Source organism: Mytilus trossulus, unplaced genomic scaffold, assembly GCF_036588685.1.
Source record: "Mytilus trossulus isolate FHL-02 unplaced genomic scaffold, PNRI_Mtr1.1.1.hap1 h1tg000411l__unscaffolded, whole genome shotgun sequence".
Taxonomy (NCBI): domain Eukaryota; kingdom Metazoa; phylum Mollusca; class Bivalvia; order Mytilida; family Mytilidae; genus Mytilus; species Mytilus trossulus.
Genome location: NW_026963352.1, coordinates 210,369 through 282,457, shown reverse-complemented (window position 1 = coordinate 282,457; position 72,089 = coordinate 210,369). Strand labels below are relative to the sequence as shown.

Here is a 72,089-nt window from a genome sequence, read left to right as displayed (position 1 = left end):
TGCTTTTACCATAAAGTGATCAATTATTCTGATATCCGCTGGACTATGACGACTTTCTAGACGCTTAACCAAATCATAGTAATTCCAATGTAGATCTTTTGACCTCCAATACAAGCATCTTATTTGCTTTTTATCTGCTCGTGTGAATAGAAATGAGACAATAGTTTAGGGAAGTAACATAAATTAACAATGTCAAACTTATCCAAACTATGACAAGACCACTGTACTAAACGCCCCTCGATATGACGACCTTACTGCTCGTGGTTTAAAAAGAAATTCTACAAGTAGTGTCCCATGTACACCATTTTAAAAATTGCAAAGTCAATTTCATCACCCAGAGTTAACTAATGTTAAAATAGGTAAAACAAAATTATAGATATGTTTACGTTTCTTAATTTTACTAATATGTTGTCGTTTAATTTTTACATTTAATTCTTCTCTGAAAAGTAAGGGAAGTATTTCTTCTTAATGTAAAGTAAAGTAAAGTAAAGTAATCTTTATTTAAAGTCGGGTTGCATATATATACATAATAACAATGAACATGAGCTCTTAAGAGCTCTTTAACCGACTGATATTATAAACAAAACATACATGTAATAACATCAGACACACATACAACACAAACATGCAAACAGACAGCACATATATATATTAATACATAGATAGCACATGCAGAATAAAAGCTAAGCAAGATAGATTAAAACAAATGTCTAATATCAGCACATATACAGTAGCACATAGTATTTATATAACAGTAGCACATGCAAACTTAAACACTTTAAGCACAAACAAAAGACTGCATGCATCTATAGCAAAGGTAATGCATAAGCAAAAGAAATAAATGGCTAAATAAAAAATAAAAATAACTGCAAAAAAATAAAACATTAATGTTATAATAATAATGTTGTAAATCGATTTCCCCACTTTTTGTGAAGTGAACTCCGTTTTATTCATTTTGCTAGGTTTTTATGTTTGACTGGTTGTAACTTCCTGAACAAATCGGCAAAAAAAAAACACCGCTTCGTGTCGAAATAACTTAACGTTTGCATATATATCCAAAATTCAGTTGGCTAGATTTTCATGTCGAGTGTTTGTCTTCTTGAGATGCTTTATTATATGTAAGGTAGATACATTGTTTACCGTCATCTTGGATTGTACAATCACAGTAAAAAATCGGTCTAATTAGTTGACTAAATCTGCAAATTTGGAGTCAGATTTTCAATTTAAAGGTGAGGCTGTTAAATAATATAAAGAAAACTTGTTGATTTATTGTATAATTCAAATTAATGAAACAAATATATATTTTTTGCTTTCAGAACATTTTTTTTTTCAAATTTTTATACTTTTTTTTTTTACTTGTAGCAAGAAAACAAGTTCGGTGATACCATTTTTGTCTTTTTATTTTCTTAAAATATATTACAAAACCTATCTTTTTTACAATTTATTTCAAAATAATATGTCAATAGATTGTTTTGTTATGCACACACATGTGTTTTTCCATGAACATCATAAACAAACTTAGGCAATTTTCAATGACTCATAGCTCATAAAATCTTCATTTTGGCTAAGTATAAGAAAAGTCTGTCTCAAAAAATATTTACTTATGATCTACCTTAAAATCAGCCCATCATTTTAGTTTCCTCGAAATTTTTTCGATTTATCGATGAGGAGACGACTTTTTGCACACAAACTTCAAGTTTGAAGATAAAATAAAGAATAAAGGCTTTTGATATGATGTGTAAGTTTTGACGAGTAAAAACTTTGAATATTCAATATTATTTGGATCAATAAGTTTCACGAAACCACGACAGTGTTAATTAGTGAGTAAACATGAGGTTTGTCTCATTCGTAGTTTTACTGAATTTTCACGGTCACGTACCTTTATTGTTGTTGAAAGACTTGGGGTCAGACCTGCTTTGCAAGTGATTATGACAGTTCGTTTTTACAATCATTAAATAGAAGCCATTTTATAGGGATGACGCGCTGCCGATTTACCTCTTGAAAACCGATTTTATCCACATAACATCATTACTAACCTTATATGCCAGTTGATATTTGAAAGACAAATGTATCTATCAGCTGATGAGCATCATTTTATGTACTTGTCTGTCAACTAAAAACTATTGTCTGATAGGTTGTCAGGTGGAATTTTAAAAAATCGTAAACATTTAAAAAAAAAAATAATTAAATATTTCAGGCGTGGAAGGGCAGACTAAAATATTTTCAGTGGTTGACGACTATGAATTCTAATTATAACACACACACAAAAAAGTTTTTACGAAGATATTCATTTTAAAGATCTAACTTGAAAGTCTGTCGTCAAATACTTTGGGTAACATTTTGCTGTTTTTGTTATTCATAATAAAGATATTTCGCTTGACCAATGTATTTCATATTTTAGTACTGTGACCTGATATCGATGTTATCAAGACAACCTGTAGCTTTGAAAAAAAATTATAGAATCTTAGGCGAGGTTATCTATCCAATACTCTTGCTTTATTCGTTTACAAGACACCCCTTATGGAAATATAAGCCCTCTGGCACATAGTTGCGGCAGCAGTATGGCTATGCTGCGGCTTTGTTGCTGCAAACTGTTGCAGCTTCGATAGCATATTTCGTATGCAAATTAGTTTTCTGGCACCATAATTGCGGCTATATTCTGGCACCGTTGCGGCAATATTCTGGCATCATGTTGCGGCACTGATGCGGCTATAGCGTATTTCGTATGCAAATTAGTTTTCTGGCATTATGATTGTGGCGCTGTTGCGGCGCTTATACGGCTATATTCTTGCATCATTTTAGTGACAAAACATGTGAATAGGCCGTGCTTTGTATAAAATGTATTGTGCCAGCAAAAACAAGTAGTCAATGCATATATATGACATGCATTCATGCATTATAAATTTTTATGCACAGGCACATAAAATAAATGTCAGCGGTATCTGCATAAAAAATAATGAAAATTTTAATGTGCCCTAAGTTTAGCATATAATATTGTGTTATTTACTAAACTACAAGTATGCAATTGAACTGCTGCAAAAAAAACCCACAAACTTCACCTATACATGTATAGTGAACTCAGATGAGGCCATGTTATTGAAATACACAATGCAAGATTGATCTTTTCTATACATGCAATTACTTGATATGTGTTTACTTACAAGTCTTCAAATCTTCCAAAAAAAAACCAGCTAGAACACAAAATTCTTCGATACAGTTATAATCACAAGCAACATGGTTGATTTCTAACACACTAGTACAGGGAATAGCTACAAACGCAAGAAATGACATCATCAAATTTTCTGGCTATATTGTGGTGCTCATTAATTTTAAAAGAAATTAGTGTCGCAATGATGCCAGAACAATGCCGCTAGCAGCATCATCCGGCACTACTCCGGCAACAATCCTCTGGCAACCTGATTAGGTTGCAGCTATAAAGCCGCAACGCTGCGGCAATGCTGCAGCAACATTTTCAATTTCATAAGGGACAATATTCAACTCATACACGCCTGGACATAAAAAGATGCACTAAATTTTCTCTTCGCGATGCATTTTTTACACATTTTTTGGAATTATTTCGTTAGTCACATAATGAAAGGACAGAAACCAAAAATTTAGGAACAGATATATTGATATGTTCTACGTGGTTATTTAAGAAAAATAATCAGAGAATAAACATTTTCTAGATCAAACATTATAGGCTTCCATGTCGTCGACTTGTTTTTTAATTGTTCTGCTTAGTTAAAGAATAGATAAATTGAAACGTATGCAAATGGAGTTTTTATGAAACTGTTTACAATATTTCGTTATTTTGACGAAAACTGTCATTTATTCATTTCTTCTAGCTTTAACAAATTTTGTAAACATTACAGTATGCATTTATTACCTTCTCTAACAAAGAGCTTCAATTCTTTTGTTCTATTTCAACTGGGTTTCCGCTAAGTATAAACAAATACAAAATTAACAATTGCACACATGGATAAAGTAGATATATATAGATTCAAAGAAGTCAGTATAAAATGTAATGTAAGTTATTTATTCTGAAAATTACTAATCAGAACACAACAATGGACATCTGCGTATATCAAGTGTGGAACGGAGACAACTGTAAAAATATCAGCTTTCAAATCACCGGGGCGTAACACTATCCCCTGCCTTATATAAAAAGGATTTGTCTCCCAAATAAAAGAGTATGCATTTCATGCGATGTCTTTTCAAAATGTAATATAAAATCAACACCAAATGTCTAACTTCATATAAGGTAATAATGTATATAAAGATTCATCCACACTTTAATATATCTTTTCAATGCAAATGTAACACTTTCATGTATTACTCTTTTATGTTGACTTTGAATGATATTTGTATCGATAATAAGTCAAACTCATCAGAATTGATACTATTGTAATTTATTACGCTTACTGATAATCCTTAGTAGCAAGGTTAAATTTATCATTAAAATGACAACATAACATGACTGGACCACAAAACAAATAAATGGCAGAACATATAGGACAGAGAAACACGAATAATAGCTATCAAAAGGAACCAGGTTTATATAATCTAATATCCAAGAAGCGCGTTTCCTGCACACAGGACTAACCAGTGAGGCTCAGATCAAACAAGTTCGAAAGCAAAAACAAGTTCAAAACTAAAGAGCATTGAACACCAAAAGTTTCAAAAAGATGTGGCTAAGGTTTTATGCCTTGGATAAGAACATCCTTATTATTAAGAGATATTCATACTTTTGCACACAGTAAATTTATAAAAATGACTATATAATAGATTTACATGATAACGCCGAAGAGGTGACTAACTACAGAATAAAACCGAATACATGAAACAACGAAAACCAGCACATAAAAAGTCACATTCGATTTAGCCGAAGATTTTTTTTTCCAATACTGATATAACATTTATCAATAACATTGAAAATAACAATACTAATAAATATAAAATTGTGGTAGTAATTAGATAATTATTTGTTTTATCTAGCTGTGTCGGTGCTTCTTCTATATTAAAATGTCAACCAAATATATCTTATTTTTTTTTTACCGAAACTAAAATCTTGTAAGTGAACTGGGTGATTAATTAACTTTGCTATGAATAAAGGCAACAGTGGTATGAACCTGTTTTTGTGGCATGCCAAATCTTCCGCTTTAATGGCGATGTCAATTATAACATTAAACTGACATCAAATGACAGGACTTCAATAAAAATAAGTTGGTGAAAATGTTGAACAGAAAAACAAATGAATGAAAGTCTCAAAAAGTTGTAATCAAGAAGCCTGGGGCAAGAACATCTTTATCAGAATAATTCATATTATTTTGAGCAGTAAATATTATAAAATAACTAGTCATTTTTTTTTTATATAAATAAGTCCGTTAGTTTTCTCGTTTGAATTGGTTTATATTGTAGCAAGAAAACGAGTAACGTTACCCCAATTTTTTTCCTTATCTGAAAGCATATTATAAGAGCTATCGTTTCATATTTTATTTCAAAATTTTATGGTGTATTTTCTGTTTTTATGGTATACAATTGGGTTTTCCTTGGGTAAAATATACCAAATGTGACAATTTTGCACAACCTGTAATTATAAACAGGTGTGACTTCTTCATAACTACTAAAACGAAGATCGTGTGCAACTATTTTCGATCTTCGTTTCAGTATTCAGCAGACCCGTGACCAATACTTTTATCTTGTTTTTGCAAATAAAACGATATTAACTACATGTTGAAGTCTTAGAAAATGTTATATGGATTTTTACTACCTCCCCCCCCCCCGCTGTACCTTCAGGGGGTTTGCGGGTTCAAATTTTCCCGGGTACTAGTACGTATATGTTTCGGAAGAGTGTTGTTGAAAACTGTATTTTTAAATTCTATTAAAGTTATTATTGCAATTTGTTTTGTTGCAAATGCACTTCCGTTTTGAGGAAAATGTCATGTTCTTGTCGGCGAGAGGAGACAATAACAAGATAATTCATAATAATAGAACACGTGGGCTGCTGAATAGTGAAACGCAGATCGCAAAAAGTTCCCAACGTTCTTCATATGAGTAGCTTATGAAGCAGTTATACAACTGTTTTACACTAGAAAAGAATAAGCAAATATGCGTTAAATGTACGTCATATTTTGTAAACAAAGTAAATAATACACTGGAATGTAAGTGTTCCTTCTTTAAGTTTCTTTTGAAACTACATTTGATGAAGATTAATTGCCAGATGTTTGACATCATCTGCATTAATCTCAGCACAAAAAGTTACTTGCGACCATAAACTAATTTCAAAGCGTTACCAGTTTTTATTAAAATAATTAAAGATATGTCATACAGCTAAATTTATGAAAAAAAATAGTAACAACCATGAAAGTGTATATGATATTATATTATAGTGAGAATGGAAATGGGGAATGTTAGCAACAACCATGCAGGTGTATTATATTATTTCATATTGATAATTGAAACGAGGAACGTGTCAAGACAACATCATGACCAAAAAGCAGAAAACATCCCAAAACCACCCAGAGGTCATCAAAAGCTTGCGAAATCGTGCATTTGGAGGCAGGATGAAGCTCACCCCTAAACAATAATGTATACATTTTTAGCAAAACGATAGCACACTTAACCCGAAATATATTCCAGAAACTTTGCGTTTCTCATTTCAGCTGTATCCTGTCCGGACTTGCCTTCATCCAGTAACATGAAAATGCCAACAATGCTAACAGGATACTATTACCCTGAATCTGTTGATTTTCAATGTGAAATTGGATATCAAGTTAATGGTGCCAACCGCATAGAATGCTTGTCATCCGGAATGTGGGATCATCAACCGGCAACATGCCAAGGCAAGTACTAGACAGTGATAGGTATGCTTGATACAATGTATCCACAGTTATTGTGTGCCCCGATGTATCCGAAATCTTCCTCGTGCAACACTTAAGATATGTGAGTGTGGAAGTCTAGTTTTTTTTTTTAAAGAAACCGGATCTCGCTGGTCTTGTCATCTAAACAGTTAATCTGCTGTATCACTAGCTGGTCAAATTTTTCTAAAATCCTAATCATCTTGGAATGTCAAACTTTTCGTCTGAAGTCGGTGGTTCTCTTTGAAAAACTCAGTTACCTCCAACTATTTAACATATTACTGCTTCAATATTTAACACGTAGTGCTAAACGTGACGTTTAACACCAACTATTAATTATTTATAACACAAAATATAATTTGAAAAAATATCAAACATGGTGCATTTCTTATACCAGCTGTTTCCTGTCCAGACTTGCCTTTTTCCACTTACATGAAAATTCCTTCAAAGCGAACAGGATACCATTACCCTGAAACTGTGGATTTTCAGTGTGAAATTGGATATCAAGTTAATGGTGCTAACCACATAGAATGCTTGTCATCAGGAATGTGGAGTCACCAACAACCATTATGTCAAGGCAAGTACTGCACAGTAATTAGTAGGGAACTATGCTCAGTAAAATTTATCGACAGGTTGTTGATATTCATGTGGTCATCAATTTTGCCCATGGAAAAGTAAAGTTATGTTTGTACTGCCCATACTTAGTTAAGACCCATCTAAACTGCAAGTACTAAACATTGGTATACATTAATATGTATAACTAAAATAATACAGTTTATCTGCAATTTTGTGGGAAATTAAATCCTAGAAAAAGTATACTTAACACGAGTAACAAAGAAGATATCTAATGTAAAGCAACATATGCCTAACTTTCTGGAGCACCTCATATATGTAGCATATGCAATTTATAGCTCTCTATGAAATGTATTATATTTCTTTTGTTTCTGTATTTGTATATTCGATGTCTCTTGTCAATGTAGGAGTTCAAATTAGCTTTTAGTAAATTTCAGTTATATATACCCACTTGTACAGCAGTGTTCACAGATTTATTGATTTTTGTCGACGCACCCTGTCTTCATATTCCCTAAGGGTTTAGTTTCCTTATTTTTTTTCTTTTTGTCAATTTACAAAAGATTGAACATCAACTGTTGCCGTAATCTACAAAATTTTAATTGTCATTCTTTATTCACATTTATTCCTGACAAAATTACAATTTATTAGCTCATTTGGCTTGTGGGTGTTGTACGATACTTTTGCCAAGAAATTATCCGTTGATAAATTGATAAATGATAAAACAAAAGAAAAGTTGCATTTCCTTCAGATAAAGATGTATTTAACTTCACACACCCTTTTGATACAAATTCTTCCCATATTCAGGGAGTCAGGAGTTTTAAATATTTTGGTATTAGCATTACGGTTAAAGTCAATTTACAAAAGCCAAAAAAACATTATTAAGTGTGATTTTTCATATTCTGTGCACGTGTTTGATGGTAAATTAAGTGGTTGCCGTTAATTGATGTGTATCATATGTTTTACTCGTTTTTTTGTGTGCATACTTCAGCATAGGTTGACCCAGGCCATGCACCACCTCGTTTTCCTGGACGAATTTTCTTGATTATAAAGCTAAGGGAATCACTAAATCACGGCTGAAACGCCTACCTCTCTTAGGTCAGTCAGCACCCCTTTTTATAAAAAGTTCTTGATCCGCCACTGAACAGTATTTTCTTGTCTCGTTTGGAATGCTTTATGTATAATAATGTGTGGGCCTTTTATTGCATGTTCTTTGGGTTTAGCTTATTTATGACGACCGTATTATAACTTATAGCTGCTATTATATCTATTTTTTATCGGATATTTATACATTGAATGCAAACGAAGTCATATTATAGGACTAGCGGTGGGGTGATTTTCTTTTTATAAATCAATGATATATACATAATTGAGTTTGGATGAAGTTGAAATGACAGCCAATTTCTACATAGAAAATATATTTATTCAAATGATAAAACATTTTCCCTCGAACCCTTACAATCGTCATGTCACTGTCGATCCTGAAATTGGTGCACTTTAATCCCCCAGCAACATATTTCCTCAAAACAAAACTCTTGATACACAAGGAGACCTTCAAGCTGTTAGACGGTTCACGTTAAAGATTCATGACCCCTTCTGTATACATTTTTAAAAGAATTTTTCAAACTTCATTGTATCAAAACTACAGATACATTTATAAAGAATAAAAGGTTTATGCCATTTTGTACATACACCAAAGAGGAAACTTGATACAAAGCATTATGATTTACTGTTTCATTTCATTTAATGAAAAAATAGTACTTTGTGGCAAATGAACCAAGATTTTTTATAGAAACTTGATTTGGTCCATATCTTATTTGTTTTAATCAATAACTACATTCATAAACTTGTTTTAAGGAAATCAATGCTATCATTGCATGCAACGATCCTATATCTATCGGTCATCAAATTGACAAATGTGACAGTGCAAGGATAAAGACTGTATATGTTTATCATTGAATCAACATAAGGGTACATAATCCTTAAATCTAGTAATTTTATTAGATTTTGAAAAAGCTTTTGATTTGGTAGAACATGATATTCTTTGTTTAAAGCTTGAAATTTATGGATTTAATTAGGCTACTGTTAGTGTTTTCTCAAGTCATACCTCAATAACAGAAAACAGCAGGTAAACATTTTTAATGATTATTCTAAACAACAACATGTAAAATTTGGTGTCCCCGAGGTTCTATACGTGGTCCCCTATTGTTTGTACTATTTATAAACGACCTTCCCTGATGCATTGAAAATTATGAAACAGACCTATATGCTGATTACATCACTCTTCATAAATCTGGGAAAAACATAGAAAATATACATGATGATATTCAAGAAGAGCTACATTGTATACAGGGTTGAACAGAGGTGTAAAATGAATAACATGTTCATTATGCAAATAAAGCAAAATGTTTGGTGACTGGAACAAAACAGAAACTATCAATTCAGACTTATCAACCAAATTTGATAAATATGAAAAAAAAGTATTACAAAATTCTTCATGTGTAAAATTATTAGGTGTTAAAATTAAAAGCACACTCAATTTACAACTTAAAACTCCCGTTAGCACCATGTGTCGCATAGGGCGCGAGTGGAAGCCTTCCATCTGAGTCTGTCTGCTGCTGCTTGTTGTGCTTCTCCCCATGTTCTCCATCCAAATTCTGTTCTTTCCTTATCTACCATTCGTCTCCAAGGTTTCTTTTGGTCTTCCTACATTTCTCTTTCCTGGTGGTGTCCATGTCAAGGCGATTCTACAATCATTCTAAGGGTCCATTCTCAGGATGTGAACTATCCAACTCCATTGAAAAATCAAATTGACCAAGTTTGTGCTATAAATATATCATCCAGAATATACCTTTTTTTCTAAAATTAAGAAATATTTGGTTAAATGCAAGAAACACATATTACAATGGGTATATTCTTCACTTAATTGACTACTGCTGTATTATTTTGGGTGTATGTAACAATGAAGGGATAACAAGTATTTTAAACTTCAAAAAAGGGCAGCAAGATTAAATCTAGATGCAGATCCTTTATACCCCTCAGTCTCCTCATTCAAAAACACTTGGGTGGATGACAGTTGACAATAGAATAAAATACCACAGATATTTACTTTTATATAAGTGTAATACCACCATTAATTTTTCCCTATTAGTCTTTGTTAAATTGGCTCTTTAATTTTTTTTTACAGTATTTACATTTTTTTCAACCAAAGAAATACTTTGCATGTGTAAATTTTAATCCTTTCCAGTGATACAGTAAAAATTTCACACTACATTTAATTGCATATAAGAAAGTAATCATCACCGGAAGTAAACAACCCAATTTTTACACTGTTATTTACTGGTTACCTGCTTTTGTAACTATGTAACATTAACGTTCCAAAATATTTTATAAGACCATCAAATAAAAAAAGAATGATGCATTCAGACATCCAACATACATGTTTTCGATTCAGAAATATTTAATTGCATTGAAATGCAGGGTTAATTTTCTACAACTGTCAAATTCAAGGGAATATTGTTTTAGGCCTACTTTCGTATGCAACCGGATGTGACGAACCATGACTTGGAGGTATTACACCTGAAATGTATGCGTATGGAAGCACCAATGTAACTAGTTCAAAAGTTTAAACTGAAATCAGATAATACTCCTTACTCCTTAAGAGGTGTCACTCAAGATAAAATAATAGTTGCTCTAAGCCAAAAGCTTAGCTATTTAAGAAATCATTTGCTTATTAGGGATGAGTGTTATGGAATGGACTACCACACAAAATGCGTAAAGCTCAAAGCACTTTGACTTTTAAGCAAAGTATCAAGAAGTACCGAACACAATCCTTATAAGAAATGTTTGCTACAATGTATTTGTATATTTTTTATTTTCATTTGATTTTTTTTACTACTATTTTTTGTACATCTTAAACAACATTATATCTAATGTTAATAAAAGTACATTAAACTACATGACTGAAAATTAACTATGCGTAAATATCTGTTTTGATTGTATTATAATTTGTATGTGAGGGCCTCACGTAAATTGCAAATAATACGATATTAACTACATGTTGAAATATTCAATAATGTTATATGGATTTTGACTACCTCCCCCCCTCCTCTGTACCTTCAGTGGGTTTGCGGGTTCAAATTTTCCGGGTACTAGTACGTATATGTTTCGGAAGAGTGTTGTTGAGAACTGTATTTTTAAATTCTATTAAAGTTAGTATTGCATTTTTTTTTGTTACAAATGCACCTCCGTTTTGAGGAAAATGGCATGTTCTTGTCGGCGAGAGGAGACAATAACAAGATAATTCATAATAATAGAACACGTGGGCTGCTGAATAGTGAAACGCAGATCGCAAAAAGTTCCCAACGTTCTTAATTTGAGTAGCTTATGAAGCAGTTTCACAATTGTTTTACACTAGAAAAGAATTAGCAAATATGCGTTAAATGTACGTCATATTTTGTAAACAAAGTAAAATAATACACTGAAATGTAAGTGTTCCTTCTTTAGTTTTCTTTTGAAACTACATTTGATGAAGATTAATTGCCAGATGTTTGACATCATCTGCATTAATCTCAACACAAAGAGTTACTCGCGACCATAAACTAATTTCAAAGCGTTACCAGTTTTTATTAAAATAATTAAAGATATGTCATACAGCTAAATTTATGAAAAAAAATAGTAACAACCATGAAAGTGTATATGATATTATATAATATTGAGAATGGAAATGGAGAATGTTAGCAACAACCATGCAGGTGTATTATATTATTTCATATTGATAATTGAAACGAGGAACGTGTCAAGACAACATCATGACCAAAAAGCAGAAAACATCCCAAACCATCCAGAGGTCCCCAAAAGCTTGCGAAATCGTGCACTTGGAGGCAGGATGAAGCTCGCCCCTAAACAATGATGTATACATGTTAAGAAAAAAAAATAACACACTTAACCCGAAATATATTACAGAAACTTTGCGTTTCTTATTTCAGATGTATCCTGTCCGGACTTACCTTCATCCAGTAACATGAAAATGCCAACAATGCTAACAGGATACTATTACCCTGAATCTGTTGATTTTCAATGTGAAATTGGATATCAAGTTAATGGTGCCAACCGTATAGAATGCTTGTCATCCGGAATGTGGGATCATAAACCGGCAACATGCCAAGGCAAGTACTAGACAGTGATAGGTATGCTCGATATAGCCACAATTATATCTATTTTTTATCGGATATTTTTACATTGAATGCAAACGAAGTCATATTATAGAACTAGCGGTGGGGTGATTTTCTTTTTATAAATCAATGATATATACATTATTGAGTTTGGTTGAAGTTGAAATGACAGCCAATTTCTACATAGAAAATATATTTCTTCAAATGATAAAAAATGTAAAAACACAAACATACTGAACTCCGAGGAAAATTCAAAAAGGAAAATCAAAAATCAAAAGGCAAAATCAAAAGTCTAAACATATCAAACGAATGGATAACAACTGTCATATTCCTGACTTGGTACAGACATTTTCCCTCGAACCCTTTCAATCGTCATGTCCCTGTCGATCCTGAAATTGGTGCACTTTAATCCACCAGCAACATATTTCCTCAAATCAAAACTTTTGATACACAAGGAGACCTTCAAGCTGTTAGACGGTTCACGTTAAAGGTTCATGACCCCTTCTGTAGACATTTTTAAAAGAATTTTTCAAACTTCAATTGTATCAAAACTACAGATACATGTATAAAGAATAAAAGGGATATGCCATTTTGTACATACACCAAGGGGAAACTTGATACAAAGCATTATGATTTACTGTTTCATTTCATTTAATGAAAAAAGAGTACTTTGTGGCAAATGAACCAAGATTTTTATAGAAATTTGATTTGGTCCATATCTTATTTGTTTTAATTAATAACTACATTAATAAACTTGTTTTAAGGAAATCAATGCTATCATTGCATGCAACGATTCTATATCTATCTGTCATCAAATTGACAAATGTGACAGTGCAAGGGTATAGACTGTGGATTTTCTATAAAATTTCCATATGTTTATCATTGAAACAACATAAGATACATAATCCTTAAATCTAGCAATTTTATTAGATTTTGAAAAAAACTTTTGATTTGGTAGAACATGATATTCTTTGTTTAAAGCTTGAAATTTATGGATTTAATTAGGCTACTGTTAGTGTTTTCTCAAGTCATACCTCAATAACAGAAAACAGCAGGTACACATTTTTAATGTTTATTCTGAACAACAACATGTAAAATTTGGTGTTCCCAAGGTTCTATACTTGGTCCCCTATTGTTTGTACTATTTATAAACGACCTTCCCTGATGCATTGAAAATTATGAAACAGACCTATATGCTAATTACACCACTCTTCATAAATCTGGGAAAAACATAGAAAATATACATGATGATGTTCAAGAAGATCTATACAGGGTTGAACACAGGTGTAAAATGAATAACATGTTCATTATGCAAATAAAATAAAATGATTGGTGACTGGAACAAAACAGAAACTATCAATTCAGACTTATCAACCAAATTTGATAAAAAAATAAAAAGTATTACAAAATTCTTCATGCGTAAAATTATTAGGTGTTAAAATTAAAAGCACACTTAACTTACAACTTAAAACTCCCGTTAGCACCATGTGTCGCATAGGGCGCGAATGGAAGCCTTCCATCTGAGTCTGTCTGCTGCTGCTTGTTGTGCTTCTCCCCATGTTCTCCATCCAAATTCTGTTCTTTCCTTATCTACCATTCGTCTCCAAGATTATATGATAGTTGTTCTAAGCCAAAAGCTTAGTTATTTAAGAAATCATTTTCTTATTAGACATCAGTGTTATGGAATGGACTACCACACAAAATGCGTAAAGCTCAAAACACGTTTACTTTTAAGCATAGTATCAAGAAGTACCTAACACAATCCTAATAAGAAATGTTTGCTACAATGTATTTGTATATTTTGAATTTTCATTTGATATTTTTACCACTATTTTTTGCACATCTTAAACAGCATTATATCTAATGTTAATAAAAATACATTGAACTACATGAGTGTAAATTAACTAAGCGTAAATATCTGTTTTGATTGTATTATAATTTGTATGTGAGGGGCTCAGGGACAATTAGTTTATTGTTACTAATTGAGTTTACCCTCGGCTCTTTAAATAAAGTATTTATTTTATTATTATCATTATTATTATTTTCTTTATTGTGAGCTAGAGCTAGTTTCTATTTTGGCGTTTATTTTTTAAATAACAATGTTTAAATCCCTCGGAAATTGAGAATGATACCACTCTAGACCAAAAAAGTGAAAAAGTATATTTAAACAAAACACTGTCATAAGTTTGGAGGTGAGATATGGACTAAACCCAGGTAGTCTGACAACCTTTTGTTTGTATTAGGACTCAATTAAACAAAGTTGCTGTAGTCATATCACATAACTTATATATTATTATATATTAAGTATGGCAGGAATTTCAATAATGTGAAGAAACATTATAAAACACATCTTTTTTATTGCTTTCTGGGGATTCATATGAAGGTCCGCCAAGTAACGATTCAAAGTTAAACACTAGTAACTTTTTCGTTGGAATTTATCTAAATAACGTATACATTTTATGATATATTATCGTCCTGTGTAATATAAGCTATTGGAAATAAGTCATAAATTCTAACCAGCCTTCAAAACTTAAAAGTATAGATCATGTACCCTTATTGTTCAGATTGTAAATGTCTTCTTCATTCGTCGCCGTATCTCTGATAAAGATAATATTGATCAAATTATCGCAGTGTATCTTATTTATTAAGTTGCATTTTTCATTGTTTATGTGAAAAAGTAATGAAATATATATTTATATATATTTATGGTATTTTTCAATTATATTTCATTTTATGATTTATAGATATGTTATACTTTGATAATACAATATGTTTCTTCAGTTGTATCTACAGTGGAGATCAGTTCTAACCTCTCATTAAATCTGTCAGAATCTGTCAGGAGAACTGTTCTAGAACAGTACGTAGAACTGTCAGCCTGACAACTTTTAGTCAGTTCTAGCTAGAACTGATTTGGACAGTTCTACCTAGAACTGATCCTGACAGTTCTACCCTAGAACTGATCCTGACAGGTCTACCTAGAACTGACCAAATCTTTGGTCAGTTCTACTTCTAGAACAGTTCTGCGGTTAGAATTGATACAAATTCTACGGCTAAAATTGATTTATAAATTCTACGGCTAGAATTGATTTAAAAATTCTACGGATAGAATTGATTTATAAATTCTACGGCTAGAATTGATTTATAATCCTACTGCTAAAATTGATTTATAAATTCTACGGCTAGAATTGATTTATAATTTGTAAGAAATCTTTGACTAAATATAAAGGCTTCGACAAAATAGCCATTAATATTATAAAAAGTTTTGCTATTTTGCCAGTTTTATTTCAAATTTTTCGTCGGCAAGAGAACATGTTTAAGCCGCCATATTCTGCATGTATGTGACTGTTCCAAGTCAGGAGCCTGTTATTCAGTGATTTTCTTTTGTTGATGTATTATATAAATAATTTGTTTTTCTTTCATTTTTTGAAGATGCATTAGGCCGTTAATATGGGGGGGATTATTATTTCAATTGTTTTACATTTGTCATTCCGGGAGTCAGGATGGCTCGTTTTAAATAACAAAATTATCTGACCATCTATAATGTAATACGTTGTTCCGGCGGATCCAGCAGTTTTAAAAGGGGATGGGGGTTGGGGGTCCCAACCCAGGAAAAAAGGGGGGTCCAACTATATGTCCTCATTCAAATGCATTGATCGTCAAAAAAAGGGGTCGCCCCCTCTGGATCTGCCATCGATCCACTATAAACTTAAACTGACCATATTTGATTTCTTCATATAAATCTATATACATTTAGCTGCACACTGCAGGAATCCAGTTTATTTTTAGGCAAGGATACCAATTATATTGGCAAACATTAAATGATTTCAAAATTTTATTTGCAATCAATTTATAATACTAGCATGTCATCTTTTAATTATAGGTTAGACAATACTTGGTCATGTTTTATGAAGATTTAAGCCCAAGGCGAAGCCGAGGGCTTAAATCTACATAAAACATGACCAAGTATTGTCTGACCAATTGAGAACATATTCACACTTTCGAGTGACCTTACAAAACTGTCCTTTCCCATTGTAATATATTCAAACCTAAATAAGAGTTCACTTTTTATAATGAACTAAATATGAAACATAGGTAATGATCATTTCAATGGATGAAATAAAAAGGCACTGACATAGTTTGTGAAGGATAAATTGTTTTTCTTCTGCTTCAGGTAAAATTTAATACTATATATATCTTTAAATATTTTTTAATTTTAAAAAGCAACACAATATAATATAAATCCCCTTTTTGAAATTTGATTTTTTTTTTATAAATATAAAACTCTCTGTAAGAATATTTGAATTCAGACCATTCAACATTAAATGCTCACTTTTTATTGATAAATTTAAACGTATTGTGTTTCTCAGAAAACAATCCTTTGCTTTATATGTCAGCAGTCTGGCATTGTGTGTTTTTGAAAGAAAAAGAAAATAATTAGGGCCCCGACTAAAAGTCGGGTCGCCCTATAGTGATCAGTCTGTCCGTCCGTCTGTCCGTCCGTCTGTCCGTCCGTCCGTCTGTCCGTCCGTCTGTCCGTCCGTCCGTCTGTCCGTCCGTAACACTTTAACTTTGTGTCCGCTCCATATCTAGAAAACCATTATGACTTCATACTTTATACTTTACATGTTTATTAACCACCACCAGAGGGCGTGTCATGATGTATATACAACTTTCTAGGTCAAAGGTCAAGGTAAAACAACTTTGGTTTCAGTTGACAACCCTGTGTCCTGTGGTGATGATCGTGTCCGCTCTATATCTTGAGAACCCTTATCATGATTTCAAAGTTTATACTTGACATCCATTTTAACCAACACCAGAGGGTGTGTCATGATGTATGTACAACTTCCTAGGTAAAAGGTCAAGGTCAAAAACTTTGGTTTCAGTTGACAACCCCGTGTCCTGTGATGAAGATCATGTCCGCTTCATATCTACATAACCGTTCTGATTTTATACTTAATACTTAACATGTTTATTAACCAACACCAGAGGGTGTGTCATGATGTATGTACAACTGCCTAGGTCAAAGGTCAAGGTCAAAAAATTTGGTTTCAGTTGACAACCCTGTGTCCTGTGGTAAAGATCGTGTCCGCTCCATATCTAGATAACCTTTATGATTTCAAAGTTTATACTTGACATCCATATTAACCACCATCAGATGGCGTGTCATGATGTATGTACAACTTCCTAGGTCAAAGGTCAAGGTAAAAAAACCTTTGGTTTTAGTTGACAACCCTGTGTCCTGAGTTGAAGATTGTGTCCTCTCTATATCTTGGGAACCATTTTGATTTCAAATATTATACTTGACATCTATTTTAACCAACACCAAAGGGTGTGTCATGATGTATGTACAACTTCCTAGGTCAAAGGTCTGTCTGTCTGTTGGTCTGTCCATCGCTTACAATTTTGATTCACACTATATTTATTTACCCAACGTTATTGACAGCGGGGCCCACAGAGATGGCTTCCATCTCAGTGATATCTAGTTCCCTCAAATGTAAGGTTACCGTATATAAATTAAATAAATATAATTTTATGTATCCTTACCAATTTGTTTTGTGTATTCTATATATGTATTATTAGAAAATGCATGAAATTTTTCAAACTTTAAAATGTTTTTATTTTCATCTTTGCTCTTTCACCTTTTATCAGTAGGCTATTTTCCCAAGGAAAATGCCTTGGGGAATTGTAAACTTCATTAGTGAAGCTATAAGAGTTCACTTTCATAATTAACTGACAATGAAAAGTCATTCATGTATAGCATTTCATAGTGCATGGAAAACCATGTACTATGAAAATTAGAGGGCAAAAATCTGAATTTTCATTGGACGAGAAGGGGTGAGTATGTTCTAATTTAAAATAATGAATCTTAAACAAATGTGATATCTGTTTACGAGTAGTTTTCATACCTCGGACGGACCTGTTATACAAAAATCTTTTGACCGCATCAATCTAAACTGACCTTATTTGCTCTTTCTATCTGCAAATCTATATAGCTGCACAGTAATTCAGTTATAATTTTATGTCAAGAGGGACTGTAATATACAAGTTACAGCAATATTGGAAAAAAATGACCTCAAAATTTTGTTCGCATGAATTTATAGTGCCAGCATGTCCTCTTTTTAATCAAAGTATTTAATCATAAACAAATATCAGTAGTTTTCATACTTTAGACTGAGTAGTGTAATAAAATCTTCTGACCGCATCAACTAAAACTGACCATATCTGCTTTTTTTTATGCAAGTCTATATAGCTGCACAGTACTTCAGTTATAATTTTAGGTCAAGAGGGACTGTAGTATATAAATAACTGCAATATTGGAAATTAAAGACCACAAAAGAAAAATTCATCGATTGAGAGTGCCAGCATTTCCTACTTTTATTCAAAATATAGCATCAGAAACAAACATCGTTAGATTTCATATCTGAAATTATTTGTCTGCATCAATCAAACCTGACCATATTTGACAGCATCAACCAAAACTGACCATATATGACTACATCAGCCAAAACTGACCATATTTGCTCTTTTTAATGTACTGTTAACTCTTTTAGTTGCATAGTAAATCTGTTATATTGTTATATAAGAATTGATTGTATAATACAAATGATAGAAATATTGGAACACCTAATTTCTTTTGCATCAATTAACAGTGTCAGCGTGTCCTTTTTTTAATAAAAATATTGCACCATAAACAAATTTCAGTAGTTTTCACACCGAAGACAGACTGGTATAACAAAATTGTGTGTCTGCAGCAACCAAAACTGACCATATTTACACTTTATTATGTAAATCTTAATATATAGATAATTATATAGCTGCATTGTAAATCACTTATAAAATTGAGAAAGGAAATGGCGAAAGGTGTCAAAGCGACAACAACCCGACCAAAGAGCAGACAACAACCAATCACGATGGATAGTATAATTCAAATGACAGCATGTCCTCTTTATATTCAAAATATTGAATTGCTAACAAATTTCAGTAGTTTCGATATATCAGACTGAGTTGTTTTAATAACAACATTATTTGACCGCATCAACCAAAACTGAACATATATACTTTATCATGTAAATATATACATGTATGGCCTCATTGTAAACCAATAATATTTCTATGTCAGGATAGATACTGCATGATAAAGACAATACCAAATTTCAAAATAGATTTTAAGCGCGCCCTTATTTCCTCTCTGTATCGATAATATTATTATTTATTAAAGAAATGACTGTAATATTTTATTCTGTCTATGAAGAAATAACATAAAAAATTGGGTGCACACTGAATAACGCGGGTAGCAGGTTTTTTTAACAGTGTGCATGCACCACTTTTTTTTTTTATGTTATTACAAATAGACAGAGAAAAATATTAGTAATTTCTTATAATTTAATTCTAACTTCCAATTTAAACCTTGGCAAACCATGAAAAAAACGTTGATGACGATACGGTCACATGACTAACTTTTATCTATGGGCTGATAACAAAATAACGTCAGCCAATCAGAGACCCGTTACATCCAAAATTAAATTATTAAATAATGAATCGTCACAAGAGTGACTTTTTAAGTCAGTGTAGTTCATGATGGTTTTTTTTTTAAAAAAAACTATTTAACGGCATCATCCAACACTACATGACTGGTTCATATACTTTATTTTAAAATGAAAAGTACATGTATGAGAAGTTTTCTTCTTGGAATAATTTGAAGGAGGAAAATGATTGGTTTTGTTTGTAGCCTAAAGTCCAGTGGCAAATGTTTCATTCATGTTCACATTGAGTATATTTTTCTGACGTTCCAACTTCCACACTCCCAGATTATTTACGATATATAAATGCTAATGTAGCCTACATAGTTTTTTTAAGTTTAACAACACTTTTTTCGTTAAAATATCCCATTATTCATCCACTGTACAATTTTCGTTTGAACATTTGTCAAAACAGAATCTTAAATCATGAATGTAAATCCAATGTAAACAAGGTAAATTAAGATTAAACTTCCATGAATCAAATGCAGAGTTTTATGAAGAGACTGTTAAAGACGGGGAACGAAGAAACGTAAACAATGATGTTTTCTATGCAATCTTATAAAAATGGCCATGGTGGTATTGCAATTGTGTATTGAAAGTCCATGTCAAATATGTTTTCTCAACTTCCTGATGGAGATAACAGAATACAGGCTATCGAAATTTCAACCACAAAAAACCCAATCTGCCTTATAAATGTATATCTCCCCTCAAGAGGTACCGACAAAGGGCATGATGCTTATAGAGCAGCTTTGGACATCTTAAAAGAATTACTACTGAAATATCAAAGAACTCATTCAATTATTACCGCCGGCGATTTTAATGCTTCATTTCATAGACATTACAAGGACACCCAAGATGAACTATTTAAAAACTTTTGTAAGGACAATCAAATAGTGCTACCATCTAACTACCCTATAGACTATACGTACCATCAGGGTGATTCAAAATCACAGATGACTACATTTTAACAAAATCTAGAGAGAATGATGATGAGTCAACTGAATATATGCAGGTGAAAATCCTAAAAGAAGGCCATAACACATCAGACCATTATCCCGTCTTCGCTGATTTTTCTGTTAGTTTACAGACCGCTCAAAAACAACTGAGTGGAGATATTGTGACTAAGATTAATTGGGAAAAGGTTGATAAAAAAAGTTATGAACAAAATTTGAAGGAGGAACTAAAAGATAGAAAATATCTGAACATGAGAACACCTTACGGTATTGAACAAGCTACAAACCAGCCAATATCTGGTCTAACTAACGCTTTAAATCTGAGTTATCCCCGTAGGAAATCCAAATTTAGTAGAAAAAAGAAGATCAGCTGGTCTCCACAACTTGCTAAAGCTGTAGGTCTGTCAAAAAAGGCATTTTATCTGTGGAAAAAGGTTGGTTCACTTCCGTCGAAAAATAATATTTACAACTTAAAGAGACTAGAGACGAAACGTTCGGTCAGATCCATACAAAGACAACAAACCGCTGACAAAAGAATTAAACTACATGAAGAAATTATGATGGCTTCAGATAGGGACAAGGATCTGTTTTTTCGACTTATTAAAACTCAACGGTCTTCTTCTTCTCATTTCACACACACCCTTAGAACTGAAGAAAAAGAAGCATCAACTCCAAATGAGATAAATAATGTCTTTAAAGAACACTTTGAAAAATTAGCCAAAACCAATTCAAATCCTTCTTTCAACACTGGTCATGATAATCTTATCAAGCTAGACATGGAAACCATTGTCAACATCTGTGAAAACCAAGAAATAACAATTCAACCTGTTACTTCAACAGGAATCACCAAGCGTATTTCGATATTAAAAAGAAAAAAGGCTGGGGATGTAGAAGGCTTAACTGCAGAACATCTAATTTATGGTGGAACAGAGTTGACTGAATTCCTGGTAACCTTAATTAACAATATATTCTATACAAAGCATGTACCTTAAGTCATCAAAAAAGGTCTTCTGACCCCTGTCCACAAAAAAGACAAAGACCCTACTATTCCATCCAATTATAAAGGCATCACAGTCATTTCCATCATTTGTAAGATTTTGGAGCTTTGTTTTAGAGCCAGAATTGAGGGTACACTAAATAAACATCAAAACAAGCTTCAGAAAGGTTTCACTAAAGGTGCATCCTCTATTAATATTGCTCTTCTCATCTCTGAAGCAATTAATGAAGCCAAAGATAAAAATGAGTGTCTTATTCTAATAACTCTGGATGCAGAAAAAGCTTTTGACGTGGTAGACCATATACACCTATTTTGGAAATTATATCATCAAGGAATTAATGGAGCTTCATGGTTACTAATTAAGGAACTATATAACAAGACAACTACACAAGTTAAATCTCAAGGAAACATTTGTAAATGAGCAAGGAGTCAAACAAGGAGGAATTCTCTCTGCCAATTTTTACAAGGCCTATAATAAAAATATCCTTGATACTCTTGAATCCACAAACATAGGAATTAAAATTGGAACCAATTATGTGGGTTGCCCAACCTGCGCAGATGACATAATGCTATGTGCTGGCTCAGAACATGATGCCTCAACCCAACTCTGCATCATTGAAAACTGTACCAAAAACGATCGGGTAAAGATAAACAGCAAAAAAACTGAAATTCTAATGATTATCAAGAAGAATAAAGATATAAATCTTCAACTTTTTAATAAAAAAATAGATGAAAAGCACAACATCAAACATTTAGGAATTGAAAGACAAGAGAAAAATAATCCAAATGTAGAGAAAAGAATCTCTGCTGCAAGAGCTACAATGTATTAACTATTAGGTACTGGATTACATGGAATAAATGGTATAAATCCTCTATTATCTTATAAGCTATGGCGGACTTACGTTATACCAAGAATGCTCTATGGAGTTGAAATTCTCAACATTACTAAAACTGATATCCAAAAATTAGAAGCTTTTCAGAAAAAATCATTTAAGCAAATTCTATCTTTACCACAAAGAACTGCAGATGCTGCTATCTATATCTTGCTCGGAGCCGAATCCATTGAGCAACTCTTACATAAAGCTGTCATTTCCTTATTTCTAAGAATATCGAAAGATCCCAACTCAATCGAGTGTAAAATTGGAATTAGACAGCTAGCTACAAAAGATGATAAATCAAATAGTTGGTACATAAATGTGGACAAAACTCTCAAATCTTATGATCTTCCATCCGCACATGAGATTATACTAAATCCGGAGAAAAATTGGAAAAGATTGACTCATGATGTCATAGACCAACCCTGGAAAAATAGATTTACCGAAACTGCTAGAAGTAAATCAACGCTCAAATATATGGAAGTAAACAATTGGAACTTTAAAAAACCAAACTTCTGTTGGAGCAGTGTCAGAGATCATAAAAGAGATGTTAGCAAAGGGATAATAAAATCCAGGATACTTACAGGAACTTACAAAACCCAGAGTATTACCAACCGATTTGACGTTACAAAATCTGCAGAATGCAAATTGTGCATGGTAGGACCTGAAGATTATAAACTTTTTTTTAATCAAGTGTGAAAATCTGAGTTCGGTGAGAAAAATTCATCTCAATAGACTGAAATGCCTACTAGAGGATAATCAAATCCCCTATTGCAGTATAATTGATTCTGATGAAGATCTTTTGAATTCTTGATTGACTGTTCTAGGAACGTACTACTTATAACTGTGTCTCAGCAGAGAGATTTAGAACGAATCTGCAAAGACTGGATCTATGCATTGCATGCTAAAAGAACCCAACTTTTGGAAAGCAAATGAACAATCAGTTGAGTTCTGAGTTTAACTTGCAAGTGGCTGTCAGTCGTGGGAATGTAACATATAAGAAGTATTAAACTACTATCTCTATATACTTAATTAAATACTAGGTGATATAGCTGAGTACTTCATAGTTAAACCATAACTAGAGAATATGAATGTTAATTACCCCTGTAAATAATCTTGTAGATCCAAATTGTATTGACAAATTTTACTGTTTTACTTAAAACTAATTTTAACAAGTTTCTTTTTATTCGTATCCTTTACCATTTTAGATTTTAAATACATATATATAATTTAATTATGAAACCATATGCTAGCCCATAAAATTTAACCCATTACTAATACGGATTAGTAGTTCCTTTCAATTTCCTTTGTTAAGAGAAAGTTAAACAACTGATAAGATATTATTTTTATCCATTTTAAAATTTTAAGATGTATAGTGTACATACAAGTTCCTGTTTTTAACTAATTTTTCGTTTTATCCTATTCTAACTCTGTTACTATTATTTTAAATTTTAACTAGTAGATAAGATTTTAAATAACGCAATTTTAAAAATAAACAAAATTTTTAAATGCGTTGACCCTGCAGATAGGGTGGACTTCCTGAAGAAGAAGAAGAAGAAGAAGAAGAAGAAGAAGAAGAAGAAGTTTCTCCGATGAGTTGGATAACCTTCAATTCACTTCGACATTTGTACATGTAACGTTTGATTAGTAAAAAATATAGAAAATCTGCTATTAAATAGCAAAGTAATTGGAAGTGATTTATTTCTTCTAAATTCTAAAGTGCCCTTACTGTAGTGACGTCATTTACAACTGTTCTACAGTCCTGACTGATTTAGTCAGTTCTGCTGACATTTCTACGGTTAGAACTGATTTGGACAGTTCTACCTAGAACAGTTTTAGACATTTCTACCCTAGAACTGATCCTGACAGTTCTACCTAGAACTGATTTAGTCAGTTCTACCTAGAACTGATCCTGATAGTTCTACCTAGAAAAGTTCTACCTAGAACTGTTCTAGGACAGGTTAGAACAGTTCTATGACAGATTATTCTGACAGTTCTAATGAGAGGTTAGAAGTGATCTCCACTGTAGATACATTTAAGATATTCTGGAGTTGTTTGGTGAGGTACTTTTATGATGATCTTATATTAATGCGCTTTTAATTTTTTTTTTTCAATCTGAGAAACCGTTGTTTGCACCTTACCAGATAGGTGAAATACAGAAAACATTTTAATTCCGCTTTCATTACCCAGGCTGATTTAATATATGTTACCATGTTATGGTATGTGGACCTTCATACACTACTTATTAAATTGCAGCACAATACTGTAGATAGATATAGGAAGATGTGGTGTTAGTGCCAATGAGACAACTCTCCATCCAAGTAACAATTTAAAAAGTAAACCATTATAGGTTAAAGTACGGCCTTCAACACGGTGTCTTTTAGACTCTTTACTATGATTCACGTCAAAAATGCCGGATTTTTATTGGTTACTACGAAGGAGATAATGTACACTTAAATTGACAATGATTTCTCGGGATAACAATCTGCTCGATCACCCTCTCAACTATGTGTATTTATTTTATATATCTTAAATTATTGAGTGACTATTTTGTAATTTATTTATCGTTTAAAGTAGTATATTATAATGTTTGATCGATAAGTATAACGTTAACATTTTCTTTGACATAAAGGATGTCTGCTTGTCATGTTTTGGAATTTTTGTCAGATTTTTGGAATCCTCTGGTTTTCTGGTTTTATCAATTTGAATGCCTTAAAAAAAATTGCCCATGAACCCCATTTTTCTTTTTATAAATCTTTTACACGAATAATTATAAGCCATTTGTATTAGTCTCATAAAATCTTATTTATTTTTTCATAGAATTTGAGGACTTTGATTGGTCCATGGTAAAGCTATGAAAAATCAAGAGAGAACATTTTCCCGCTAAAATTCCAATGGCTAATATCTCGAAAACAAGCACATTGACCCCTATTTTCTTTTTGCTTATTTGAAACCTCAATTAATCCCCTCTCATTATATACTAGTTTCATGAAAAGTTATTTATTTTGAAACTGAGCAGCGAACATCCTAAAGGTAGCTAGGATGTCTTTTTTCATCTTGTATTCTAAAATACCAGAAAATAATCAGTCTACGTCTTTAATGAAATGAAGAGTGGTAGGCTATTCTTGTTTTTATGTTAATAAAGAAAATGGCATGTTTAATTATATTAATGACTGTATTTTTCAAAAAGCAGAATACTTGTGTTTGATTCATTTTCTTTCAAATTTGTAACATATGGGGAAACATCTCAAATGTTGGGGAGATTATTCAGATAAAGTTACTTTACTATTGTAGGTGTTAGGAATTTAGCTATTTTATTATGTAGATCGAAACCTAGTCATGTGACCAATTTTGTCTTTTTCCTATCTGAAAGCAAAATTTTAGATCTATCTTTTCATATTTAATTTGTATATTTTACGGTGTAATTTATGCTGTATGTCTCACCATTGTGTTATCTATACAAACTTATATAAAAAAAAGTTAAGCAAGCAACCAAAAATTCAATCAACCTATTCAGTTTTACTCAATATGATTTTCAAAATCTTACACACGAATATGTTAAATCTGGATTTATTTTATGAAAGTCTACATTAAAATTCATCTGACATATATGATAATGTTTCTTTATTATAGCGATCAATCAACAAAACTTCACGTTATTTGTTTCTACAATTAAACTGCGGGACTACAATGACGGTTTCTTTTACATCTATCATCGGTTGAACTTTAGACAATAAATTTTCAAATCGGCAACAAAAAACTATTAGACGAATAAAATGTTGAAGTAAATCATAGGTTGCATGTTTATCAAGGAAAATAAGGACCTTACACAGGTCATTATTTTATGCCTTGGAGCATATACCATTGAAACATGTTATCGTCCGGGTTGATTCTGAAAAAGAATGACCTGACGTTCTGAAAGAAAATAACTCCATATAGGTATATAATTTTTATTATTATAAATAATATATTAAATTTGAATATATTTCGGAAGAGTGTTTTTGTTGTAAACTGTAATTTTGAACTTTAAAAAATCATTATTGCAATTTTTATTGTTGCAAATGCACTTCCGTCTTGGGGACAATGGCATGTTCTTGTTGGCGAGAAGAGACACTAACAAGATAATTCATTATTAAAGAACACGTGGACTGCTTTTCATAAAAACTGTATCGCAGATCAAAAATAATTCCACACGATCTTCATTTTAGTACCTAATGAGGCAGTTTCATAGATATAAGAAGATGTGGTATGAGTACCAATGAGACAATGAACGGCATTTAACACGGAGCCTTGTTTTACACTAGAAAATGACGAGGACATATGCGTAAAATGTACGTTATATTTTGTAAACATAGGAAAATGATACACTGTAATGTAATTATTCCTCCTTTAAGTTTCCTTGGAACCTTCATTTGTTGAAGTTTAACCACCGGATATTTGACATCACCTGCAATAATCTCAGCACAAATAGTTACTCACGATCATAAACCATATTGAGAATGGAAACGAGGAATGTGGCAAGACAACAACCTTACCAAATAACAGAAAACGGCCCCAAACCACCAATCGGTCTGAAACAGCCCGATAAAATTCTGCACTTAACGACAGGAAACAGCTGAATCCGGGTCCGTTCGCGTCTATTCACGTTCTCCCCCTTTAACTTTCTGACCTTTCATGTTCGCATCCTAAACAATGATGCATACTAGTTCCATGAAAATCGACATCACACTGAACCCGAAACAAACTAAAGAAACTTTTCATTTCTAATACCAGCTGTTTCCTGTCCGGACTTGCCTTCATCCAGTAACATGAAAATGCCAACAAAGTTTACAGGATACCATTACCCTGAATTAGTAGATTTTCAGTGTGAAATTGGATATCAAGTTAGTGGTGCCAACCACATAGAATGCTTGTCATCAGGAAGTTGGAGGTCGCAAGCCACCAACATGCCGAGGCAAGAACTAAACAGTAATAAGTAGAGAACTATGCTCAATAATATTTATCGACAGGTTGTTGATATTCATGTGGTCATCAATTTTTGAAAAAATAAACTTATGTTTGTACTGTGTTTATGACTACACTCAGTTAAGACCTGTCTAAACTGCAACTACAGTTGTATACAATAAATATGTTTTACTGAAATAAAAAGTAAAATCACAAAAAATACTTGTTTATAACCCTCTTAACGTTTAAAATTCAGCATTATTTTCTAAAATCTATCTTCAGAGCTATAATCTAAAATCGCCCAAAAATGGAATACTTGCTATTATTAGGAGTATACAATTCATTATCCCTAGGTAATTATATATATATATATATATATATATATAACTATAAATTAATCTGTAAAATCGCATCCATTTGGCATATAAGAATAAATACTACTTTAACTACCAGATGACTAACAAGGAACTTTTTATTAATGTACCCCCAAGGATGACTGGGGTATATACATATTGTCACTTGGTCTTCTCCCGACCGGCAGTAATACGCCTGCCGAAGTGGGGCGTCCGTTTGGCTGTGCGGGATGTATCAAGTTCGCAGTCACGTCCGTTTAGATGGGGGATGATTAACCCGATGCCTCGTGAAAAGAGAGTGCCACGCTCTTTGTATGTTAAGAACCCTTGCAACAACTCTTTTGAGGGGTCCGTAGGTGGCCTTATGGAAGGCAAAATTTCTGTCCCTATCCAAGATACCCTCATTTTCCAGAGGCAGTCAAAATTTCCCCGACCATCATCCCAGATGGCCTCTATCGTATCAACCTACCTATTGTATTTATTGTTAACTTGTTCTTGTCCTGAATATGCATGACATATTTGCCACTGGACGTTAAGCAACCAACAATCAAGCAATGAATCTTATTAATGTTATGTACTTTTTGGAATTTTGGATCCTCAATGCTCTTCAACTTTGTATTTATTTGGCTTTTTAACTATTTCGATCTGAGCGTCACTGATGAGTCTTATGTAGACGAAACGCGCGTCTGGCGTATAAAATTATAATCCTGGTACTTTTGATAACTATTATGTTCGCTCATTTTATAAAAGTCATACTCCATATCTATAGAGATTCCTAACCAAATCAGACGTCTATGAGGTTCTCAAAAAAGTTTCTTGGAGTTAAGTACAAAAATCTCTTTTAATGTACGAGATCAGAATTATTAAAATCTAAAAAATGTTATATAAATACGTAGACAGAGGAATAGAATGCAATGGTATTTTATAACCATCTCAAATAGTGTCAATGTCAAAATCGTTGGCAACAGTATCTATCCAAACTTGAATTTTGTCTTTTAGTCGAAAATACGCCAACATTACATCTTGCTGATATTCGAAATATCCAAGTGTACATGTTGGTGTATACAAACTTTTCTAATATACCTGTGTCAACTTTATAGTACACACTTTGTAATGCGTAGTAATTTGCAAGGGTGGATTTACCCTCCATACCGAAGCGGTAATTTAAATCATTCGATAGTTTACATTCAACCAGTCCAAACATTTATGATTTTATTGCTGTTAAGGTCTGTTTGAATTTCTTTTCTTTCGTGTTTGACGAGGAAATTTAAAATTCTCATGAGCGTACATCTGCAAGAAGTCATCATATGGGTGAAGTTGATAATCCTACAAAGAACTATACGGCTGTGGTGTTCTCGTTGATTTCTAAGCATTTAGACAACGCCTTTGAAAACAGAAGATAAAATCATTACAGTCTCTGAGGAAATATGCCAGCCTTAACCCAACCTGCACGTAAGCCTGACTTCAATTCTAATTCATTAGCAATAAAAAGCAGTGCAAATTTACCGACCAACTTTCTAATGACATTGATATCTTGAGGCCGCCATTTCGTCAGATAATCGTGACTTTGTCAAAAAAAAACTGTTGAAAAAGTCGATTTTGATATTGATACTCACAACAGCACTGTACAAGATTGGTAACGCACATGATTGGGACACGGTTAGCGCGTATGAAGGAAACCTGTTGCTGATAATTTTGTTTATGAGCACAGTATACAACAGACCAAAACCAGGTCTATACGTGAAAGAAAGTCATATAAAGACACATCGAAAAATTCGCAGGTGACATACTTTTCGTGGCTTTAGCAAAACACATATAGCAAGAAATTATACAAGCAGTGAAAAACAATACCTAGATGGTCCATGGTCCAGCACCGCAAACTTCATTACAATAAAGGACATATTCTTCAAGGCTTCTGCTTCTATTGTGGTGCCACAGGGCACTGGTCGTCTAACTTCCTCCCCCCCCCCCCCAAAAAAAAAAAGCCTAACAACATTAGTAGTTCCAAATGAGGTATTATCGTTGATTAACTTACATTTATGTCTAGACAAATCAGAAGGAGTCAGGCAAAAAACGAAAGTTCAATTTTTTAATGCGATATTTGGTTAACAATCGGTTTCGATTCAATTAATGACCAACAGGACACAACTCGAACAAAATCGTTGTTGGTAACCCAAATTGCAACACTGTATAGGGACGAAATCTAGATCTAGTTTTAATCCATCGTTTTAGCCACGTTTTTCAACAGGACAAGGCCCGTTTCTATGTAGAACACATTCGATGACCTTTTTGGAGAAATAATATTTGTGTTGCCATGGCCAGCAATGTCACCATATCTATAGGTAATTGAACATTTTACAGACGAACTTGGATGACGCATCAGAAATAGCAAAAAGCCATCGAAAACACTCGCCCAGCTCCGAACATCACTTTGTAGTGAATGAAACAACATCCCGTTAAGACTTTATTCGACGTCTTATTGATTCATAGCGACGGAGATGTCAGCCGGTCATAAATGCAAGAGGTGGTCATACAAGGTATTGATATGTTGAACTGAATTCTGTACTCGTCCTGTTAAAAAATATCGAAAATGTGCAATAATGATTAAAAAAGAGAAAACTTGTTCTTGTTCTCTTAAAAAATATGTAGCTAACTATTCCATTAACTTATTGTAATCAATGTTTTGTTATAAAAAATATAAATTATCTAACATATATTTAACGTTTGATTTTTTTGCCTAGTAAATTTTTTTAAGCATCCATAATTATGTCACCGGTAAAGTATCGGTTTCTATCTCAGACTTTTCTAGTAGACGAATGAAGCTACCTGTATCAGATATGTACGTCGCATGTGTTTAAACAATAGGTTATAGGAAGAAATCCAAATACTGTCCGATTCTTTCTAAGGGACGTAACGTTGTGAAATGATATCCTTTGCTGGTACTTAGATTTAAATTTGAGTTTGTTTTTCATAAAAGTTTCTTTGTATTTCATTATCAATTTTATGGATTTAAGGCAGAAAGAAAGCAAAGGTTTTTTTTTATTTGATATATTTAAATGTATTTTCGTCTGAGTAATTGTCTTTGTTCATGTTGTATACAAGTTCATTAATTCTATTCAAAATGCATGGTATTTTTTTGTTAGTTTCTAGTATTTTAACATGGTGTATTCCACCGTTTAAGGTGGTACCTAACACTACAGGGAGATAACTCTGTAAAATCTGCTAAATGTTTTAATTACGTTGTGTTGTGAAGTGAATGTTAAGCTTCTCAATGATCAAAATAAGTGTTTGTCAAACTGCTATATAACCAGTGTAATTTTTCTGGTAAAACGGTTGGTTCAAATTTTCTAAAATTTTTATATTTTTGTCAAAGGGTCAAAGTAAATACTTTGTCAAAATTTTAAGAAAATTAAACGAGCCAAATTAATTTTAGTTGAAGTGTTGGGTACCACCTTAATTAATGTCTACCCTCATCGGCGTAGTCTTGTTTATTTTAAACTACTGTATGTTGTTTTTATTTGTTTAATGAATAGTAATTGTTTTAATGTGTCATGAAGTATGTTACATTGCGTTTCTTCTTTCTGTGTTTTTTTTATTTGGTGTATAAACTGAAAGTTTCAATATTGTTCTATATGATTGCTGCCTTTAATGGTAACACAAAACTTAATACTTTTCTTTAAATGAATTATTTGAATGCGGAATAGTTTTGTAAACATGAGATGAATTTTTAAAATCTTTGAGTTTTTTCTGTCCTAGAGAGTTTTCCGTAAGTTTGAAGTTCAAGCATTTGTGCAACGTCTTTATTTCTGTGTTTGTTAATTTTTATATTTGAGAGGTTTAAATCAAATTGTTTGGCATGTTTATGCTGTTATTTTGATTAGCAATATTCAATTAATGCACTTTGGTGTTTCTGTTGTTTCGTTGTTTTTCTCTTATAAATGTGTTTCCCTCGATTTTAGTTAGTAGCCCGAGTTTTTTTTCTCTCAATCGATTTATGTCTTTCTAACAGCGGTATGCTACTATTGCCTTTATTTTTTGTTAATGAATTTATAAGCATTTTTCCTTTTTGCTTTTTTCGACTAAATTGTGTGTGTTTAGGCTGGTTTCACAGTTAGAGTGGGTTTGTATCAGAGATCATAGACATACGTATATATATACATGTCTCTGGATAGATGCATGGTGATATTTATTTTACATCTGTAGAGATAACACAATTTTAATAAGAACAGCGATATTATGATTTGTCAGTCTACTCTCCGCAAATGAGCAGCATGATAACGTTTTGAAAGACATACAGCATATCACCTGACGATTTCTCTAGGTGACCTGATTAGTCAGGGATCATTGGTATTATGTTTTCTAGTTTTCCCTCTATCAGGTATTACTTCATATCTATCAATGGTTTTATTGGCTACATTTGTTGCGTTTCTTCTTTCGTGCATTTGTTAAAATGAGTGTGTTAAGTTATATTTGTGTAGTTTGAGTCGTTGATGTCCATTAGAAAATCAATGAAATAACAAATTGTAGATTTGTAATTGTATTGATTTACCGTGAAAAATCAACAATAATCCTATTAATCATGTGTTTCTTTGTCTAATACGTTCTCCTATTTATTTGTATAAGAGTCCTCTATAATATTATGTTGTCATTTCAATGTTTTGCCATTTAAGTACACACTTTTAAAGAAATAACACTCTGTAAAGATATAGACTGATTGGGCAATTATTTACCTTTGTACAGTGTATCTTATTGCACATTGAAAATACATAGTAATTTATCGTTTATTTTGTTTACCAGTATATGATCATAATCTACAACTTTTGAATTACATCAAAGATTTATTTTTGGTATGTTTTATCGTTTTTTGGTCAGTCTACAATCTGATTTAATAACAATTGTTTCTGAGAGAAGTAAGGACGCTAAAACTTAACATAGAAATCTGTTTCTCCTGACAGCTGTTACTTGTCATGATTTGAGACAAGTGCCTCATCAAAAGTTGGAACCAGTTCAAAAAGCATACTCGTACAGAGACAATGTAACATTTACATGTGACGAGGGATATGAGTTGTCACCAGTAAATACCATGGTTACCTGTCAAAGTAATGGAACATGGAGCAAAAAGCAACCAAATTGTACAGGTATGTATGTTAGAATACAAGAATTGTAATATCAGGTGAAATAAATGTCATCCAATATACAGGTTTCAAATGTATTTATGTATTTGTTGTTATGATGTATAAATTAAAGTTATTTCTTAATTTTATATATTTCTTGTAAGTTACTGTTCTTTTATCAACAACAAATTAATTATTAAACGATTGTATCTACAGTTGAGGACAGTATGTTGACCAACTCTAAATTAATAGGTCATTTTATTACTTTTTTTTGTTAAAGAATACCCTTTATGTCTTTTCATTTATACGAAAAGTCTTTATTTACACAGACAGTGATGGTAAAGCACTGAAGGTTTATCTGAAAAATAAATTTTGTATAAAATCAAAGTTTAAGAACTTATAAACTTATCAAATTGAAATAGGAAAGCGGTTTATTTCCTGATGCTGTAATCAGAACTCCATCTTCCATTGAAGATGTGTTCAATTAAAAAAAAAAATGAGATATATATTTTAATGTGACCTACCGAATTATACCCACTGGGTTTGTACTCACTTAAGCAACACGACAAGCGTATTATCAGATACATCTGGAAAGGTGACATTATAACTCAAACTTTATTAAGTAGATACAAACATGTTTCTGCTGGTGTGTTTTTTATATGCGACTTTTTGTGTTCCTTTGGTTCTCATAACGTGACTCTGTACTTTTAAATATCCGGTTTATTTGTAATTGTTCTATTGTAAGTCATTATGTTAATGTTCCTTTGTAAATTTGAAAATACTTTGAACGACAAGCGACAAAAATAATTAACTCACGCAGTGGTATTAACCATATATGGATTCTTAAATTTTTTAAAGAACTTCTGGATAAATTTATATATCGGTCTGTTTATGAAACATAACTTTTGATTTAAAACCCTGCACACCACCATTCCCCATGTGGAATTATAGTTGTTTTGAAGATACATTGAACGACAAAATTTCTTCCTATGTGAATTGTACATTTTCTAACATCAAACACGCGAAAAAAATAATGTGTTTTTATATTTGATAGATGATGTTTGTGTATTTTTTGTAAATATTTGTTAGTTTTGATATTGTCTCAAAGTGATGACTGCTATAATCATACTTTGACTACATGTATATTACCGATTATGTCTGTTTTGATCACACAGCGTTGTAAAAATAACGGAATTTGATGCGACTGTCATACAAGTAAGAGGTTTAGCACTATAAAACCAGGTTCAATCCACCATTCTCTATATTTGAAAATGCCTGAAAAAGTCAGGAATATGTTTGATGTGATTTATGATATGATTTTGAAATTTGATTGGGGAAAAGTAAAAATACAAAAATACTAAACTCCGAGGAAAATTCAAAAAGGAAAATCAAAAATCAAAAGGCAAAATCAAAAGTCCAAACACATGAAACGAAAGGACAACAACTGTCATATTCCTGACTTATTACTGGCATTTTCTAATGTAGAAAATGGTGGATTGAACCTGGACTTTTCGTTTTAAATTTTCCTCGGAGTTTAGTATTTTTGTGATTTTACATTTTTCTGATAAACGCATGAAGTCCCAGCTAACCCATCGCCCATTTCAAACGCATCACACGTTCAATACAAACTTAAAGATGAACTTTGTGTAAGCAGTTAATTCTTTCAAATAAACCCAAAGTGGAAAACATCAAGTGCAATTAATTTATCTTTAAATTTTCTACCAGTTAACAAATAAGATGTTGTAAAAGAAGGATCGTTTAACTTCAATAATTGGGGAAAAGGAGGGGGACAAACAGGTTTTTCATACCTTGCAACCGTAATTTCAATTATGAGAAAAAGCGGTCTTATACTTTTACCTTAGTAAGTCATCCCTTTTTTTAATTAGCTATTATATGTTCTTCAGACCAAATGTTTTTGTTCATTGTGTGTAAATTTGTGTTACTATTGATTTTTTTATTGAGTAAGCCAGTATGGCGTTCATTATCACTGAACTAGTATATATTTGTTTAAGGGCCAGCTGAAGGACACATCCGGGTGCTGGAATTTCTCGCTACATTGAAGACCTGTTGGTGACCTTCTGCTGTTGTTTTTTTCTACGGTCGGGTTTTTGTCCCTTTGACACATTCCCATTTCCATTCTCAATTTTATTCCAATTAATATTAAATAGTGTGTCTTTCTATGTTGTTGTATGATGTTATACTATTGTTTAAGTAATGGGAGAAGGTTTCGTACCATTAAAGCGTCAAATTCCGCTGCAATTGTTTGCACCTGTTCTAAGTCATGAATCTGATGTGGAGTGGTTATTGTCGTTTAATGTAGTTCATAAGTGTTTCTCGAATTTCTAGAGATAACACCGTTGGGTTTTACCGTTCGAATAGTTTTATAAAAGTAATTTTGGGACCCTTTATAGCTTGATGTTCCGTGTGATTCAATGCCGTACCTTGACTTAAACTGGTTTACTTTTATGAATTGGTACTTGGATAGAGAGTTGTTTCATAGGTACTCATATCCCATCTTCCTATTTAAAAATACATTTCGAATTGTATTCTATTGTTGAAAAACAACATATTTTTAATTTTGTATTAGGTGTTTCATGTCCATATTTGCCTGATTAATAAACCAGACAACAGAATATCATTATCCTGAAACAGTTTCATGTATTTATAACATTGATTCGTCGATATGATAAGAAGCTGGAAATTCGCATTAAAATCAAACATGTATGAATATGTTTGAATATCATTGATGTGTGCTAATTGCAGTGAAAAGTGAACAAAGTGATACAATGCATATATGATCCTTCAAGTTTTTACCTATAACCACGATAATAATCAACAAAATGTTAACACGTACATTATAAACAAACTGAAATAGGACAAGAGAAGTCGAAGGAATAACAAAAAGTAAAATCACAACGATTCTGAACTCCAAAGAAAATTCAATCGAAAAGTTCATAATCAAATGGCAAAATCAAATGATAAAAAACATAAACGAAAGGACGACAACTGTAATATTCCTGACTAATGTAGAACATGGTGAAATGAACCTGGCTTTATAGCGCTTAACCTCTAACTAATATGACAGCCGCATCAAATTCTGTTATTTTTACACCGATACGTCAATAAAGCAGACATAATAAACAAAAGTCAAAATATTGGTACGGCAGTCACAAAAAGTACCAAGTATAAATATTACCACTTCCCTTTTTGTTACAATTACTGTAAAACATCGCTTAATGTGAATAAGACAATAAGCACAATACTTGAAATACCAATAAATCGAAGGATAAATAAAGGCAACAGTAGTATACCGCTGTTCAAAACTCATAAATCCATGGACAAAAAACAAAATCGGGGTAACAAACTAAAACCGAGGGAAACACATTAAATATAAGAGGGGAACAACGACATAACAATAAAATGTAACACACACAGAAACGGACCGAGCATCAGACAAAATCCCACGAGAATAACAAATATAACATCAAAACCAATTACATGAATTTGGGATAGACAAGTATCGTGACACGTCTTATCGCAATGTGAATTTATACTAAAAACTAAAAGAAAACAAACGACACAACGTTAAAATGTAATACACACAGAAACGAACTATAATATAACAATGGCCATATTCCTGACTTGGTACAGAGCATTTTTAAAGAAAAAAATGGTGGGTTTAACCTGGTTTTGTGGCATGCCAAACCTCGCACTTTGATGGCCTTGCAAAATATAACATCAACATGACAACACAAAACAACACCACTTAAAAGCGTAACTGTATGGCTAGTCTTGACAAAAAGAAAAAAATGCAAAAACTGTTTAACAATATTATTCATTTATTAACTGGTCAATTTGAACGCATACCTTAACTCTTGCTTTCATCAAAATATTTTCAAAAAAATATTGTAAAACAATCTATTTTAACGAGCCACATAAATAACCATCAAAACTGCACTTGACGTCTTTTATTGATATAATGCAAATAGTTATGTAAAGGTTATGAAAAATCAACCGTTAAGATTTTGTAGCTTATACGTTTATAAACTTATTTATTAAAAGGCAGAAATACATGTGTAGTTAAACAGATTTGATTTTCATTTTTTTGTTTGGTACACGTTAAAATCTTCTGTGTTTACTACATTACAAACAACTTATAATGAACTATCTACTTATGAAATATCTGTCATTAAACAACTTACTTTTCGGTTGTAAAAACAATATTACCCACAGAAATTTCTAATTGAACTTTTATAAGTCACAAAACTGTAATATTTTCGCAAAGCAATGTTAGAGAAATTAGAAATTTTGTGTTACAAAATCATCTAATGTTCTCATTGTGACACATTGTTGACAATTCAATGTTCTCTAGTAACAGTTTTAATATGCTCAAAATTAACATAGAATTCTTTTTAGAATGCGTTTATTATTCTGTTACAATATTACAATAAATACGATCCATTATTACTGATAGATTTTACTGATTTAAAAATTTAAAAGAGAAAAAAAAACATGTTGTCCTGCGAATCTAATTTTATGTACGCCTCAACAGACATATTGGTAAACTAGTGTGCTAGTTACCTAATACGATATATATATAACTGGGGTTAATTTCATGTGCTCCGGAATACAAAGCAGTTCCGATATCATTTGTGAAACGTATATTTTTCTCTAGTTCTATGGGATATCTGTGTTAAACATAGTAAAAAGTAAAATCACAAAAATACTGAGCTTAGAGGAAAATTAATTCGGAAAGTCCATAATCACATGGCAAAATCAAATAACAAAACGCATCAAAAACGAATGGACAAGAACTGTCATTTTCCTGACTTGGTACAGGCATTTTCAAATGTAAAAAATGGTGGATTAAACCTGGTTCTATAGCGCCAACCCTCTCACTTTAATGTAGTAACTAAAGTTTGAATTATTAAGTGAGAGAACAGCATCTATATAGTGGAAAGTAAGTTAGAGGATTTTGCTAGCTTCTTGTCTTTCTTCCTAAGATCTACTGTATGAAGTCAGCATCATAAGAACAAAGGAACGGCTAAAAGTTTGGCACAATTGGTTCCAATGGGAATGCCGATAGGTTGTTGAAAAACACGTCCTTCAAACATAACAAAATGTTGTCATCAATAAATGAAGCATCGTCATAATGTCAGTTTACGAATATTTTGTTTGAATACATGGGAATAAGGAATAAATCGGCAAGGAGAAGGGCACAGTTGGTATCCACGTGAATGCCGATAGTTTTTAAAAAAAAAACGCGTCCTTCAAACGTACCAACGTGATCAATTCTGCAATATTAAGAGGTTACTTCCACTGGTTTATACAAACACAACTTGTTATCTTTTAATGTGTTAACAGCATTTATTTCAATCGTTCATCGTCCATTTTGTCGTCTGTTGAAACCTTTCAGACTTTTCCTCAACACTATGTTGTTTTTAAAAAAGGTACGTACCAAAGATATTAAGTGTGAATTTGAATAAAACACGCAATCTATTCCCATGTTCAAGTTATTCGGTCTCCGCAGTTGCGTTTAACCAATCATATTCATAAAAATGTTAAGAAGGTAAGAAACACATATTTGCAAAGTTTACGTTCTTTTGTCTAGAAAAATCACCATCTTGTATAGATTCAATGGAAAACAGAGACAAATGTGTATCTTATGGATTATTTGGAGGGATTTTAGCAGCAACAATTTTGATATCTGCAGGAATACACATCGCAACGTGCTTTTATCATAGGTAGTATAGATATTTTATCATACATTCGACAATAAATATTGATAAAGAAAATAGAACATTTATCCTTACAAATTAATAAGACAATATTCACCGATAGTTAAACTAGTTACTCTAGGAAATATTATATATTTTTAAAATAAATAAAAATTTACAAGCAATTATTACACTCAACATCTGTTTATCTTAACATGACAAAAGATAGTGTTGCAGCATTGGGCAAAATAATATGACTGAACAAACAAAAAAGACAGTCAATGCTGATACAAAGAAACAGGAAAGAAAAAAAAATCTTTAGGAATACAGTATATTCAAAATCTTTTTTTCTTCGTTTATAACAATTTAAACCTTTTTTGAACACATGGTCCAAGGAAACAGTTAACGTCCTTTGGTTTTCGTTGTCTATAAAGGAATATATACGAATACATTTTAGCGTGAACAGTGCATAATGTGCATTTTTTTATTTGATACACTTTCCCAATTTATTTCTTGATATTTAATGCATGAAATGTGAAGAAGGGAGTTTAATTACATGTTAAAACAATATTGGTGCTGACACTTTATGTTAAGTAGTGGATTGGTCTAGTTTAAAAGGGTAAAATTTTATTATGTCTGAAGCTGTCAAACTGAATGTTAGACCTCCTTAACACAAACTTGTCAATATTTTGAGTAAGAGCTGGTAGAAGTTTCTATATTATTTGTCTTACTAGTAGTATACTACAGTCGGAAACCAGGTTGAAATAGGACAAAAGAATCGAAGCTCTTTGTTAGAGACGGCGATAAATGTTTACTGTATTGTTTACTATAGTTACAAAATATTTAAAAGTTAATAGAAACAAACAAAATCGCAATTTTTTCTCAATTTTATTTTAAAAACGCCATTTGCATAAGTTCTCAATTTATCTAGTACTTAGTTAAGCAGAACAATTAGATATCAAATCGACGACATGGGTGTCTTCCAAGTTGGATGAAGAAAATGTATAACCTCCGATTTAAAAAAATAATTACCACCGACGGAAAACGTATCAATCTATTAGTTCAGTAATTTTCGTGTCTGCCCTTCCATTATGTGACTGAATTTTTTTTCTCCCAAAAATGGGTAACAATTGTATCAAAAGAGAAAATCGAGTGCACCTTTTTATGTAAGGGCGTCGTTGAGTTGAGTATTTTGTCATGATATCGTACAAAGTAAGAATATTTCATACATCGTCTCGCTTCAGATTCTATCATTTTTATATATTAAAGTTACAGGTTGACTTTATAACATAAAAAAATCACAGTACTAAAAGATGAAATATATGGATCAAGTGAAATTCTTGTCTAATGAGTCACAAAAAAAGTGAAGGTGTGTTCGAATAGCTATTTTTAATGAAAGTACTTGACGACAGTCTTTCAAGTTGGATGATGAAAATGCATAACTTCGACAAATTCAAATTTTGTGTGTGTGATAACTAGGGATTATAGTCTTCATAAACTAAAAAAATCTAGTCTGCCCTTCCACGAAATATTTGATTAGATTTTTTTTTAATGTTTATGAACTTTCCACCTGACAACCAATCAGACAGTTCTTCCTAAGAATCAAGCAAATGGTGATATAATTAAATTTTAATATTCAGTAAGAAATGTGGTTTTCATATCTATTTAAGTGTAAAATAATGATTTATCATGAAAAAAAAATCTGCAAAAAAATCGTTGCCATGGTAACGGTGTTTAAACCATAAATAAAAAAATTGCTGTTTTTCATCACTTTTTAAACATAAAAAAATCAATTTATATCTCAAATATTAATCTGATTTGGGATATAATATCATTTAACAACTTAAAAGAATGAAAATCAAGTAAATTGATGATATCTAAAGATTTGCCTTTATATCTCTTTGGTGATTTTAATATCTGTTGATTTTCAAAAAGCCATTTGGCTATATTTTCATGAAATTCACCGAACTTCAAAGTCTTAAAAAAAATTGATGGAGCCAGTACATCTACAAACCTTTGAATATTATACAGTTCATATATTGGTTTGAAAGAAAAAATAACAAAAACCGTGTGACTTTTATCATAAAGTAATTTATTTTGTAGATAAAAAATCGATATTTCAGAAAAAAATCAAAATTACAATTCCTCTGAAGAGGTTAACTGTGAATTGTTTTCATTACACTATACATCATGTACAATCAAATATGAAAAAAGTAGTGATCAGACAGTGCTAAGAAGGTTATTATATATTATGTTTCCCACTTTTAATAACATTTCAGGATGTTGCTGATAAATTTTTGGTTGGATTTTCGGAAACCTTTGGTTATATCCATCACTATACCAGAATTTTTTTTACATTACTTTCAAAATTTCTCAGTTAAATTTATATATCTGAATAAAGCATTTACCAAACAACACAACTCTAGTTAGTTTTCCATCCTCTATGGAAAGACTGAAATTATCAATACAATGGCAATGAAAATCCAGATAAATCTAATTTCCCGCCAAATTTTTATGTCTTTACTTGGAAATGAGCTGCAGAGCACACTAATAATATACTTATATATATTTGTGTTGAAGAAAATCATTTTTAATTTCTTATAAGACAATTCCTTAAATGGTGCCAAATTCATGAATTTATATCTATTTCTTTACATTGTAATTACTAGCTTTACTGGGGAAAAAGTTGTCTTCAGAATGCTTTTTTGTGTAGAAATGAAACTTTCCACTATTCAATTGTTTCATTTGGACAACAAAAACTACTTTTACAATAAGTCACAGAAAGCTAATTCAATATACATAATTTTTGTAACAAATCATCAAATTTTGCCAAACCTGTTCTATGGCTTCAAAGAAGTTGCTCTGTCAAACTGTATGTGGAATATCTTTTTTTACTTTTAAAGAGCTATATATCTTCAAAGAATTTCATGGGATTAAAATTTTCAGATAATATGCACAGCTGTGTCCTAACTAACTACTAAGTTTCATGAAATTCTCCTGAGTTGTTTCAGGAGTTGAGCAGAGTTTCAGGATTTGAGCTGACAAGTTGTTTCAGTGGAAGATTTATGGAATTTTCAACTAGAGGCTCTAAAGAGCCTGTGTCGCTCACCTTGGTCTATGTGAATATTAAACATTGTACACAGATGGATTCATGACAAAATTGTGTTTTGGTGATGGTGATGTGTTTGTAGATCTTACTTTACTAAACATTTTTGCTGCTTACAATTATCTCTATCTATAACAGTAGTTTCTGTGGAAAATGTTAGTGAAAATCTACAAATTTTGTGAAAATTATTAAAAATTCACTATGAAGGGCAATAACTCTTTAGGGGGTCAATTGACTATTTTGGTCATGTTGACTTATTTTTAGTTCTTACTTTGCTGTACATTATTGCTGTTTACAGTTTATTCCTATCTATAATAATATTCAAGATAATAACAACAAAACAGCAAAATTTCCTCAAAATTACCAATTCAGGGGTAGCAACCTAACAACCCATGATCTAATTCATCTGAAAATTCCAAGGCAGATAGATCTTGACCTGATCAACAATTTTACTTCCTGTCAGATTTGCTCTTAATGCTTTGGTTTTTGAGTTATAAGCCAAAAACTGCATTTTACCCCTATGTTCTATTTTTAGATGTGGCGGCCATCTTGGTTGGTTGGCCGGGTCACCAGACACAATTTTAAACTAGATACCCCAATGATGATTGTGGTCAAGTTTCAATTAATTCAGCCCAGTAGTTTAAGAGGAGAAGATTTTTCTTAAAGATTACTAAGATTTACCAAAAATGGTTAAAAATTGACTATAAAGGGCAATAACTCCTAAAGTGGTCAACTGACCATTTTGGTCGTGTTGACTTATTTGAAGATCTTACTTTGCTGAACATTATTGCTGTTTACAGTTTATCTCTATCTAAAATAATATTCAAGATAATAACCAAAAACAACAAAATTTCCTTAAAATTACCAATTCAGGGGCAGCAACCTAACAACGGAATGTCAGATTCATCTGAAAATTTCAGGGCAGATAGATCTTGACCTGATAAACTGTTTTACCCTTGTCAGATTTGCTCTAAATGCTTTGGTTTTTGAGTTATAAGCCAAAAACTACATTTTACCCCTATGTTCTATTTTTAGCCATGGCGGCCATCTTGGTTGGTTGGCGGGGTCATCGGACACAATTTTTAAACTAGACACCCCAATGATGATTGTGGCCAAGTTTGGTTAAATTTGGCCCAGTAGTTTCAGAGGAGAAGATTTTTGTAAAAGTTAACGCCGGACGACGACGGACGACGACGGCGGACGACGCCGGACGCCGGACGCAAAGTGATGAGAAAAGCTCACTTGGCCCTTTGGGCCAGGTGAGCTAAAAAGCTTAAAACCCCGAACAAAATTCAGGGGTTTGAAATTACCCTATTATATGCACATATCTTTTTTTAGTTCTTATTACTGTCAAAGTTTCATGAAATTCTGTTACATAGTTTCAGAGGGGATTTATTTTTTATTTTTTTATCTTTATTGAGAACCATGCATAATTGGGATGAACAAAAGATAACAATAAAATCTTCTCCAAAACTTCATTCAAAAGGGATAATGAATGACTTTTAAACCCTTTTCATGTTTTTGTTCAGTATAACCCACCTCCCCCCCCATTAACTCAAAACAAAAGTCCATACAACTTATATAAAAATACATTAAAATAAGAAATGTGTCAATGTGTTTGAAGAATGTTTTGGCGAACTTCATTTTCCTCAATGGATGACAAAACAGCAGCCAAGTCTTCATCATTCAAATTGTCCTGTTCTTTTCTTGAAAGCTGATTCTGCCTGGATAATAAAGCCAGTCTAGAAAAGTATGAGGCCACCTGTGATGTAAGGAGGTATTCTTCTGGTTGAAACATTTTTCTTCCTTCCTCATCCCGACTATTTCTAATCAACAAGGCTGCTTCAGATGGACTAAATTTTTTCCCTGTAGTTTGTCCAATGGTGAAAAGATGTAAAAGATAATCTTTCACAGCTTTTGAGTGCCTAATAACTTTTTTTCCTTTTCTAAGAGCCCATCCACAATCTACTTGGTGTTCATTTATCTCATTTAATGATTCTTGGACTTTTTCAAAATTTCTCAGTCTGATATCAACATCTTTACAAACATCTGCCCATTTTAACTTGATGTCATCATACGTTGATTTTCTTTCCAATTTGTAAATATGACGACAAACTCTATATGATTTTGTAGTTTGGAGAAGGATTGGTATTGTTTGGTGCAGCCGATTTCAGAGCAATTAAAAACTGAAGAACTTGAGTGAGATAAATTTTCTAAATCCTCAGTTCTTGTGGCTTCCTGTTCTAATTCTACGTTGTCTTCTGATTCGACTGGGTTGGCTCTTTTCTTTGGTAAGGTAACACTTCTTGTTTGTATTATATCATTAAAATCATGTGTGATTATCAAAGCTGTTTCTTCTTGATCACAAGACATTTTTTTAACCTGAAAAGAAAGAGACATTTCAATGCAATTTTTTATTAGATTTCCGCAATATGTTGTATAAATACAAATAATGCAAAATAAATAAAATATTGGGGGTTAAAAAGGTGAGGTACAAAATTTCTTGAGTATATAGGAAAAGTTGTGATACATTAGAGAATTTCTGCCTAGACCTTCAAAACTGAATTCTTATTGTAAGTAACATCATAATGAAGCTGACATATATATGTCACAATGTTTTTCTTAATATTCCAGTGAGATTCTTTAAGAAAAACAAAATGTAATGCTCTGTGGAGCACAGCTGTAATACTGAACCATGAATAAGAATAGGCACTATATCATAGTTTGTTTGAAATACTAATACACGGTTTTACACCCTGGTAAATCTGACACAGCACAAGTTTTTGAATTACCAACAACCAGTATATATAACTTAAAAATTAAATTCATTTTTTATGTATTAGTTTTTGATATATATAATAAGCTGATAATCAGAAAAATACAAATAAAGACAGAATGTGTTAATGCTATCAACATGTCCCTGCTCCCCTATAGCAAATTCCATCTAATGTACTCAAACTTGACCAGCATTTAGTGGTTTGTACCCCAATCATTTAAACAAATGTGTGCTGTTACCTATTCAGATATATACATATTTTAATAGAACGACAATTATATCTGTTTATGATAGGATATATAAATCAAACAATTTGAAAGTCTAATTTTCATAATGAAAAAAAAAATTCAAAACAAGATTATGCAATAAAATATTTCTGGTAAGGAAACTTTTTCAGGGTTAACAAGAAATTTATTTCAGACCTCAAAAATTTCAAATAGACATATGTTTCTAGGGTTATTATAAACAAATTTTATCCTCCACAGGTGTAATTGAAGTTGTGTTTATCAAAATCAATATAAAGGGGCTTGATGACTTCTATAAAATTAACTGCCTAAAATGGTAAGACAATAATGTAATGAAAGATATAATACCTCTGACATAGGAATAGAATTTCCGTTGCCAATACCATAGGCTTTCCAAATTATAACTTTCTCTGCCATGAACTCCAAGTTCGTTATATTTTGGACCCCTTTCCATTTATGGCTAAAAATCTGCTGTTTTTCTGTATTTATTTCAGCAACTGCTACTCTGCACCCTACTACTCCTTTTCCACTTTGAATCGCATCTCTCATATCTACAGGGTTTTGTATGTTTCCACCTGATGCAACATACATCCTCATCTTTCGTCGCATGTGCGCGATTTTGCTGTCACAATACGATTTCCCAGACTGTGCCTCACTGTAATCATATCTTCGGATGAAAATATCTGAAAATAATGACAAGATCAAATATATTGAACTATAATTTAGTTTAAGGAGTGTGGTACAAGGAATTGTTTGGGCTGATTATTTTGTTTATCACTGAAATTGCTATCAACTTGTTTGTCTGTGCTGTAGCAATTATGTATACTTTGAACTAGAAATTGTATGAATGCTTAGTAATATTGAAGGCTTATCCATTGATGAAGTTTTGTTAATGCAATATAATTAGTTCCTAAAGAATGTCAGAACATAAATGCGAAACTTAACAAGAGCAGCTCAGGCATAATGTGTATTTAAAGTAATAATGACCCAATTATTGGATAACTGCTTAGTTAACAGAGACGGGTAGGAGGGGTCCTGATTCCGAAATTACGGTATAAAAACCCATGATCCCGAAATCCGGGACTCAAAAACATGAAATCCAGAGGGTCGAAAAATAGAATTTTTGGATCTCGAAAGGGTCAATCCCAAAATCCCAAGCTTAAAAAACACCCAATCCCGGAGTCCCGATAAAGGTCATATCTCCCCTCTTTACACAAATGAATGTGAGGAATGGAATACAAGGAGTCTATAAATAAAATCTGGGTAGCCCAAGGTCTACATGTAGATGCAGGATAATTTCACTGTTAATAAATCATGAATTTTGAACTAGATGATAAAATGTATATCCAACTTACATTAAATGTAATGCCTGTAGTTCATATAAAACCGTTTAAATAAAATTATCCCCAGTCAATCAAGCATATTTGATGTTGGCCCCAAAACTACAGTAGACTGGTTCCATGATCATACTAATAATGTATTCATAAATGATTAACTGCACAAACCTGTCCGTTCACTGATCCCATAAATAGCCTGCCATAGGAGTCCGGTGTGGTAACATCCAGCGTTATCTGATCTTAAAAATACTTCAGTGATAATTGGCATTCTGACCCTGACATTCACCAAAACATTTTCTAAAATTGATGCCACAGCAAACCAGTCTTGTTTCACTAAATTGAACAAGTGGGCAAAAGTCTCATGCTGAAAAAGAAACAACATTAAATTAACCTATAGGTCAGTAGAATACTATTAAAATGCGAAAGGCAAAGTGAACTTATTTTACCTTGATGCTGACCTACAATCCATGATGCATCCATACACTAGGTTATGAGATCCTACCATGTAAAGTTACTGAGATACAAACATAAATGTTAATATAAGTCAATTAAGTGGCAAATGTAGGTCACATTGATCAATGTTGCATGATATGGAGACTGACCTTTTATTTCTGATGCATCTGTATATATCCCATGTAAAGTTGCTGGGATATGAACTTTGGACTAAATTTACAAAAAAATAAATTGTTGATGGACAACATGAAAACTTAAAGAGCCCCTTGATACACAATTCGGGGCATGAATATTGACAAATTGAAAACTGTTGTCAGCACATTAACTTCCTTTGCTTTAGTTTAAATTCCATACCGTTATAATAATAAATTCCATCAAGGATAAACTACCTTTAGTTTCCCATTGGTGTTCTTGAAAATGCACACTGAAATGTGCCAGCTTAACCCCTTCTGTCCATAGAAGTCGGATTGCTTTTCTCTGTGTAGTGATGGAAGGAATTTCATTGCCCAATCCATCACTACTAACATTTGGTTTGGATCCAACTTTTCCAGGAGATTCATTCTGCCTGCAAGTAATAATTAAAACTGAAATAAGTGTTCTAGATTAAAAATCACATCTCTAAAAAATATTCTATTGGTCTGTTCAGCACATTTTTACAACTTACATAATAAACAAATTCTAGTGTCCAAGGAATGAACCTTGTTAGTCATTCAATTTTATATACCTATATGGAGTTATTTTCTTTCAGAACGCCAGGTCATTCTTTTTCAGAATCAACCCGGACGATACCATGTTTCAATGGTATATGCTCCAAGGCATAAAATAATGACCTGTGTAAGGTCATTATTTTCCTTGATAAACATGCAATCTATGATTTACTTCAAAATTTTATTCGTCTAATAGTTTTTTGTTGCCGATTTGGAAATTTATTTTGTAAAGTTCAACCGATGATAGATGTAAACGAAACCGTCATTGTAGTCCCGCAATTTAATTTTCGAAACAAATAACGTGAAGTTTTGTTGATTTATCGCTATAATAAAGACACATTATCATATATGTCAGATGAATTTTAATGTAGACTTCCATAAAATAAATCCAGATTTAACATATTCGTGTGTAATATTTTGAAAATCTTATTGAGTCAACTTGTGACTGAATAGGTTGATTGGTTTTTGGTTGCTTGCTTAACGTCCAGTGGCAAATATTTCATGCACGTTCCGAACGATACACACTGAATAGGAAATCATACTGTGACCTACATGTATTTATATTCGTCTTCGTGTCAGTTCTTAACTTTTTTAAATTTATGTATACCTTTTACTCTATCAAATGATCAACTATTAAAATAATCTTATATTCTATTGAATAACTTGACATTAACGTAACTCACGAAAGGGTCGGGTGTGGAGGGTATATAATTTTATCCTGATTATCTTTTAATAAAATGTATTGCTATTCGAAAGACAATCTTTCTGAATTTTTCATTCGATTCAAGTAAAATGGTTAAATAAATAACAACTTTTCCTCAATAGAAATAACATAACAAATAGAAAAAAAAACATACCCCCTCTCCCTTTTCCATAAGCCAAGCGATACAATTTATAACTTGCAATGTGTCTACACCGTCATCGGATGATAACAATACATTTGTGTCTTACTTCATGCAGTTACAGTAATATTTTTATTGTGTATGGATAACAATTTTTAAAAAGTTTCTATCTAAATTAGTTAGTGAGTTGTATTTCACATTTTAAATGAGCCGCAGGGCGAATTAAAACCTGAACGCATTAGAAAGGAATATCCCATTTTAGTGTTGTCGGTAAAAAAGAATACTAAATCTTACAAATCTTTATAAAATTAATATTTTTTGACGGTATATAAGTCAGATAATGCATATTTTAAGGTTTTTCTTGTCGTAGAACACACCTCGGGATGTCAGGATTGTTCAAAGAAAGACCTCCCTCCGGTCGGTCTTTCATTTGATCAATCCTGACACCCCTCGGTGTGTTCTACGACAAGAAAAACCTTAAAATATGCATTATCTATAACATAAAATCTGAGCTAACAAAACAAGAATTCTTAAACATTCAAGTATCATTTCTGCCTGTTTTTAAACCCCCTCCAAATAATTTTATGTATAACAAGAAAACAACTAAATCAAACAAAGTAAAAATGTAACTATGAGTTTTGTAAGTTCCAAATCTTTCTTTGGTTCTTTTAAACATATATATACAAATATGGAATATACAGTGTATTCATAAACATTCAGTTTATAATGACTGATTTGATCTTGTTATAACTTTTCATAATTATGCCCCTTTCAATTCATTAAAAGTGAAATTTGCATTGATATCTTCATATAATTTACCTTCATCTTGGTTAATTGTTCTTAAAACATGGCTTTTCCAATCAGTTACTTTACATTCTGCTATTTCAATTTCTTTCAGCAGATCACATTTCTGTTCTTGATCATACACTGGAAAAGAACATAAATTTCATAAAGTTGTGAACAGCAGTATGACAAAAAAATTGTAAGCAAGTCTTTTATGCAGAAATATAAAGTCAGCAAAATTAATATTGATAACAGATATCGATGAAAAGATGTCCCATGATATGGCATAATATCTATATCAAGTATGTTCATTTTTGCACTTAAAAAAATATCTTTACAATGAATTGTTTTACTTACAAGTCAAAAAAAGAACTGGCTATTTTTTTTCAATTTTGGACCAATCAAAGAAGCTCAGTGAGCACGCTCACATACCCCACATCCCCACATTGTCATTGGAGAAATAAAAGAGGGGGATAAGACCTTTATCGGGATTGACCCTTTCAGGATCCGAGAATTCTTGTTTTCGAATTTCGGGACATCGGGATTTACTTTATTTTAAAAATTCAGGACCTTGAGATTTCGTGTTTTTAAACCCGGGATTTCGGGATCAGGACCCCTCTTATCCCCCCTCATAAAATATGTGTAAGAAAATAAAATTGCATCATAATTTCCTGTCAATATGCACATCTGCATAGTATGTCCTTATTATCTACAAAGTTTCATAAAACTATGTTGTGTGGTTTCAGAGGAGTTGAGATGACAAACTGTTGCAGTAGTACATTAAAGCAAATAAGTTCATGAAGTTCAAAGAGGCATAACTCCTAGAAAAAAATTGAATCGCAATTTCCCATCGATATGCACAACTACATATTATGTCCTTATTATCTGAAAAGGTTTCGTGAAATTCTGTTGTGTGGTTTGAGAGGAGTTGTGATGACAAACTGTTGCAGTAGTACATTAAAGTAAATCAGTTCAAAGGGGCATAACTCCTAGAAAAAAAATTGAATCGCAATTTCCCGTCGATATGCACAACTATGCAACCCGTTGCGTGGAGTATAATAACATTTATACTGGAATGGCCCATTAAGCTTGTAAAGAAATATCAATACTTGATTGGTTAAATTGTTTTTGTCCGTTGTATCATTTTCTTTTCGGCTATGATGTTAGTAACTTTTTATTACGTAAAAACAACCAGTGATAAGAATTTACAGTATTTTGTTTTCAGTCTTTCGAAATAACATGAATACACATGATACATGTGAAGCATGCTTTCCAATATTCAACTGGTTAAACCCACTACAATTTGCACCTTGATCATTTAGTGTTCACTGTGTGATTGAGGCTATTGCTTAAAAAAACCAAAACATTTTACAGTAACTTCCTCATGGATTTTTTTTTTAATTGGTACATACCGTTTGTGTTAGAAATCTTCTCTTTCAGTAATTTAATAAGATTAGGAAACAGCTCACATCTGTCACACTTGATATTGTGTATGTGTTGGCATGGATTTTGTAAGAGTGCATCACTAGGGTCACTAAGAGCCAAGTTGATACAGTGGTCAGCACACTCATCATTTTGTTTTATATGCAATTTATAATCTGTTTTCATGTAAAGTTTAGAGCATTTGATTTGCACCAAAATTTTGTCAGTTTCGTCTTTAGACAAAACAGATTTACTGGCAATATTCTTTACTAGCTCTGTTAGATCATCACAAGCTGAAGAACCATCTGCAGCAGTATTATCTAAACCTCGAAGGTTTGTTTTTGTGGCTGCTGAACAGGAAGAAAGAATTTTGTAGAGTGTAGAAGAACTCAATGGAACAAACTCATTCTCTTTACAGTAAGAAATGTACATGTTTACCAAATTTGAGCTGCATGTTGATCGTACCACTTCTGGAATCATTATTTTATCACCATTTTCTAATTTAATTTGTCGTGTTCCAAATGATGACAGTTGAATGAACTGTGGGTCAAAGAAAAAACTTAAGGCATGTTCCAGCTTTTCTGGTTCCATTCTTGAACGATAGAACTTTTCTGCCTTTTCGTTCATAGTACTACCAGGTCCATGTAAAGAAGCATATTGCCTAGCCTGGTCAATCTTATATACTGTTAATCCAGGTATCATATTTTGAAGTTCACTTTTGGTATATTTTTCAGCAATCATTGATAATAGTTGATATTTTACTGTGTTATTATTTGTATCATTGAACAAGGTGAGTATGAGTTTTGTAAGTTCTGAGTCTTTCTCTGGTTCATTCAAATTCTTAATACCCTCTGAGAAAATCAATTTCTTTAAATCTGAAGATTGACCTGGTGCAATTGAATCTAACAAAACTTCAATTGATTCTGTTGCTTTCCTCTTGATATATCGGAGTGTACTCTCCTTAACATCATCTAAAGGTTTTGACAGCTGAAATTTTAGTGGACTAATAGATCCTCTTCCAATAGTACTCAGAGCTTGATTAATTTCACTTTAGCGGTGTCTGGATATTGTCACTCCAGTTGGAAGTCTGAGAGTTGGTTGCTTGGGTACACTCTGATGTACATTCTAGAATGTCCTAAAAAAATAAGGTATTATTACATGTATAGCTTCTAAAGTATCTTTTAAGAAGACAAAACAGGGAGCAATTATAGATAAAGCAAGAACTTCCTCTAGAACAAACTCAATTTTTTTTTGTTCTTCATTTTTTAATGAAATCAAAAAAGTTTGCCTGTTGAAAGGAAATAAAACAAGAAGTAATTGTAACAGGATACTGTTATGAAGTCTCCCAAACAAAGCTTCCATAATTCGCAATTCATTATCCTTTGATTTGCTTTATTGTCTTATACAAGAATAAATATGGTTTAGGGGTAGGAATCTTGACCATTTTCAATTTATCAAACTTGAGGGGGTGGGTGACCCCAATGGACTTCACCTATATTTCATTTGATTTGTTTTCTTGTCCCATTCAAAAATAAATATGGTTTATGGGTAGGGATCTTGACCATTTACAATTTATCAAACATGAGGGTTGGGGTGACCCCCCAGGTACTTCCCTTTTATTTCATTTAATTTGTTTTATTATCCCATACACGAATATATATGGTTTAGGGGTGGGGATCTCAACCGTTTACAATTTTTCAAACAAGAGGGGGTGGGGTGACCCCCAGGTACTTCCCTTTTATTTCATGTAAATTGCTCTATTGTCCCATACACGAATATATATGGTTTAGGGGTGGGGATCTCAACCATTTACAATTTTTACAAACAAGAGGGGGTGGGTGTGACCCCCAGGTACTTCCCTTCTATTTTATTTAAATTGTTTTATTGCCCATATACATATATATATGGTTTAGGGGTGGGGATCTCAACCGTTTACAATTTTTCAAACAAGAGGGGGTGGGGTGACCCCCAGGTACTTCCCTTTTATTTCATGTAAATTGCTCTATTGTCCCATACACAAATATATGGTTTAGGGGTGGGAATCTCGACCATTTACAATTTTTACAAACAAGAGGGGGTGGGGTGACCCCCAGGTACTTCCCTTCTATTTTATTTAAATTGTTTTATTGTCCCATATAAAAAAATATATGGTTTAGGGGTGGGGGTCTGGACTGTTTACAAGATAATAGTTTATCCTAAATTGAAGGGGGTGGGGGACCTTTCCTTTGATCATTTCTGGAGACTAGGTGTGTCTATCACTTACAGTTTTCATGTTATAGTCATTTGAAAATAAAAATAATAAAATCCCCTAGGGTTCTATAGTAAACCCCTCCCTTTTTATGCCCCCCCCCCCAATACCTCTTTATTAACCCCAATGCACAAAAGAAACATTGATGGCTCCCCTAGACATACTAGTCTAACATTTTATGAAATACTAACAAAATCTGACAAGTGGTTTTAGAGAACTGTTGGGGACAATTTCATTTTTAAAGTGGAGGAGGAAGAAGAAGAATATATATATTAAAAAAAAAAAAAATGAACAAAAAAAATAAGTATCCAAACTTTGTTTGGAAGACTTATTTCATGGTGTATATTCAGTAATTCTTTCATATAGAAGTATTCATAATCTCAGTAAATCTAGGTCATAATTATTTTTTAATTTTGATACATGTATGCTTACTAAATATGAATAAAAAAAAACAATGGCTAACGCCTTGACTGTGATTAACCTTAACCTACATGTTCATGCTAGTTTTCTCGTTTGAACTGTTTTACATTGTCTTTTCGTGGCCTTTTATAGCTGACTACGTGGTATGGTTTTTGCTCATTTTTAAAGGCAGTACGGTGTTAAAGGCAGTACGGTGTTAAAGGCAGTACGGTTACCTATAGATGTTAATTTCTGTGTCACTTTGGTCTTTTGTAGAGTGTAGTTTCATTTGCAATCCTACCACAGTCCCAAGATTATTCCCCTATGACTTGTACATGTTGTAGTTGCTGAGATATGGCGATTTTAACCAAAATCATTTATGTGGGCAATATACCTGTAGGTCAATGTGACCTGTTTATGTTACAGATGGACGTAATTACTATTCATGCTAATTGACACTTTGTTTAGATCATTCAGAGTTCATATTATCTATTAACCAAATTTATAATTTTCTTGAAAAAAAGTTTCACTCACATCAAACTCATTGTGGTATGAAACATTTGTTCTCTGTCTCAAATTGTAAAAATTGTTGGAACTGTCACTGGTCAAGTTAAAACTATGTTCTTCAGCTGCCTCTTCTTTCTATAAATATACATCAAGCATAGAATCAGTGTAACAAATTTCAATTGTTTTAAATTTGCCTTGAAAAGAAAATGGCATATATGTATCTAGAATATAATAAATAATTACAGTAACAAGGACATACATGACATATAGACTTACATGTATTCAGGTTAAAAATTTCATTAAGGACCAAATTGAAAAGAGTTTTAAAAAATATTATATTGTACGAAATTTTAATACAATATCACATAAATATACATTTACATGGTCCGAGTTATTTGCAATTAAAAAGGCTTAAGAATTTAAAATATTGCAAAAAAATACTTTTTAAATGCCTAAATATATAACATATCATGTATTCAAAGCAATAGAATACTTATTTGATTTATCAGACTTATCACAATTATTCAAAGGTCAAATTCATATGAGTCAGTGCCAAAAAATGAAGGTTTTCCAATGAAAGAGTACATGTACTTTAACATGTAGATGTAATATTTTTCAGCAATTCTAACTTTGTAAAGTTTAATTCTTAAATGTGTATTGAATGTTCTTTCAACGGAAAAAAAATACAAATAGTATACCATATAAGTATAAAAGGGTCTTAAGACAAGAAAGACTTAAATAATTTAGGGTCAATTTAGGCCGTAGCTCATATTTATAATTTAAACATGCTTACTAAAGTTAAAGACATGAAGGAAATAAAAAATTGTGTCTTTTTTTTTAAATTTTTATACTCAGGTTACATGAATGATGATACAATAAATCTGAGCACAAAAAGACTTTGAGGTTGGTATTTTGTTTACCTCACTATCATTACTATCTGTGATACTGTCTAAACCTGTCTGGTATACAGTAATGTCTGGTACACTCTCCTTGAAAGCATCTATACATTTTCTGCATATTCCTGAAAAGCAAATTTGAATTGTGAATAGCATTGACATGTACATTGTACATACTAAATTAATAGGAAATAAAAAGTTATTAAAAAATGTTTACCCAATAAAAGAAAATATTGTGCTTCTTATTCCATGTACATGTGTATAGAATTATTGCACAACTGCTATACTTTTAGTGTGCTAGGTTTTTATGTTGTATGAGCTTTTTAAAGTGCAAAACATAAAAGTGTATGTGTGTGAATAACTCCATGCTAAAACTCTTTGTTTCCATGTTCAATAATATAATCATGGTGTATTATCGGTACAGCGTATATACATGTACATGTACAAATGTACGTACTAACCAAGCAGGCATCGGCGCATGGTTGATTTAGACCTGACACAGTAACGAAAATATTTATTTTGTTTTAGTACATAATATAAACCTCAGGAACACATTATACAAATATTTCCTTACTTTGCCATTCATTCAATAATAAAAAAAAAATTGAAGACGTAAGTTATATTATAACATGTACAAAATGTATAAGGAGTGTATATATACAATTAAAAGAATACTATCTCCAACTTTTAATTGTTTAGAGATTTTTTTGTATGTCTGTTTTAAAATCCCATCAGAATTGGTGTTTATTGTTTTCTGTATATGTACACAACGTTCATGTAAAATTTACTTATAAACAAATTTCACTTGACTTGAGAACAGCATTTTACTAATATAACAAGGAAATTTTCATCATGCTACATGTACCTTGGCTTGTAAATAGATATAGGAAGATGTGGTGTTTTGAGAAAATATGAAACGATAAATTTAACATCTTACCCCAATTTATGGGGATGGGGATGGGCATGTGCCAATTGTGAGTTGTCATTTGTACCTCAACCAAATACCTCCACATGTATAGATTCACACATGTGATGGCAGACAAGGTACATAATGTCCATGATAGAAGGGGGAGACTCAGACATGTCAGAAGAAAAGATAAAATGATAATAAAACTCCCTTTTTCAAAATTGCCAATCAATTCCGGCATATATATGTACATGTATATCTCCTTTTTATTGCATAAAACGGCAGTGTTCTCCCCAAGAATTTTGGATAGTGCTGTGGTAAGCGCATGAATTTCAACAATTCTCAGTAACTTTGTCGCGTTGCGCAGTTGGTCTGTAATTGATTTTTTATGTGTTTTACCTATATTATGCTATTGATGTTTTCTCTTATGATGATGTCCTCATCATGCTCATGGAAGCTACCCCTTTGTTTACAAATATTACGCCCTAGAGGATCATAAGCCAAGGATACTTGAATAACATTTTTTTAAACAAGTTTGATGAACAAAACATTCATAAATCATCAGACTGACTTATACAAAAAAATATCATGAAAAATTGTAAATCAAGGATTAGACTTCAGGTTTGGCCATCAAATAAAAAAACAATACATGTATCTGTTAAAATGTAATCGTAAGGTATAATCGTATTAATTGTAAACCTGGCAGTTTTATGTTGTGGGACCCTCAACCCCCAAATTTATTTCCATCTGGATGTCTTATGTTTGAACTAGCACTTTACCAAATTTCATACCTGATCCTGCATGAACAAGTTGTGTCTGTGTACACCATATTCCATAACTCATAGGACTTGTTACTGTTCGAAATTGGTTTTCCCTTTCCAATATGACCTGGGAACTGGCAAGTTGTTCTGGGCCTCCAATATATCCCCAAATCATACCTATGTTTCGGACATATGCTTAAATTTCTATTATAATCAAATCACAGGAGGTTGAAATCCTATCAATGAGGGTCTATAAATATGTCAACTCGACTATCACAGTAGAGCTTCTAGCCAGCAAGTTAACCAAAGATATTACCTTTACCTTCACGCTCAATGCATTTTGCTGTAATTTCTTATACAATTGTGTTCTAATTACTTACTTCTGTCGTGTTCGGAACTTCATCAAAGGTGTGAGAGGTTTCCCCACTTGTTCCTCTTTCAGTGCGTATTGTGCATTATCAACGGTCATTTACAAAAAAGAACTTTTAGACATTATCACACGGTTTTCTCTTCATAAATTATGAAAATGATCAATTTTAGATGTATTAAACTAAAATATGAATTATATGGTTGTCCATCAACTGCAATATTTAAGTTCAAGTTTCACTGTACAATCCTATGGGAAAATGGCTGAAATACCACGAAGGAATCTCATGTAAAAAAGTAGGTGTTGTACATTTTTATTGCAGTACAACTTTTAATATATTATTTTTTATATTTCTTCTTTAAAAAAATGTATACATAAAATGAAATTACAGAACATCTTGTATCATATTTTTTTTAAAATTTGCATGGTCCTTAGGAAGAACTGTACTTAAGTTGAATCAATGCAACAAGATTATTAACTGATGATCATTAGCTAGTTGATACATTTGTCTTTTAAAATACAACTGACATATAAGGATCGTAATCACTGGGGTAAAGCTGATGACCGTAACTGCATTCACGGTCATCCCAAGATGTCGGATGAAAAATTAGGTCAGTATTTTTATTGTCTGTTAAGTTGTTTCTACATCATTTTCTTTACAAAGCATACTTTGATACGATGTAAATTTATAAAAGATTTACACGGAAGTCACAAATCTCTACCGAGGAACGTGTATAAAACGGGAATTTGGATTTGAAAAATTCGCTAGGATGACCGTAAATCGTAATCGAGATGACCGTAACAGGATTAGCGATTCATAACAAGGCTGACCGTAATTGGTTAAAAGATGACCGTAAATTGTTAAGGATGACCGTAACGTTTAAAGGATGACCGTAACTTTAAAGGATGACCGTCAATTCTAAGAAATATTCATATTTGTATTCATAACTGTTTGTCGAGTTTGTCTCAATAGGGGTTCGTTTAGCGGTTATAAATATGTTTAATTTATAAATATGTTTAATTTATCAATTTCTTTTCAACTATTTGCCGTATTTAGAGTTTATGACAATGATAGTAAATTGCATATTTCTCGTTTATAATTAAATATTTAAGGAATGACTGTAATATTTTTTCTGTCTATGAAGAAATAACATAAAAAACTTGGTACACACTGAATAACGAGCGTAGCGGGTTATTTAACAGTGTGCATCACATTTTTTATGTTATTTCGAATAGACAGAAAAAATATTACAGTCATTTCTTATAATTTAATTCTATATTCCATTTTAAACCATAGAAAACCATGAAAAAACGTTGATGACGTCACGGTCACATGACTAAATTATGTCTATGGACGCAGAACAAAATAAAGTCAGCCAATCAGAAGACGCGTTACATCCAAAATTAAATTATTTATTGATAACAACGTTAAAATTTGAATACAAATCGAATATTTTATTTTTCCAATCAGGGTCCCAAAGCGGGCATTTATACAATTACCAATAATGAAAGTATATGCAAAAAACATTGTAAATTATATAACGTGACAGATTTTATAATAGACAAATGACAATACATTTGTTCATCTGTATAGGAGACACCAATTCAAGGGACGGTGCTGTAGGATAAACTGTTGACTGCGATAGGCAATTACAGCAATCCTCCTCGTGTCAGAAGCAGATGAACACAAATAAATAGAGAAACTGAATCCTGTCACTTAAAATGTTTTTTTAATAACAACAATAACTTATTTTGCGAAACATGGAATATAAATCTGCTATTTGCAGTGTTTAACCAGGAATATACACAACTCTTTTCATACAGTTGAGTTATCACAAGACAGCAGCCGTAGCAACTTCTCGTGGGAATTTTAGTTAATGAAATTGGAACATGATTCAGATGTGAGATACATAGTGTCTGTCTTCGTTATATTTTGTGCAATAAAAGAGAAAATGAACTTCATTTTCAATATTACCAGAATTACATTGCTGACATACGGTCTAAGGTTTGGAGGAGTACCCTGGTATCGTTCTATTTTAATCTGCAAAAGGTGAAATGACACCCTCAATTTTGTTAATGATCCCCTACGCTAAAATTTTGTTATGATATTTATATAGATACTTTTCGAAACCATAATTATCCTTAACTGTCACATAAGTGCGGGCCTCTCCTTCTGATTTCTTGGTCAGTTGATCCTTCCAAAAGTTGTATGTACGTCTCTTTCAATATTTTCCTGATGGTATTATATGAAATATTTTTCCCATCATTTAGATTTGCAAAACTAGGAAGAGTTTTTAAAATGTGTTGGAGAAAAGCTATACCATGACGATTTATACTAAGAATATAGAGATTTGAATGCTGGTATGCATCTTGTAATAAAGGAAATTATTCTTATTTTTTAGTCTTGAGCCAATAATTAAAAACAGACCTCACTAATTAAAAGTACAGTGGAAACCGACCAAGTCAAAATAAGGCTGCACAATTTGTGTTTTTATTTGTGCCGACCAGAATGAATTTACAAAATTTACTGTGTAGCTTTACACAAGTTAAATTTGAATACATTTTATCCATGGAAATTAGTGGGTTTCCATATCTAAATTTTGCTATCAAGGGATTGAATGAGCTCAAAATTTCACTTCCATATAGAGGAATAAGCCTAATAGCATGCTCAAAAACATGCATACAGTACTAGTTTTTAAGGATTTAGAGATAATATGCCTATTAATATTTACATGGTCTAGAGATTTTTCCAAATAGTTGGGAAGGTCATTAATGAAAATTTTAAACAGGTTAGGACTTATGTTATCTCCTTGTATAACTCCAAACTGTGTAGGGAAGAATATAATACAAATTGACAGCGATGCGACGAAAAGTTGAAGAAAAAAAAACATTGATTAAGCATAAGATTATCCAGCGGAATCAGATTAAAATCTTATCAACTGCCTTGAAATATACCAACAGTCTATTGACAACACCGGATCCGATGGAACTGCAAAATTTATTCGACATTCAGTTGGTTTGACTGAGATTAAACATTCCGTAAAAAATGAAAAGCAATATGTTCAGTAAATATTCCATTAGATATGAATTTCAATACGGAAATGAAGTCTTCGTATCGCCCTATCTCTTTTAGTTTTGCTTCAATATTTGACAATAGTTCATAAATATAAAAAAAGATGTGGTATAATTGCCAATTAGACAACTCTCCAAAAGACAATTCTCCACTGGAGACCAAAATGACACAAAAATTAACAACTATAGGTCACCAGACGGTCTTCAACAATGAGCAATGTACATACCGCATAGTCAGTATAAAAGGCCCCCTAAATAACAATGTAAAATAAATTCAAACGAGAAAACTAACGACCAAATAAAGTTCATTTTTAATTCCGTTGGACACCCTTCTTGGACATAATCGCCACTGACTTTAAAATTGGAGGAACATCTTTTGAATGCTATAGTTAGTTCTTCTAAATTTATAATTTGGTTTTCACTTGTATAATTTAGATTTTTTACAGGTGCCCTCCAATAATATATATGCAACACTATCGTGCAAAGCAGGTGCAACATATATACACCTGTTTCCTTGGGTTATAAGTTACAGGCAGGTTAAAATGTTTACATAGTAAGCACATTGTCTACAAGATAGCTCATGGTCAAAGCTAGCAAGATTCCTCTTTCATTCGGATACGATTTAATACAGTTGGTGAACTATGTATTTGAAGCAGTCTTATTTTCTTCTACCTATAGGATAATGCAGTCTTATAAATACGTTTTATACCAACACAATTAATTATTTGATACAAACAAGGTAATACAAATACGGATATCTGTTAGAATCGATGGTCATCCTTTATAAATTACGGTCATCCTTTACAAATTACGGTCATCCTTTTACCAATCACGGTCATCCTTGTTTTATGTTACGGTCATCTTAAAAATATCTTACTTACGATTTACGGTCATCTTAGCGATTTTTTCAAATCCAATTTCCTGTTTCATACACATTTCTCGGTAGTAATATGTGATTTCCGTGTGATTCTTTTATACATTTACATCGTACCAATGTATGCGTTGTAAAGAAAATGCTTTAGAAACACTTAAACAGACAATACAAATACTGACCTAATTTTTCATCCGACATCTTGGGATGACCGTGAATGCAGTTACGGTCTTCAGCTTTACCCCAGTGGTAATGGTGCAATGTGGATAAGTTTATCGGTTTCCAAGAGCCAAATTAATAGCGCGTCATCCTTACAATGGCTTCCATTTCTACGATTGTTAAAATTAACTGGCGTAATGGGGAGATAATTTTGACGAAGTAGAATCCTGACTGACTACACTGTGAAAATCTAATTGAGATTGAGCAGGTGCGATTTTTTTAATTTGAATCTATTGTCTAAAAGAAATGCACAACGAAATAACTTTGAACACATTCTGAATTTTACTGAAATTCGTTATACCCAGTCTTCAATGTTAGTGTAGTACTTTTAACATTCGTTTGCAAGTAGATGATTTTCCAAAGATGTTGTCGATCATTCACTAACTGATGTTTTTTTCTGATTGACCTTCTGGTATATACTTTCCTTTTAATCGTAACAAAGTATAAATGATTTATTTTTCATAAAAAAAAGCGTTCAACGAAAAAGCTGGGTTTTGATTTTTAACGTTATGCAAAATATATTTTAGACTTTGTTTTAGACTAAATGTTATAATCAAAATTCATATAAAACGCTTTAAGTTAAACATTAAAGTTTCTGCTTATATATGAAATAGAATTAAGCTTTAATCATAGTTTCAGAAACATGTCATTCAGAAGGGATGATGAATTTATTTGCATGTAGTGATTTAGCGCGGTTTGTATGTCACATCATCACATAGAAATATCAATATGATTAAGATCCCCAATGCAACGTTTTTTTTTCTATCAAATTCAGGGTAAGTAATGTACACACATTGGCATTAACATATTATTCCAAGTAAAGTTAATAGGATCAACAAACATGCTGTTAGCGAACATCCTTAAGTATAATTTAGTTTGAAGCGCGAACGTTTTAGTATAATTTAGTTTTAATCAAGAACATGTTAGTATAATTAAGTTTCAATCACGAACATTTTAGTATAATTTAGTTTGAATCGCGAACATTTTAGTAATTAATTTAGTTTGAAACACGAACATTTTAGTATAATTTAGGCTTAAACGACTTCTAGCTCTTAACACTTTAAAAAAAGCTTTACATCAATGCAATTCTGTAAAAAAAAAAGTTCCATAAGGGAACTTTCCCCTAACCCTTTTTCCTTTGTATTTCAGTTGCAATTTGTACATTTTCAGTTAAATTGAAATTTCTAATTTTGTCCTTTTGATACATTGTTTTATGCCCCACCTACGATAGTAGAGGGGCATTATGTTTTCTGTTCTGTCGGTTCGTTCGTCCGTCTGTTCGTTCGTTCGTTCGTCTGTCCAGGTTCAAGTTAACATTTTTGGTCGAGGTAGTTTTTGATGAAGTTGAATTACAATCAACCTGAAACTTAGTATATATGCTCTTTATGATATGATCTTTCTAATCTTAATGTCAAATTAGAGTTCATACCCCCAATTTCACGGTCCATTGAACAAAGAAAATGATAGTCCGAGTGGGGCATCCGTGTACTTGGGACACATTCTTGATTTTTACCTTCCTGAAAATACATTACTATTTTGCACTTAATAAAATTAATTGTACGGGAAGAAGGTACAGAAGATTGTCACCAGATGAATTGTTGGCTTATGTATAACGTACGAAAATGACTTTCTTTGTAACTATTTCTCGCATCTTGTGAGGCAAAATTTTCATTTACTTGTCTCGTCTTGGGAGCGTTTGATTTGTTTTGATCGTCCTTTAATACACATTATTGTGTATCTTTTTCTCTAACTTAGATGTGTGCATACTTGAATTACAATATGAATTCAATCAACCAGTTTCAGTGTCTTCCATTTGTAGAGGCTAGTAATGTACACTTCAATTTCCTCCCTGTTTGTAGCGAATATGGTCCTCCATGACATGAATCATATCTTATCAGAATGCATATGGCAATAATCCTATGTTATGTCAATGTCAATAGCCTCGATGGTCTTGTGCTACCTTGTCGATTCGATTGCGACATTCGATCCCGGCTGGGTCAAATCAAAGACTCTTCAAAAGGCAATTATATTCTTCAATAAACATGATTCATTGAGGAGTAAGCGTAAGCCTAATTGACTTGGAGTCAGAATAATGTGTTCGGATAGAATAACATGTTGAACTGTGAAAGACTTTTTGAACTAAAAAATTGAGATAAGTTGTCGGTCTACTTCATAGCACGGTTTATATCTAGCTTACATTATCATGCTCTCGACCTGAAAATACATTTAATGTGCTACAATGTACGTGAGGAAAAACAATCATCAATCAATCATTCGACCGATAATAATGTTATAATCTGTTTTACTTCAACAGAATATGACAAACATATATAATCATATAAAAATGAACAGTTGTTGTGTGATAGCCAATGAGATAACTTTCAACCAAAGTTCAAATAAAGGGGATGTGAGCAATTATAAGCAATGTACGCCGTTCAACAGTGAAAAAAGCCATAACGTATAGTCGGATAGCAAAGTCTCATCCATGAAAAAACATAAATCAATTCAGTTGCGAAATAGCCGGCCTAATGTATATCAAAAAAATTTACGAAAAACAAACGTAACAGACGTGAATCAACGACAAACATTGAACTACAGCCTCCTAACTTGGGACAGGCATGTTTCGGGATTAAGCTAATTGGTAAGTGTTCAACCCTAATATGTATATTTCAGATCAAAAAGTAAAATCACAAACATACTGAACTCCCAGGAAAATTTAAAACATAAAGTCCCTATTTCAATTACAAAATCAAAAGCTTAAACACTTCAAACGATAGGATTATAACTGCAATATTCCTGACTTGGTACAGACATTTCTTATGTAAACAATGATAGATTGAGCCTGACTTTATAGCTAGATAAACATCTGACTTATGTGACAGTCGTATCAAATTCCATTATTTTGACAACGATACCTGAACTAAACAAACATACACAATAGGTAAAAATGATAAAATAAACACATCCAATTATTTTACAAATTTCATTGATTTTTTTAGCGTTTTTCTATATTTTGGCTCTTGAAGTGTGATTGTGGCGACTTCGGTTGTTTTGTGGAAGCATATTTGCTTTGTGAGCGGAAGGTGATAGACTCGGTTCCAAATCGGGTGCAAACAAGTACATGCAAAATTGATATTCACTGCATCTTCGCTAAATCCATGGCATATTGGAGTAAGAACAATAAGTTGATAGCTTGGGTCAACACAATATGTTCAGCTTTTTATGGACCATGTGACCTAGTACATTAAAAACCCAGTTAGGTTATTGGTATAATACAAAAGGGATATATATATATATATATACAACTCGTCTAAACATCAACCCAACAATGTTAGATCTGTAAATTTCCTTTCGCATATATATATATATATATATATATTAAATGACTGAATGAATAGTCAACGATCAATCTTACAGGGCGATGGATCATGTAATATGATTCTGTACACTACAAAATATAATATATAACAAGTCAAAAAGGGTACAACATCACCATAAAATAACTATAAAATATACAAATATTAGATATTTCGGATAACAGATATCCTTCTTCAATAATAGCACGATGTCAAATGAATCATGTCAATTCAAATTGAGACTCTATCAAAATCTTGATTTATACAATTTAAGCGAACGCTGGAACAATTTTAAAATTTCCAAACACACCGCAAAGACTACAGAAATATGCCAAAAATAAAAATAGTTATTTACGATGTGAAATGGCACAACTTTAGATTTCCAAAGGATGTGACAGTTGAGATGTAATAACTGCATTGAGGGCAGTCCTCAAACAAAAAAATCAAAATAATCAAAAATGTCCTTACCGATCCAGGATGGTATAAATTAGACAACGGTAGGGCAATTACAACGGAAACTACATATTAAAGCCTTCCAAACGAATAGCAGTCTAATAGTGATTGAAAAAATAAGTTTTGTATAATGAGGTAAAATAATTGAACGTGGCAACGTACTTATACATCTCCCCGAATCAATGAAAACCTGTAATTTAAACGGTTATTTTAAAAATAATTTCGAACTGTAAAGCCAGTACTAAATCCGGCGTTGTTTGAAACAGGTGGTCACAGGAAAATGAGGGACTCGTTCTATGTTTTTTTCATTTATGCCCTCTGGGGAGACTGTCCGTAACTTTCTTATCCAAAATCTTTCCCGAGCGACTCTGTCGACCTTCGACCAACACTCGTTGTGGTCTATGATCGTGATGGTAAGGTTTTTGAGATCAGCTTGTGTGTGTCCTGGTGATCTCAAATGACGACTTACGGTTAGGTCGGGCTTGCAAGTGTAGTCATCGAAGCTTTTGGATAAGAAAGTTACGGACAGTCTCCCCAGAGGGCATAGGTCGGGCTTGCAAGTGTAGTCACCGAAGATTTTGGATAAGAAATGGGTTCGAATCCCGGCGAGGGAAGAACCAACAATTTGCGAAAGCAAATTTACAGATCTAACATTGTTGGGTTGATGTTTAGACGAGTTGTATATACATTATGTACACAGCCATGTATCACCATCATTGATGGCGATCCGATGGATACATCTGTTGTAGGGTTATCACTGACTCAGACGTACTTATATATATATATATATATATATATATATATATATATACTAATATTACCTTGTCGTGCTCTTATTTTAATTTGCCATGGACGTTAATCATCATGTTTGAGTTTAGATGTTCTATTCAATCTTTGGGAAACTTATAAACAGAACTTATTATGTAATGTAAAAAATAATTTGTTTGTTTCGTTATTCAAAGGAAACAAGTGGGAAAATCTGCTGCAGTATATGAAGATATGCAGTTTAATGCAGGTACGTTAATTCCGATAATCACTATTCGAATGACAGTGCTTACAAATACGCTTTGTATTTATCGATTAAAAAAGTATTATTGCTGTCTATTTGTCATTTCGCCTTCTCTGGATTATTACTTTTTCACAGTGTTTTCAATACAAATGTGAGTAAGATACATTATTGAAAACATCAATTGGACAAAATGCAAACAGAATATTTAAACCATAAAATACTTTGTGTTTATTAATGATAAAATTTATTATTGCAACTTACTAAAGTTTTCATTAAATTAAAATGTGGTATGATTGGCAATATGACAATATCTAATAAAGCTGCTTTTTTGTCACTACGGCATTCAACAAAGTGCAAAACTCATAACGCAAAAAATCATAGTTCTTTTTTGAGTCATGAAAAAATTTTTTTTGTAAAAAACAAAACTGATTCCAACAGAAAAAAAACCCACAAAAGTGTTATTATCTGAACTTTTGAATAGACAGGATATAAGTTCAGTTAGATGGATTGATATTTCAGCACAGTCAGAAAGCGTAAGAAAAAAAGGCAGGAGAATTTTGAAAATAAATAACTCAGCCTTGATATTAAAAAAAATGGTTTGTTCTTTAGTAGTTTGAAAATAAATTACCTGACTTGCAATGTATTGAAAATAAATAACTCAGCAGGTCTGTAGCTTCTTGGGCCTTCAGCCGTTCCAAAACCCTTCAAAACATTGTTTGCATCGCTCCGCTCGGCGAAAATCTTTGACAATACTTTTGAAAGAGTCTAGGTAAACCCAAACTTTAATACTATGTATTTATGCAATATTTATATCTAATATATGTATATTGGTTGGGAATTCATTTCGTGAAGAAAAGAATAAAATACTTCATCTAATTATACCAATTGTCTTTTATAATATATACTATGTATTTGTGTTTCGTTTGTCCTGTCTCCCTATGTATTATCTTAATATGTTTGAATACATTGTCCTAATGTACACAAGTATTTGTCTGAGGTTATGAATACAATCTTGAATCTTAAAATTTCTGCAGGGGATAATGATTATTTTAATGAAATGGTACACAATAACTTGACTATACATGTATTCTTCATAATTAACAAATATTTTAAAAATTGTATCTTTTCGAATCTAATATATATATATGTGAAAATGAATCAGTCCCTTGCTTTAGTGAAAATTAAAAATCTTGCTTCAATAGTGCAGAAAATGAATAATCTGTCCTCTCAGTTCTCAGTTTGCAAAAATAAATAAACGATCAAAAACAAATCCTCCTACCCCCCCCCCCCCCCCCCCCCCGAATATCAAATTGTCGTCCCCTTACTGATGAATGAACTTAACTGTAATGCTGTGAAGCTTTGCATACAGTCTAAGAGTTAGGTTTTTTACACTCTGATTTTTGTTATAAATCGTCATTGAATTTTCGAAAGCTAGATAGAAGTTTTCATGTTAACATCTTGAGCAAGAGAAGGGCAAAATATGCGAAAGAGATAGAAAATACACAGATAGAAAATAAACTGACAACGCCATGGCAAAAATTTAAAAAACGCATTTTCTGTATTCCTGTCTTTTTTACTGATTGGTCACTTGTACTTTTTGCAGCTACTTTTACACACTATGTAAACGGTATTCTCGGTGTACTGTGATTTTCATTAGGTTTTAGTATGTTTATTTTGTTTCCATTATTGATTTTAAACATTTTTTTTAACATGCTTCTTTGTAGAATGAATTTTGCATGCATACATTGTATATTAGAAGTGATGATACAATTTAAAAGTGTTTGGGTGATTTGTCTGCACCATCGATGGTGATTCAAACTTTTGAACAATTTAGTTAGAAAATATTGTTTCAAATGGTAAATCATGATACAACTATTATCCCTTTGTATTGATGTATACTTTTACATCTGATGAACATACATAGTGAGTTTTGTCTGCGGGTGTTGTGACTTTACGATCACTTCAGTATTGTGTAAAAAGCGACTGTGAATGTACATTGTACTGTGAATCCATGTAAAAGTACACAAAAAACGTTAAGACGAAGTAACGTCTTCTAGATAATCTTAGAAATTCATCGAACGTTAAGCCCATACACAAATTATTTTACATTGCATTATTAAATTTATGTAAATATGCTACTTATGTATGAAGAATTCATTCTGTAATACATAATGTTATTGAAAAGTGAAGTATCATATCGGGGAAAAAATACTGAAAATACATACCAAATTGAATGTACTGTTCTTAGTTCTTATTGCATCGGCAGTCAGAATTGCACTTTACACAGACAGTTGCAATCGCATACACATAGTTCGGTCGTACTCGTTACGTTTTTTGTTATCTGATTAAAATCTGCATTTATTTATTTCCCTGCGATTTCAAAACTTGGACATTAAAACTAAGGAGTTGAAAATAAACTGACAACGCCATTGGAAAAAAAATAAGGATTGAGTGAAACTAAACTACTCATGTTAGATATTATACTCGAGTTTTGGTTTTGTTCATCAAAAAAACCTATTGTCATTCTCATGAGGCCCAACGTTGTTTCCTATGAGTTGCTTTTTTACCAAATGCGTTGAATGTCACAACTTACGCGTAAAAAGTTTGATACAATCTTTTTTTAGACACAATGCTAGGTAAAACCTGATATTTGTAGCTAGCTAAATCTCCAGAGTTTATAGGAGGTGTTTATGGCTACATTATTTCGAGTAAGGTAACGTCGAAGTGTTTAAATTGACCCTAAGATTTTGATTTTCTTGTTTTAATTAGGACATAATAGTACGAATTTCACATCGAAATAGATATTACATTAGTTTTTTTATTAATTTAAAATGAATTCATTTTGGCACATCATATTAGAAATGACAAAATATTGATCATTTAGAAATGCATTATTTGCGTTGCAACGCAAAACAGTTTTTATCTTAATAAAATTCTGTCGCCACTCAAGGTATTTAATATCACCATTGGCAACTCCTTGTTACAGAACATTTATTGATCCTAGATTGCCATCAAGGGTTTCCGAAAGCAACAAGGTATAAAAATGCCCCAAAACCATCGTAATTTGACAAAATATCCAAAATATGCGGGTTTTGATGTCAAAAGATATTACTCTTATGGAAAAATTAAAAAAAAAAAGTAAAGCTTTTGAAAAATATCAGTTTAAGAAAAATCTTTTAGCCATTTTGAAATTTTATGATAAAGTTAAAATACAAGGCCATATTTGGCTAAACAGGTACCAAGATGAACATTATAGGTTAATATGGCAATAACTGACCAAGCAACCGATATTGTATAAATAAATCACGGACATACAACACAAATAACTTATATTAATCTTTCAAAGACATCAGTTTGTTTTTAATAATAGTACAAACTGTCTATACTATTTGCTTTGACGATAATAAGTAAGTCAAGCTTTAAGTGATATGTGAATAACTAAACAAGCGACATTTACCCCTTTCCCCAAAAATAAAAAAAAATGAAAATAAAGAACAAACAAATAAGGAAGATCTCATCCTGATTTTGCAGGGTTAAACATGTTTGTGAGTGCTCACGTGTCACCTATTTTCTGGCATTACGCAAGGTTTTTTTCGAACTACGTCTTTACACTATATCCTGTTTTTGACATTTAGAATTTTTTTTTTATGCAATATGCAAATCATATAAGATTTATATACTTATATATATATATAAACTGAATGTTCAATTATGAGATAACACAGAATGAGATGATAACAAGGGTTTAAATCATCATTCTATTTAAAAACAAACCACACCAAAAATTAAAATAAAAATTTACAAAAAACTATGTAGAAACGAACCAAATTACACTAGAACCTATCTGCTAGAGATGACAACTTAGCTAGACTAAGTCAAACAATTGAAAGAATAAATTAATCAATGAATGTCATAAGGTTGACGCTGTCTTTTGTAGGACATCACTTATATTTTGGTGAAATTGCAGATTTAAAACCCTACTTTTGCCTCAAATGTTTATCTTGACATGAACATAAGACGGACTTCGGTAGAAAAAAGGTTTCTTCAACTATTATATCGAACAGTCAGATACTGAGGTGAAAAATCAATTAATAAAAAAGTACATAGATACATTTTTACACAGTTTAAACATGCTTTGTTGTTGCCACGGATGTTAAAAATCTGACGATATATTTTAAATACTAGTTTAACAAAATGTTCACCTTGGTCTATTAATAAACCAAAAGGCATTTCGTTATCTAAAATATTGGGCTAACGTACGTGTTCTGTTTACTTACTCATTATATTGTATAACATAAATAAATTTCTATATCATCGGTTTTATAACGATCAAAAGCCCTTAGCAGGTTAAGAGGGTGCTAATTTACTAGCATGCAATTGTAGGATCGGTTTTTAGCCTCATTTAAATGTTAGACTTATTCAGGAACCGTTATTACAGTTATCGACTTAAGCTATAAACTTTGGAACAGATTAAGAAGTAATTAGAGATCTACCAGAATAAGAAAACTGAAAAAGTTATAAATTTCCTGTTTATGAAGTTTCCAATTACAAAAAAGGATATATAACAAAAGCTTATACAACCGATATTTATACATGTTACTATGTGAGACAGTTCATTAGGATTTAGAATAAATAAGTGTTTTTCGTCTTTTGATTTTAGTTGAAAGGCAAAGATCAAGCAACGAAGAAACGTACAGTGAATTGACATGAAGATTGTATCAGAAAAATGGCAGGAATTTACCTCTCAGTACTTCATCTACCAAAGACCATAAAAAACATATGTTTTTAATAATGTCATTTTTAAAATAAGAGTACAACTGCGTAATTCATACGAGTATGTATAGAAAGTTCGTTTTGATATTTATATAAAATAATATAATTGATATTGCGTCAACTGTCAACTAACTATCTTTGTTACTATATGAGCCACATGATAGCACTTACAGAAAACATGCATTAATTGTTTCATTGAAAAGTGATCACTTTTGTTTATTAAAAATTAAATGATAAACTTCACATCAGGATAAATAGAAAGACAGAACTTATATTATCTAGAGGCATAATTTTCTAACCTTGTACGATAATGTATCCATAATCGATTGTTAGATAATGTTGTAAAGCAACTGATGCATGTGTTACTGGCAATATATATTTAAGCTAGGACAAAGTATTTGTATAAGTTCAATTGTAAATTTTTTCTTAATTCTCTTCGAGTTCAATTGCTTAGTTAACGTACTACAATCGAAAAAGGCAGTTGAACTCTAACAGTTGATTGTAAATATAAGAACTTAAGTTTAAGACAACTCTCCACAAAAGACCAAATGACACATAAATAAACAATACAGGTCATCGTACGGCCTTCAACTCTATAAAACTCATACTGTATAGTCAGCTACAAAAAGCACCGAAATGACATAATCCAAACGAAAAACATAACGGCAAGATTAATGTACAAAATTAATGAACAATAACAAAAATGATATACAAATTATTTCCAAAACCTAGACACTTTTTAACCATGAAATGTGCATGAACTATTCAAAACTAATTCTAAACACCATATCTATTTTCTAGTCGTTTATTATTTTTTGTATATTCTTAGCAATAGTTTGGCCAACAGATTTCCCTGACTTTAATATTCCTGTTGACTTGTATTGGACTCCATTTTAAATTTAAAGTTAAAAATAGTGATACGTTTGTAAAAACTGATATAACATTTGTATATTATCGTTAACACGGTTATTTATGATAAAATACTTATGAATTTTTGTCTTTATCTTTTATTGCTTTGAGTGCGTTATCTTTGTCCTGGTGTGCCGTTTCATTGTAGATGTCATATTTATCTTCTTCTTAATCGATTTTGCCTCAAAGTCTACCACTTTAATGGTTGTTCAGAATTTCAAACAAAAATCAGACATATATATAAAAACTATACATTTTCTTCGAGACATATACCAGGTTTTGGCAGTTTACATACAAATCTGAAAATACTCGCATAATATTTGTCATATTAGAATCGAAATAATTCCTTCATGTCATGCTCTATCCTCATTTTAACATGGGTAGGCATTATATTTGACCACATTTTACACCTCGCTAACGGTCAGTGTAAAATATCTACAAATATAATGCCTACCCATGTTAAAATGAGCATAGAGCATGACATGAAGGAATTATTTCTTAAATAATATGGATTTATTTAAAAAAAAAAAAGGTGTGGTGTATTGCCAATGAGACAACTGTCCACAAGAGACCAAATAGACACAGACATTAACAACT

At 32.0% G+C, this 72,089-nt stretch overlaps 2 protein-coding genes across 2 annotated transcripts; both read right to left on the bottom strand.

Annotated features, from left to right (window-relative positions):
- Nucleotides 1–43,789: 43,789 nt before the first annotated feature.
- On the bottom strand, nucleotides 43,790–50,952 carry LOC134702179 (uncharacterized). Its single transcript, XM_063563253.1, has 7 exons — nucleotides 50,736–50,952; nucleotides 49,360–49,467; nucleotides 47,381–47,556; nucleotides 46,707–46,902; nucleotides 45,550–45,884; nucleotides 44,297–44,562; nucleotides 43,790–44,204 (listed from the first exon to the last, which is right to left on the bottom strand). Exons 1-7 carry the CDS (start codon nucleotides 50,929–50,931, stop codon nucleotides 43,790–43,792), a joined length of 1,692 nt encoding a protein of 563 aa, XP_063419323.1. The 5' UTR covers nucleotides 50,932–50,952.
- An 825-nt stretch (nucleotides 50,953–51,777) lies between these two features.
- On the bottom strand, nucleotides 51,778–56,567 carry LOC134702177 (uncharacterized). The gene is made up of 4 exons (XM_063563251.1): nucleotides 56,494–56,567; nucleotides 54,820–54,920; nucleotides 53,927–54,034; nucleotides 51,778–51,880 (listed from the first exon to the last, which is right to left on the bottom strand). Exons 1-4 carry the CDS (start codon nucleotides 56,543–56,545, stop codon nucleotides 51,791–51,793), a joined length of 351 nt encoding a protein of 116 aa, XP_063419321.1. The 5' UTR covers nucleotides 56,546–56,567; the 3' UTR covers nucleotides 51,778–51,790.
- Between the last annotated feature and the right edge of the window lie 15,522 nt (nucleotides 56,568–72,089).

Excerpts from the sequence above, each read along its gene's own strand:
- LOC134702179 (XM_063563253.1), bottom strand. The coding sequence starts at position 50,931 with ATGAAAACAGATTATAAATTGCATATAAAACAAAATGATGAGTGTGCT. Across the intron at positions 46,903-47,380 it reads ACACCAATGGGAAACTAAAG|CATGAGACTTTTGCCCACTT; the intron begins GTAGTTTATCCT and ends TTTCTTTTTCAG. Across the intron at positions 44,563-45,549 it reads ATTCTATTCCTATGTCAGAG|GTTAAAAAAATGTCTTGTGA; the intron begins GTATTATATCTT and ends CTTTCTTTTCAG.
- LOC134702177 (XM_063563251.1), bottom strand. The coding sequence starts at position 56,545 with ATGAGTTATGGAATATGGTGTACACAGACACAACTTGTTCATGCAGGA. Across the intron at positions 54,921-56,493 it reads ACTTGTTCATGCAGGATCAG|GAATATGCAGAAAATGTATA; the intron begins GTATGAAATTTG and ends TTTGCTTTTCAG. Across the intron at positions 54,035-54,819 it reads CAGATAGTAATGATAGTGAG|AAAGAAGAGGCAGCTGAAGA; the intron begins GTAAACAAAATA and ends GTATATTTATAG.